Genomic DNA, 62,005 nt, shown 5'->3' with positions numbered 1-62,005 from the left:
CAGCACGTGTGCGCGCGAGCTAACACTATAGGCCATATAAGGCAAAAACATGCCTATTGTAAATTCACTGTAGCTCTTTAAAAAGTCCGTTGACCCCCAATTTTTTTTTCATATATCGATAGAGTATTAGTTGTAGATTCGATTTCATGTCACCATTGTCCCTAAATTATATCGTGACGTCATCAAATAGGCGCCCAAACTAAAAATTTCATTTTTTTCAAAAATGACGTCATCAAATTTATGCAAATTTGGCTGTAACTTCTCGAATATAGATCATTTTTCGCCCAGATTTCAATATGTTGTAGTTTATAATGTACTCTTTCTCCTCAGTTAACATGAATATTCGTTTTGAGAAACGCATCATTGCATAAAACAGCGATGAAAAGAGGCATGTCATTTTTCCTCATTTTGCATGTAATCTCTATGGGACATGACTTTTTCCCAAAACTAGATTCGACATTCCTCTATTTCGTGAGCCATATCTCCATTTTTTCTTGTCAGCTTTCCTTGAGCTTTTAACATGTTGTAGCTGAGATTTTGGGCTATCGTTAGTGTGCCCTTCATTTTTTGATCAGATGCCGGGATCATGCCCGTATTTCACTTGCAAAATTGGAATTGTAATTTTCAAAATTGCTTACGTGTAATCTCTATGGGGAATATCGTGGCTCAATGGATAACGCATTTGACTTGCTTTCTCGAGGGCGGAGGTTCGATTCCTGGGGTAGAAAAGATGATTATTTTTTTCATTTTTTTTTTCTTTTTGCCACCTCTTACATGATCCTTTATGATAATTAAAAGGTATGAAAGTTAAAATTTAGCAAGATAAAACAGATTATAATTCTTTTTTCATATCACATGTATTTTGTGTGTAATCTCTATGGGACATGACTTTTTCTCAAAACTAGATTCGACATTCCTCTATTTCGTGAGCCATATCTCCATTTCTTCTTGTCAGTTTTGCCGGAGCTTTTAATATGTTATAGCTGAGATTCTGGGCTTTCTGTAATGTGACCTCCACTTTTTGATCAGATGCCGGGATCATGCCCGTTTTTCACTTGCAATATTGGAATTGTAATTCTCAAAATTGCTTACGTGTAAAGTCCATGGGAAACATTAATAATCACATTGAGCAATGGTCAAAATTTATTCTTAGGATGTCTAGAATCAAGATTATCAATCATATCTAAATTATTCATTTTATACATTAGCCGACTCTGAATGAAAAATCATGACAGACCACCTAATTCGTCCGCATGACGAATTAAATTCTAGTTTAACAACTTTAATTACTAGAGGAAGAATACAGCTGTAGAACTAAATGTGTAACTTGTTACTGACTACTGGGCAGGTGCAGGCCGACTACTGGCACTGCACTGGGTCTGGGCAGTTCTACCGGAAAATTGTGGTTGGGGACTGCACAGAGCACAGAATGCCGTGCAGAGTCGGTAGCCAGTACGGTAGGCTCAGCAGCGGGGCGGGGCGGCGCGAACGTGAGGTTCCGGCAGCGCCCGAGGCCGAGTTGTTTTATGGTGGATCAACGTCTCCTATTCTGTTCTTATGTGTCTGCTAGACACAGTACTAGAACGATAAATAGGTCTATTTCTCATTTTCTGTCAGGGATATGCTCCGCTGAGACTTTGTCTGCAGTAGAGGCGCACGGCCAACATGGGAGACTCTCCAATAAGGGAGACAATCTCCCATATTGGAAACTTGCTTTGCAAAAGAACAAAAGAAACAACACCAACAAAAGTATGATTTTTTCCACCCAAACTTTTGTCCCACCGAGGTCAGAAGCCCATTTGTTTTGTGTGTGGATGACAACAAAAATCCTCATAAAAACAAAAGTAGACGGTGAAAAGGGGTAATATTTCATGAGGAATCTGCTTATCACATTTTTATTTGCCGCCAAGGTAATCCTTTTTAAGCAAATGTAAACAAAGAAAATTGGTCTCCAAAACTGGAGACTGTCTCTGAAATTGGATACCAAAATCCCGGTGGGGTCACTTAGCCGCAGAGGGGGACACGTATGACCGTTACCACAAATGCAAGTGACCCCCTATTGCAGTCAATTTCAAGGACATTTTGTGAAATTTACCCCCCTATTTTCACGCAAAACAAGGACAAAATTGCGGTAAAATGGTACCTTGAAACACCCCTAATTATAAGATTGTAAGGACACTTTTGCCCATTTTGCAAATTTACCCCTATTTACCGTATTTCAAGGACAGGGCATTTAACACCCTTTCCTCAGAGGAAATTGCAACACAGGCGTCAGAGTGCTCAGTCCTTAAAGATGACCAAGAGCCAAGTCATACTGATACAATAATCCAAAAGAAGTTTATTTTTCTTGAAAAATAAACTCTCTGCGGCTGGTGACTCGGCGACGGATTTTACTTCCCGTAATCGTTCTCCCCTTTTTCCTGACCCCTATTTCCATCAGATCGAGGACGGTGAGCACCCCTATTTTCACTACTTCGAGGAGAGTTCTGTCCGCGGACGTTCCGTGAAATTGACCCCTTTTCCCGCGATTTTGGTAACGGTCATGCGGTCCCCAAGTCATATTGAGTGACCCCACCGGGACCAAAATTCTCTCTCGAGTGGTAGAATCCTGAAATCGATGCACAGACTGGAACCTCAAAAAACCGAAAAGTTCTCTCCTACCCCAGTCTTGATCACTCCTAGTACCAATGAGGTCCAAACATTACATGTATGGACCTCATAGGCGACATCAGTGCTAAAATTGGGTTAGAGATTTATGTGGATCTAAATTTATTGTAATTTCAACAAAAGTACTAGCTAAATTTGAGGCTTTTGTTGAAATTTTGCTTTAATGAGACATTTATTTTCTAATAAGTAACAAAAAATTGAAAGAAATGAAGGGGAACTTACATTTTGACGACTTTTTCCTGATTTTCTTGGCAGTTGCCCTTCACTTCTGACTCGCGATCGGACCTGATATGCAGATCACGTAATACGTGTTCTCGTCAGGTGATCGGTCGGTTATTCTTTTTCCAGATGTTGATAATTATATATTTCATAACGCAGCGTTCATCGCAAATTTAGCTGAAAGAGATTGAAGTTGAACAGCGCAAGCTTTAATTTATTTCAGAAATAACGTTTGATTGCACAAGTTTCGCCTCGGACATGTAGGATCATTTGGTCCCATATTGGCGTAACTACGGGGGGGGGGGGGGGGTGTCCCTACCACCGTCCACACCGGGCGTCCACAAGCCAGCAATTATCTTTTTTCTCTCTTTTTTAACCAAAATGCTTCCCCCCAGAAAAAAAAAAGAACCAGGGTTAAAGAGAAAGACAATTATGATAGAGGAACACAAAATACTTTATTTTTTCAGCTTTTACTGCATCGACTTATAATCAAATATTAAATGGGGCTTAGAACATTTTTTTAAAAAGTCAATTAATAAAAATATTCCGCTCCTCGGGATTTGAGCTTTCATGAAATATCAATCTTTTTCATGATTACCGAAAATACTTCAAATGTCAAAAAAAAAATTATCGGTGTATTAGCTGATACCTTGCGCCCGCCTTAATTATTTTAATGTTGAGATACTTTGCTTTAATTTAATGAATTCCTAAAAACATTAATTCTCAGATCATTTGTCGCAATCGAATGATTCGATTGGTAAGCTAATTGTATAATTATTATGATTCATGAATTGTTTAAAATGTGTCTCTCTATCAGTTTTGAATATTTAAAAAAATGTCAGCTCGTGCTTTTTGCTCGCAATATTTTGATTAGTAAGAAATTCTTGTGTATGCGAGTTTGATACATAAATAACTAGAGAGAGAGAGGGGGGTGTCCCTCAGCTACTTGTCCTTGCTTATTCCATATTTTTTTATTATGCTCGTGTTGTGAGTATTTCAAAGTCTTTTCTTTTTCTCACCCTTTTTATTGTCTCGGAGCTTCCCTCTATTTCTTTGCTACGATGTATAGCCCATCTTACTTGTTTCAATTTTTTTATGTTCTCATTTCATTGAAAACATAATTATTAAACTGACGTAGAAGACTTTACAACAAAATTTTGATATTGTTTTTTCTTGTTTAATTGTTTGGCTTTCTTTTTTCTTCTCCTCAGTCCTTTTTCTAATTAGTTTCCCTTTCCTTATTTTATCTTATTTAATTTCATTTCATGAGGCATCCGCCAACTTATATACAACAACAAAGGTTAGAGGCGGATATCCAGTGAGGGGGCGTGGTGGTGTGCCCCTCTAAAAAGAGGAAAATAGGAAGGAAAAAAAGCAGGAAGGAGAAAAAATAAGAAAAAAAAGACGATGATGGCAATGATGATAATGATGATGAAAATTATCTTGGTGAAGATGATAGTGGTGGTGATGGTGGCGGTGATGATGATGATGATGATGATAATGATGGTGGTAGTGGTGATAAAGATGAGAATGAAGTTGGTGACGATGATATGATGATGATGACTAGATGTAATTTTGTTATTTTGTCTTTAAAATAATAATAGTGCAAAGGCGAAATCATTTAAAGTTTATTATGAAAATAGCAGAAAAAAATAATTTGAAAAATTGTACGTATGCGTATGGAAAATCCATCCCCCACCAAAAAAGAAAAAAAGTGAGATTTTGTTTTGTTATTTGTGACGGCGTATATGCGAGCAGCTATGTGATATAATTATGGTAAAAAAAGTAAATGAAATGCCAAGAAATACATGATAATGACTTTTATTGTACATTCAGTATATCAGTAGATAAATTCATACTCGTTCCAAAAAAGAAAAAAGTGGGTATATTATGGACCATTAAAAATGGGCAGTTGCTCTATATATTATATTACATAGAATATATAGAGCAACTGCTCGTGTGTAGCGGTAAGTTATTCACCTGATCTACATAATTCATGCAGCGCACGGCGCGTGCGCAATGTTTAATAATTATTGCTGTGAATACAATGAATGTCATCAAAAACATAATCTCACAGATCAAATAGTGCCAGCTCGACGCGCAAAATCAGAAAAAAAAAATGTTTCTGCCCTGATAATTTGATAACCCTAACCTAACCCAATTTCTAAGTATTTTTATCATAAACAGGATAACTATAGACAATGATTGAAATTAACTTTATATTCTTTTGCGAACAAAATGAATATGAAAGACAGCTTTTTGATAAAGAACACAGTTTTAGAGCGTTAGAGCGCGATTTATACCTACAACCGCTAACATAGGCGGATCCAGGGGGGCCGAGGGGCCCGGGCCCCCCTATTGGCGGAGCAAAAAAAGAAAGGAAAAAAGAAAAGGAAGGGAAAAGAGAGGAAAAAAGAAGAAAGGCAAACATAAGAGGAGGAACATGATTAAATGAAATAACATTAGGGGAAGACTTTGAAAATAATTTTTTTTTTAAATCTATTTGTTAGGATACAAAATTTTCGCTCGCGCTTCGCGCCTTATTGTCTTTTAGGGTATTTGCATATCTTGCTCAATATGGAGCTTGAAATATCAAACTTTAAAGTCATTATACAAAACATATTTCAGCTGGGAAATTGAAATTTCATTATTTTGTTTCATTTACAAATTGATTTTAAAAAAGTGCTCTGTAAAAATGTCTGTGTTATGGTCTGAACATTATCATTTTCTGCTTGCGCTGCGCGCTCGCAAAATTTGAATTTTCAGGTACCTATTATTTTCCTGTATTCCATAAAGTTCTCAAAAAGTTCCCTATTCAAGTCAGATTGTTAAAACGTATCAGCTAGCGCCGCACGCTATAGCATTTGGATTAGTCGGTTATGTATATCCCAATATTAATTCTAAATCAAACTAATTTGATGACAGTTATCAAAAATTCGACTCGCGATTTCTGCTCGCATTGATAGATATAATGCCTCTTATGCATAATTACAAAGTGCTTTAAATGTCCAGTTTTCAGGCCATAATATTAACACATTTTGCGCTCCCATGCTTAGAAAGAGAAATAGGAAGATGGTCATCATTTTCATATGATGACATAATGCCCTCATAGAATGTTCCGGTCCTATGTAAAAACTCAAAGTAATAAAAATAAAATACATCAGCTCTTTTTTAACTGTGATCCATCACAATTCACAATTTTCCCACAAAGTGTTTGCATTACAGAGCTTAAATTCACCCTTTGTTATATCATATATTTTTAGCTCGCGCTTTGCGCTCTCTTTATTGATTTTCATGATAAGAAAGTTACTTAGATTACCCAAATTCTAGGTCGAAATCTAAAACACACGTTAATTCAGATACGCAGATTGTTCTCTATTTAAATCATTATCCAGTTTCAGATCACAATATCAAAAAGTGTCTGCTCGCGGATAAATAACTTATCCTTTTCATGATAAAACATGAATAGTGTGTCCAGAATTTTTCCTCTCGCGCTTCGCGCTCGCATCAATAAAATACTTAGAGTCATTCCAAGATTACAAAAAGTGCTTAGCATTTCATTATTCAGGTAAAAAAGGTCAAAATTTTTCAGCTCGCGCTTTGCGCTCGCAATATTTGAATGTTGAAATATGTAAATTCTTCATGGCTAAATGCAAGCAGTCCATAACAGGTACAATTTTGAGCAGTTCAAAACGTATACACAAAATTTCTGCTCGCGCTCTGCGCTCGCATTATTAATGTAAGGAAGATCCCCACTTACTCATCCTTTTCATGATTTACAATACTAATTTAATAGAGTGTCTTTTGATCTATCAACTTACAACCGTTCTGAAAAATATGCTAGGAAATAGCAAATTTTGATGACAGACAGAAAAGGATCAATCAGGCTCTTCAATCGCCATCAGCGCAGCTACAGCTGAGCATACGAACATGCTGGCCAATCCAGTGGCACGTCTGTTTGCTCAGCTGTAGCTGATGGCGATCGAAGAAGAATCTTGCTGATCCGGATCTGTTTGTTATCAAAATTTGCTATTTTCTAGCATATTTTTCAGAAAGGTGGTAAGCTGAATGTATTTGATATTAATTTATCTTTATTATTTCTTTCATTTTTCCCCCTCAAAAAGCAAAAAAAAAAATTCTCCATAGACGCTGTAGTTAAGCGGTGGTTGTTTGCTTCACCATTACAATCCCAATGACCGCCATCCATCTGTGTGGGAGGAGGATATAAAAAATCAGAAAATGTTGAAAAACTCTGAAACTGCAGATTTATCAGTCGAATGCCGGATGTGGGCCTCAAGAGTTAAGACTCAGTATTTTAATAGCTGGCTGTTGTTTTTAAATCAGAGTCAAAATTATATTGAATTTTATGACTTGGCATAGAAATGCAACTTTTCTTATCAAAATCCCTGTATTGTGTTTAGATCTAGACTTGAGTGAAAATATCCACAGGCATTGGATTGGGCACCATTGATATTTTTTTTTCAAGCTGAAAATGACAGGCCACAGTTTTTGAAAGCATTGCATTTATTTTTCTCACGAGATGTTTGGTACCTGCATCTGCTCATAAAATATCAGCAACAATATTAACTGAAATAATTCTGGAAATTTAAAGAAATAAATATTTAATCTTCATTTCAATTTCTAGGTGTACAGTCACCCCCCCCCCTTCATACATAACTCTTTTGACACTGTACATTTTATTTTTTTTCATACCAAACATACAGATGTGCTTCATGAATCATCATTGCTTGAATCCCATCTGGAGGCTTCAAAATTGAAAATCAAGAAGACTTTGTTTAATGAAATTAAGATCTAGTTACAACTACAAGGTATAAGTGAAACATGGTCATTTGAAGTTGGATACAAGCATCACCACTTTGGTTGAAGTTTTACGGATTCAGGACACAAGTAATACTCTGACCAGCACCTTGATTTGTGATATCAATAAACCACTGATCCATATTTCAAAATGAGTCGGAGCAGCAAGAGACTTTATGCCAACGGACTGAATGACTCGATGGATGCATCGGGTTATGAATCCAGTGAGAGCCAATCCTTGTTGGGCAGTGTCACAGTACGGACTCATCCTGCACCGGGAGGAGAGACGTCTGTTCTTGGAGCGATGTTTATCGTTGTGAATGCTTGCATTGGGGCGGGGCTTCTCAACTTTCCCTTTGCATACCAAACTGCTGGAGGGATTGCCGTTAGTGCTATCATTCAGTTGGTAATAAGTGAAATTATTTGACTTAAAGTATGACTGTTGTCATTATAGTATTATGTTTGACTAAACAGTATCTTTAATACCATTTTTGTGCTTCTAAGTGAAAATTTCATTCCCCTTTAAAGGCTTTAAGCATCATCACTTGTTTCGTCCTTTGTCAGATCACAAGAGTTATGAAAATACATGAATGAATAGATGAAGGGTGACTAATGATATATACTTGAAAACAATAATATACATTGATATAGCAAAGAATTGAAATGAAATCAATTTCTTAATTTATGAATGAATAGCTAGATTAAATAGTTTGATAAATTTAAAAATTTATAAATTTGTAATTGAATTTAGATTAATATATTTTTTGCCAAAGAATATTCAAACTTACCAATAAACTTTTCTTGTCTTAATTTTTGCCTTGTTTCTTTAGGTTTCTTTACAAGGTGCCCTGCAAATAAATGAATGTTACATTTGATATATGATCATGTCACATAAAATGAACACCGTATATCAATCACTGGATAATTTTATTCCATTTGACAATTTATCTGTTGCAGGTGCTAGTTTGTATAATCTCCACCACTTTGCTGATTTTAGCCTTGTGTTCTGATGTGCGTCAATCCAAATCTTATCAAGGTGTCATTCAGGAGATGTGTGGTCCCATAGGAAGGGTTATCTGTGAGCTGTGTATCATTGCATACTGCTTTGGAACATGCATCACATTCTTCATCATCATAGGAGACCAGACTGATGGAAGTAAGATTCTAATAAGAACCTATGGCCCGTATTCTGAAGTCGGGTTTAAAGAAAACCAAAACCCAAATTGGCAAACATGCTTCAAAATGGCGATTTGTGGACAACTCTCCATTTGTTTTGTTGCAAAGATTTTCCCTATTATCTTTAAAATTGCATATTGCCTCATTCTGAGCAGAACAAATGTCATGGGAAAATGTCATTCACACCACATATATCAAGTTCAGGAGGAGATAATGGGAAATATGTAAAATAAAGGGGGAAAATCTGAGAATTTGTGTATAAAACAAATGGAGGGTTGTACACAAAATCAGCAATTTTGAAGCACGTTTGCCAATATGAGGATCCCTGTAGAAAGTACAATAAGACTATTTAAGCGTCCATAACTTTCATATTTCATAACCGATTTTGATGAAACTTGTTTTAAATTGTTCCTCTTGTTTTACTCTTTCCAATAAGGTTGCTTCTCTTCTTGAGTTTTGGTTTCCTTCAAGTAATGTAGACCATGGTTTTGTGTTGGATCTAAGGTATAGAGTAATCCAGGGCTGAAATTAGTCATTCTATTAGTATGTGGAATATATAGCAAGGCAATTGTCGTTGGAGCAAATGTCATGGAATCATTTCGACCAGAATGGACAAGTTTTTATGGAAAGGGGGAACCATCTCCTTATGATCTTGGATGAGAGAAGAAGATATAGGGATTTATTAAATAAATGATAAAAAGAAAGCTTTATGTGACTTACTTTTATCCTTTGAACAGTATTATCTTATATCTGTGGAGGTGCAGACCACTTGGTTCACTGGTATCAAGATAGACGCTTCACTATAACCTGCTGGGGAGTATTCATTGTCCTACCTCTGTGTCTGCCTAAAACTGTTGACTTCCTCAAATACCCTGGGTGAGTACCCTCTCATCATGATATGCTTACATGTACTGCATTTTGATAGAATCAAACTTATGGTTATATTTCATGTTTGTTATTCCTCAACTTTGGCATCAATACCTTGATTTTGTTTTTAGATTCAAATACATGTGCTGGTCTCTATAAAAAAAAATGTAATCACTTGCCCTGTCAGGCGAAAACAAAAATGTTTATTTCCAGGTATTTCGGGGCTACTTTAAAAAATTTACTGCCTATATCTGTAACATTGGATTAGCTTTAAACATTGTAATGAATGGGGATTTTGAAGGGCTCTTTCATGCGTTTTTTTTGTTGGGGGGGGGGGCAGAATCAGCCCAAGCCCCCTGTCTGTCGGGCAAGTGGTGTTTCAAAATATTAAATAGTAAATTTGATTGCTTTCCGTTCCACAACATGTATATTTCTGCTTCTATTCGCTCCACATTGTCATTAGCTTCAACCGGTTATCCAAAGCACTTTCTTTTATTACAAAATGAAAATGCAGCAGTGAAATGAAATCATTATTGTTAATCTTACCAGTTAAAAGAATGATACCGTATTTATAATTACATGTACTTCAACTCTGATAAATTAACAGGATTCTTGCCGACAAAAAATGAATTTGCTTGGATATCCTCTTTATTCTCACCAGTTCCATTGGAGTATTTGCATCACTGTACATCTGTATCGTAGTCATCATCAATTACTTTCGGAAAGCTGGCAGCCCAAGTCCAGATCTTGTCACTCATCCTTCATCCTGGACCCAAGTCTTTGCTTCAATACCCACTATATGCTTTGGATTCCAGGTAATGATAATGATGCAACTTATCGCGTGCTTATTTCCACTCTGCATAGTGCACAAGGCATTAATTTTCACTATTACCCTGGCTGTAGCCAGTCACCATCTGGGCACAAGAGGAGTGAATAGTCCTGTCTGGTAATGAAATTGAACTCTTTTTTTGACATTTACGTTCAATTTTATTTGCATGTAGCTGTTAATGATGCCTTATTGTTCCATCGCTCATTTGAATTGCATTGCGCACTAATATTGTAACAATGTTTCCCTCTCTTTCTACATAGACATGGTTATTATGAAATACATATTTGATAGGTAATATGCCATCAATATTGCATTCTGGCAAGCAAACATAAGGAAAGAAAGTGGCTTATATACATATGTAAAGGTTTTTTCTTATATTTTTTCTTTCAACATTCCAACTTGACAGTGTCACGTCAGTATTGTTCCAGTCTATTCTAGTCTTCACAAGCGCTCTCTACCTCGATTCTCTCGTGTCATAGTCCCTGCACTCCTGATTAGCTGTACAGCATACACACTCTCTGGTATATTTGGGTCTCTGACGTTTGGCAGCAAGGTCTGTTCAGACATCTTACTCTCGTATCATGATAAAAACATCACAATCATGATTGCCAGAGTGATGGCTTTAACCAACATGCTCACAACATATCCTATTCTACACTTCTGTGGCAGGTGAGTAAGTTTTTCAGCTAAAATAAAAAACTTGTGTCAAAACTTATTGGATTAAGATTGCAACATTCCACAGAAATATGGTAGATCTTTGTAATAATTCAGTGATGAAATACATGTAATTCACTTGGTTATGTATGCCATACTTCATCTCATTTCATTTATTTTGCATTGTATTATTTATTAGGTGAAATTTAAGTATTATGGGAATATTCAGCTAAAAGTAATGCACCGATAGTGGTTGCTGCTCATTATCCAGATAGAGATATTTTCATTCCCTTATTTTAGAAAAAAAATAGTTAACGTACATTTTCACTAAATCTTTGGTGAAAAATCAATTCCTATGGATTTAAAGGGATGGTCCGGGCTGAAAATATTTATACTTAATACATAGAGTAGAATTCACTGAGCAATATGCTGAAAATTTCATCAAAATCGGATAACAAATAATAAAGTTATTGAATTTTAAAATTTAGCAATATTTTGTGAAAACAGTCGTCATGAATATTCATTAGGTGGGCTGATGATGTCACATCTCCACTTTCTGTTTTTGTGTTATTACATGAAATCATAATTTTCATAATATTTCATACTAGTGTGAATAATATGTCTCCCTTATAATGAAATAAGTTGCAGCAATAAATATCTAATGCACTAAATCAGTTGCCTACAAAAGAACAAGTGGAGATGTGACATCATCAGCCCACCTAATGAATATTCATGACGACTGTTTTCACAAAATATTGCTAAATTTTAAATTCAATAACTTTGTTATTTGTTATCCGATTTGATGAAATTTTCAGCATTTTGCTCAGTGACTTCTACTCTATTTATTAGGCTATACATATTTTCAGCCCGGACCATCCCTTTAAGAGCAAAAAGCACAGAATATTATACCTTTTTATGATACATGTGTACAAATTTGTTTGTAAGTATTGCTAAATGGCAATGCTCATAGAGTTGCATTTAATTTCCAACTCTTTATGCAACATAGCCTCGATTGATTATCCAGAGAATCGAAGTGCAAAATAATGTAATAAAAACTACATATACATTTGTTTTTATATTCCAATTTGATATGGATAGTAAGAACTTTAAAAAGCAACCATGTTCTCTTTACAGGTTAGCCATTGAGACAATGTTACAATCTTCTCTTGGTCGGACGGATGAAGAGTGGGCCTTGAGAGAGAAACGGCGCAGGGTCATTGAAACAGTAACATGGTTTAGTATCTCGCTTCTACTGGCACTCTTCATTCCAGATATAGGGGTGGTCATCTCGGTCATTGGAGGGTTGGCTGCTGTATTTATATTTGTATTTCCAGGTGAGTTGATATAATTCTGTAGAATGAAAGTCTTAATTTGTTGAAATAGTTCAGTAGCTTGGGAATAAGAAAATATATACAATCATTTTAGAAAAGGGAAAATTAGGATTTTCTGTGAAGTGTTATTTCTCCTTTTCTATATTCCAAATTGTATTTGATATTGAACACAAAAGCAATTTATAGGTCTCTTTTCAAATGTGGGAGCACCATGGGCTAGTGCTAAAGACTCTCGTCTTGGCTTCAATTTCCAATCATGGGGTGCTTTCTGTCAGCAAGAAATTTACCCACACTGTGCTTCACTCAGCCCAGGTGAGGTAAATGGGTACCAGCAGGAAGTAATTCCTCAAGGAGCTCTGAGCACCGGTATCGGTAGACTAGCTTAACCGGGGTAACAATATAGGAGTGCATTGAGCACCTAACATGGTGGATACATGCCCATACAAATCCTGTATTATGTATTATTATTTTTCAGGATTATTTTCTTATCTTTTGTAAGAAAATAGCCTGTTGCCCTGTGGACCAGTGTTGTAGTCAAGGCTCAAACCTCGAAGGCCGAGGCCAAGGCCAAGGCTTTAATACCCAAGGCCAAGGCTTCAATAACCAAGGCTGAGGCCAAGGCATGGAAACCCAAGGCCAAGGCCAAGGCCTGAAAACCTCAAGGCTAAGGCCAAGGCCAAGGCATTTTCAAATTTTCAATATATGTAACAATGGGACAACAATTCTTAGGCGGCAGACATGACGCACAAGACAAAGTGTATAAAAGGTGTGAGCGAGTGAAAATTTTGACCCTTGTACATAAATGAAAATAATTTCATGATAGATTTAGACATATGTTACTAAAATAATGATATAGTTAACTTTGTTTATTCAATTATTTTTCTAGGCGATTTACATTGCATTGATTATTATTACCAAGGTGATCTGATCCTGCCATCCTGGCATGACCAATCTCAACATATGTCTTTCTCTACTCCCTGAGACAGGAGAGGCAGAACATGTATTTGTTTGGGGGAGGGCTCAAAGCTAAAAAATAGCATTTAGTGCAAACAGATATTTTCAAATGAGATTAACAACTGCATGAAGTTGTGTGTTTTGTAGAATTTCAGTTCAGCAAAGCCTTTTTAGGTGATTTCTAATTGATAGGACAGATATTTTGACTTAGGCTTTACTTTTCTGCAAGAAAGCATAGCGAGCAAGCGGTTTTGAAAAAAACAAATCAATTCTGAAGTTGTAAAACTCGATTTTTGGTCAATTATTGCGATAATCACTGTTAAAAGCTAGGGCAGCCTTGCGAGATGTTGCCAGCACAAATCACAAGCTCAAACTTCTGGACATTTCGTGTAATAAGAAATGAAAATGAAATATTCTGAGCTGTTATTGTAATCATGAAAAAGATGTGCATCTTACGAAAGAATTGAGCGTGAGCTTAAATTTTTAGTGACCAGAAAGGAAGCTGTTCTTGACTACATTCAGTGACTCATAAATAGGATACTTATTTCACCAATCAAATTATGCGAGCGCTAAGCGCGAGCTCCAAAATTTACAAATTTGATAATTCCAACCTGAAAAATGGACATTCTTAGCGTTTTTTGTGTGTGAACAGGAACAGAAAGAGAACCTTACTTTAAATAATTTATGCGTCCGAGCGCGATCCAAAAATTTGGTGATTTTGTAACCTAAAATGTATCATGTTTTACTATAAAAAATGTATTTCTTTTTTAAAAAGGGCATATATAATTTTGGAAAAAAGGTATTTTTGATTTTGGAAAATAAGCATTTTTTTTCCTACAGAGAATTTTCCGGGGGGGGGGGGGCAAGAGAGCACAAAGCACAAGTTGAAATGTTCAAATGCTGACCTGAAAACGAGTCATTTTTAGGAATCTTGTCAGTTTTGTTTGTTTATTTCCGTGAAACTAGTGAAATGAAATTCACTGTCAAACCATATGATTAAAAATAAGTAGCTTTTCTTTATTATTTTGTTTTGTCAATCTGAGACACTAGACCCAAAACAAAATATAAACAATTCAATTAGATGTACTGTCAATCAACATATTAACCGATTTTGCAGTATTTTCTGCCAAACCAGCCCCCCCCCCCTTCTCCTCTCTATCTCTCTTCCCATTCCTCTTTCTTGCCTGTTTAATAAATAACAGGACCCCCCCCCAAAAAAAAAGAGCGAGACAAGAAGTTCCACCACCAAGAATAAACATATAAAAAGAAATTGATATCATTTTCTGAACATATTGTCACAATATATCACAAAATTAGCTTTTCTAATAGTATAAGGGTGAAAAATTGTGCTCGCTTCAATCGCTTTCAACTTTTTGGGGCAGAAATTTTGCTCTATAGATGCCATGCTTAGCCTCTCAAATTGTTGGCTCATCATGCCATTGACATATCCTATTTGGAAATGACAAAATTAAAGATTGTGTTCAAGTTTACAAAATCTTTCAGATAATCATTAAGACTTAAAACATTCTTGTTGGTCAAAGAAATAATACAATGAAAATCCTAATGGAATAGAAATCAACCTTGTTATCATTCTTTAGAGTTAGCTATTTTTAAAGTCTGAAAATTGTCGAAATTGCAGTCGGATCTGTTACAATTATTCCTGTCATAAAATCACTATAATCTTTATCATAATCATTATTAATATTGTCATTATCATCATTGGTCATGATATTACCAATAAAATAATGTTATTTTCATCACTTCTCTTTGTTATATAATTATGTGATGATAATTCTTGATAATGGTGATAATCACAATTGATGGCCCTGCTAGTATATTACTACTACAGCTGCTACTACTGCTGACTGGTAGTATTGACCATTTGTGTCATTAGATATACAGAACAATTTAAACATTTATACTTTTATAAAAGCAAATAAAAGTACAAAATACAAAATGCCTTGAAAATGCCTTGAAAATGCCTTGAAAATGCCTTGAAATTTCAAGGCTCGAAATCCTCAAGGCCAAGGCCCTCTTAAGGCCAAGGCTTGAATGTTCAAGGCGAGGGCTTTGAAAAAGTAGGCCTTAAGGCCAAGGCCGAGCATCAAGGCACTACAACACTGTTGTGGACATAAATGGTTTGAAGAAATAGACCTTATTGTAGTATGTGCTTCCAATTGATCCATCTAGATTTTGTTAGGATTATGTTCTGATTTTTTCATTATTATTATGCAATTCAAACAAGTAATTTCATAGCCAAGGAAAAAAGGATACGGAGGCTAAGGGCAATTTGCCCCAACAAATTATAGAATACTTGTAGCCTTTGTAAGTAGCAGCCTTTGTAAGTAGCAAAAGAGCTCTTATAAACTAACATCACATTCAATTCAATGTGACAAACTTGGATACATGATGAAAAGAAGTAGCCTGAATAATAACTTCATACAGAAAATATAAATTTAACCCTGCATTTTGACCAATAAACTTTATTCTTATCTCTATTGACAAATCCATAAAAAACACTCCTAAACCCCCATTGTTGTGTTTTACTGTAGTGGTGTATACTGTGACTCAAACACAATAGTCTATTAAATATGAAAGTTTGACACATGTGACAACATGGTTAGTATGTGCACTGTGAAACAAAAACACCCTTGTAAGCTATCAGTTGTGTTATGTCAATATGAGATAAGTTAATCAAACAAGATAACAATGAAGCATGTGATAGTTATATGACAAGCTTAAGGCAAAGGCTAGTGGTATGTAGATGCTTAATAAGCCTTTTCCAAGATTAAGTTTAAAGCTAATACGTGTATTTGATTTCATAGAATTCTGACTTTAAGCACTTAAATAATATAATATGTAAATGTATATGTATATTTAAAATGTATACATATATGTAAGCCAGTACTTTCTGCAATATTTTTTTAACTGACCTGCAAATTTTGATATGAGATTTTTATACGATATTTTGAATACTAAAGGAACTAATTAAATCAATTTTCATTAACTCTTTTACATGTTGATTTGTCTGAATTTATAGTGAGCCCAAGAAAATCAGATTATTTCATTTCAAGAGTCAAATACAATTTGAATTACATTCCTGAAAATTCAGTTAATATTTGTGTACATTGCAATCAACTTTTATTGATACAAGATATTCAATACTTTGTTCTTAAGGGATAGTCCACCTAGACATTAAAGAGGAATGAAACCTTTGGAATAAGTAGGCTTGTGTCGAAACAGAAAAATCAAAGAATAAGAACAATGAAAGTTTGAGAAAAATCTGACAAATATTGACAAAGTTATGGCATTTTAATATTGCAATCACTAATGCTATGGAGATCCTCTAATTGGCAATGCGACAAAGATGTGTGATGTCACATGTGAACAACTTTCCCTTTGATGGACTATAAAATACGCTCAAAATGTCTCTTTCTGCTTTTTCTTGTGGTGATACAAACTCTTTATCCATGATGTAGTCTTTAAAAATTTGTATTACATGCCCTCCTATGGAAAGAACACATGATCTACTGATAAATGTGATAAAAGAGGCAATTTAAGTGAAATACATACTAAAGTAATGGGGAGAGTTGTTCACAATTGACATCACACATCTTTGTCATATTGTCAATTTGAGAATCTCCATAGAATTAGTGATCTCATTATTCAAATGCTCATAACTTTCTCATTATTTGTCCGATTTTCTCAAACTTTCGTTGATCTGTTTCTTTGATTTTCTGTTTTCACACAAGCTATCTTATTCCAAATATTTCATTCTCCTTAAAGGGTATTTTAATAAAAAAAAGATGGGAGATTACATTAAGGTTTATTGGAAAGCTATCAAAGAAAAACAATTATGAATTTTTTAAAGATTTGATTCTGTGACACAACTCGTGAGTAGCTGCCCCATTTTAGTCGTGAAATCCATAGTTTTTAATGATGACTTGAAATATTTTTCCTGTGAACTGTGTATGAAATTATGTGTTTATATTTTTATTATTAATAGTAGTAATAGTAGTGTTTGATTATTCATGTCAAAATCATCTATTTACACGTCAATCTGGGCAACGGAAGTGTAGTCGATGATGGTATGAGAAATTGCACATTTGAAATTTTCAATCATGAGTGCTCATCAGTTATAAAGGTTTAATAGATTTAAGAATGCATTTTCCTGCACTGTGTATGTGTATAGATTAAAAGCTTTTGTTGCTTTCTAAGATTAATCTGGATAAATTACCACAGTCCAATAGGAATTTGATGCACCGCTGAATTATTACAGTAATGGTCTTACATTTTCATAGAGCTCTGTAGTGCATGGTAATATATCTCAGTTTTATTATCATTTTATTTGGCATAATGAAACATAAAGAACACATGCAAGCTATTATGGAACTTCATGTACAATTATATCTCAAAATCATGCTTATAAATCAAGGTGTTATTTTAAACAATTTGGAATTCTAGATTTTTCCATTGTTGAAGGTTAGTGTATTAAAAAATAGAATTTAGATAAAGACAGATTGAAACAAGACTTTGCTCCAGTCCATAAATAATTATTTTCATATTCAACAGTACATCTTAGAAAAAATCAAGTGAAGAATTGTCCATGTTTAATCATGAGTTAATTTTCATTATACATGTAAATGATAAATGACTTATTATTTTGAAGCTTCACTCGCTAAAAATTTATTGTTTTTTTAATACAGAAAATTTATTTTCAGTAGTGCATCAAATGAATAAGAGGACCCAAACTTTAAAGTACAGTTTCAATTAGCTTACGAAGAAGAACATTGATTTTCCTCAGTTTATTTTTTCTGAGAAGCAGTGTAAACTTTCCTCCAGTTATCTTGAAGCTGGCTGTGTTTCCCCTTTCGTACATGTATTTGCATGTGCCTGTTTTTAATTTATTGTATTAGTGCACAAGCATGATAGATCTCTGTTTGATCAAATCTATTCTTCATATTGAATTCATCTTACATCAAACCACTTGGCAATGACCTAATTTTGATGTACATACCATCTTGTGAATCGGAACAGCTGTGACAAATCATCATCTTCAAAGTCCTGAGAGATATACTTATTTGATTAGAGATGTTTGTAACATGTGAATTGATGTCACATGCCTGAAAAGAAATAGCTTCAGGTATATGGAAGTACCGGTAGGTAACCCTAAAAGAATGGGAGGCTGATTCAGCCCCCCATTACATTTTTTGCGATAAATCTGCAGCAAAATTAATATTTTACTTCATCGCTCGCTGACTTTTTACTTTTAAGTCTCGTGTAAGTTTTTATACCAAAATTGCGATCCCCTTGTACGTGGTTCAAAAATTACACATTTTGTGAGTGCATGCAAACCCCAAATTGCTCTAAAATGTGAATTTGTGTACAGACCCAAGCAAGTAGTTTTTTTAGCCAAAATTTATTAATATATCATTATTTTTTCTTTTACTGATTAAAATCTATTATTTCATCTTGTTTATGGTAAAAATAAAGTCCCTGACAATTTCCATTGAAAAAACACAATAAGAAACAAAAAGCCCTACATCCTACCCTAACCCTATTGCAACCCTAAACCAACCTCCAAGACAAAATTAAGCCCAGAGCAATTGTCACAGGAGCAATGTTGTGTCACCGATACTTTAAGACCCTTCATTTAGTGTTAGAATAGTCTTTGATTGAAATTATTGGTACGACATGTGTATGTGTGTCATACTTGTACATGGATTGAAACATTACCCTGTCACTCAGTCATGCATGTATTAGGTGTGATGACTGCAAGAAATAAGAATAGATTGAGTTCATCAGTGATATGATTTAAAAGTGCTAATGTTGCAACATTCAATTTTTCTCTTTATTTTCTCTCAGGTCTGTGTCTAGTCCAGTTTGTCCTTCAGCACTCGGCTGCATCCCGGAGAAAGAGATGGTGTCTCATTGCATTTGGTGGATTTCTCCTGGCTCTGGGTGTCTTCATCTTCTCTGAGAGTTTCATCCTATCTATCATGAACGACATCTCTGGTAACAATAAGAGCGGGTGCTGAGAGCTCTTCTGTATGCTCTTTATTTCTATGATATGCAGGAAATCAAACACTTGATAACTCCCTGTATGGGTTTTGAAAATCCTACAGTGTATGCAAGTCTTCATTATATGAGGATTCATTCTCTCTATCATGAACGACATCTCCGGTAACAATAAGAGCGGATGCTGAGGGTTTTCCAATTTGCTCATTATTAAATCTATGATATGCAGGAAAGAAAAAAATTGACAACTTTCTCTATGAGTTTTGAAAACCCTACACAAGCCTAATTCTTTATTATATGAGGGTTCATTCTCTCCATCATGAACTTGCCCTTTATCGATCTATGATATACAAGAAGAGTGCAAAAAACCTGATGTCTTCCTGTGTGGACTCGTCATTACATCAGAGGCTTTCACCCTCTCCATCTTGAGGAGTATTTCTGGGCCCGGCTTACAAAGACTTAACGATTGATCAAGTTCGACTATGGAAAGCCAGTAATGTCAACATCTAAAATGCATGTTTGTTCGTATAATCATACATCCATTATTGTCTTGAATATTCAGTAGGCTTCTCTTTGCTTAAAAATGACATTGTGCAAATTTCCTGTCAAAAAAAGCTATGACATTGATGGATTTCCATATAATTGTGGTTGATTGGATCATTGGTAACTCTTTTTAAGATGGGCCCCTGGTAACTCAAAGAGATGGTGCCAAGATCTTCACTTATCTGTCATTTACAGGAATGGAAAAGCCGATAGTTCTTATATGACCTTGTAAATGCTGTAATGTAATTGAAGCTCACAACATGTTTGTTTTGGACAACTGGTGCTTAATCTGTTAAAACGTTGTCTGTGTGTTGTCTCACATGCAAAATTGAAATTCCTTTTTTTTCTCCTTCTCCAACATTTGGATTTCACTCTGTTGTACTTGTGCACTATTTCTCTTCAGTGCTCCTTGAACACAGTAAGGTAATTTGTCTAATTCATCTTGTCTGTGGTGATAAAAGACATTTTAATTTCTTCAATTCTATTACAAAGAGATGTCATAAATCATTCCTGCAAGCTTGAATTGATGAAATCTACAGCTTTCCAATTCTATCTGCATTCAAATTATGTTTAACAACTTTTCCTGACATAGCAATTTATGCCCAGTAAGAGTCAAACGAAGAATTCACAAAAAATCTAATGAAGAGTTGTAGGTTTCCATCCATTTGAGCACTGAATAGTTTTCAGTGCAATTTTTTTTCTGCAAAGAGAAAAAAAAATCAAATTCAGAATCTGACAAGCAGAAAAATTAAAATATATTTCTGCGTACAAACCAATAGAATCACCATGCTCCTAACACAACATGACTCCACGGTCTTGGGGCTGGTGAAAGCATGTACAAGAAAGCCTATTTTCAAAGCCCGATAATTGGAATTAAACACTCAGCTGGAAGCAGTAAAAATGCATAAAGTTTGCTATTCTGTGTTAAATAGTTGATAAGCTTCCGGTTGATATATGATTTGTCATTTCACTTTTGGGTCTGGTATGGGTCTTTAACAAACATTTCACTCTCATGAAGAGAAATCCACTTGGCAGTTATTTTGCATTTGCACCCAATATTTTCAAGTTAGAGTCGTCTTCGATAGTAGACAGTTCTTTTCACAATTAATATGGTTTTCACCTTGAATGTGAAAAAAAAAATTGTTTGATTTGAGTTCTACCAATCAGATGAATCTCTTTACAAATATTAACTGAATGTGAATGCTTTTACCTTCAAGAAGACGGGGAACAGACCTTTGGTCGTGACTAAACATTGTTAAGGACTTCACCTGGGCCCTGTCTTATAAAGAGTAACAATTGATCCAATCAATCATAACTCTATGGAAATCCCTCAGTGTCATAATTTCTTCTACATGAAATTTGCAAAATGTCCTTTGTAAACAAAAACGAACACATCAAATCCTGTATAGAATTAGCCATCCTGCCCTCTCCTTTACATGTTATTTTGTCTGTTTGTAACATATGTAGATGTTTGTTATCTGTTTCTTCATTTTGTATGAATATATCTTACACTTGAGAAAGTAGAAATCGATTGTATACGATATCAAAGTCACCCCCCCCCCCTCTACCTCCACCCCAAAAGGGGTAGTAGGCTTGGCAAAACCTGAAGTGCAATGTTCCTTTTAGAAGTAAATATTCTTGAAATTACTCAATTAATAAAGTGATGTGAACTTAATTTTAGTACTCATTCTAACAAATTAATCTTTTGAATGAGTACAAATCAAATTTGCATACCGATTATGTGATAGAAATACCTATATTATTGCATCTACTTGAATTGTTGTATGTACTTATATAAAGTGTACTTAGAATCTATTTATTAGAATTATTTATGATCCTTTTCAGACATTGAACCAATAAGATGCATACCAGAAATCTGTAGATTTCTGACAAGTTATTTTCATATGTTTTATTTTTGTGAGTTTATGTTTTCAGAGATTTTGTTTGAAAGTTGAAAATTTCAGGGATTGTATAGTACTTTAAGTAGGTAAACCCTTGCTTTGAGATTGCAGAATCCTCATAAAACCATGACAACATTTCTTTATCAAATTCCTTGATCTATCTTGTAAATGTAAATTCACTGCCTTCTAAAACCAGGTGTCATTTTTCTATATTTGTTAGTATCATAAGCATTATAATCTGTGACATATTGATTGATTTTTCTGAGAGATGGCCATCACTTTATACTTTAATAATTTCTGGGGTGAAAGCATGGTAATTTATATAAAGGAAAGATAATAGACACAAGTACTTTGAATGTATCTATCAGTGAATTTGATTATGAAACCCCTTCATCAAATTTTTGAAGTTTAGTTAGATATCTTATACCACTTCTTTTATTTGCGCATAATTAGTGCTTCGGTTTGTGGTGTCATTGGGAATATGTGTTGTTCCTCTACAATATTAAAGGGTATTTTGCCATGGCCTTGAGTGTGCAGTACATAAGAACAAGGTAACAAAAAATGTTAAAAATAAGAATAAGGCTAAAAATCATGAAAGTTCATCTGTGTTAGTTGAAAATATGGAAATTTTGCACTTATGTTCACAACGCGCAAAGAAAATTTGAAGAGCTACCTAGAAATTTTTGGCTACTAAATGCAGCATTTCTCAGTGATGCGGAAGGCTGCAGTGAGTAGCCAAATATTTTGAAGGTAACTCTTTAAATTTTCTTTGTGTGTTGTGAACAAAAGTTCCTTGAGGATATAAATATAGAATACATATTTGCAAAATGCACCAGCAAGCCTTTGGCTCTACCTAGCCTTTTTTTCTATTACTCAAAAAGAGTGTGACATTCCAAACCATATTGGCGGGCTTACTATATATTTTCATCTCGGGATTTTTCTCCCCTACAGATTTTCTGTAATGCCTTGAGTATCCACTAATCCTAGTGCTCAATATATTACACCTTACTCTGGCTTTGCTCTGTTCAAAGTTTATTTTTAGTTAATGAAAGTTTGAGATGAGCCAGTATGTATGAAATTATGAGTAGTAGTGGATTATTATTTCTCAATTATTTATTTCTAGTCAATTTGCAATGGTATGTATCAGAGGTAGCATATTCAATTGTGTGTTACCTTCATTTTCCACAATGCTATGTTTGTGTGTGAATAAAGCAAAATGAGGTTTAGAGGGTTATTTTTCTTTTCCAAACGCTCAAGATTTTTTGTGAATGATGATCACGATAAAAATTGTATAAAAATAAATAACATTCTAATATCAAAGACTTCACCTTGTCATTATTTTTGTCATTTCTTAAAATTGTAATTTTCTTCGGAAGAGTGGTAAATTAGACCTCAAGGCAACTCCTTAAATTAGATTTTGTACCCTTTGATACCTAGTTTCACATTCGCGTCAAGATTGCAAATGAGGTCTTAATCACAGAGTGATCATTTAAGATCGTACAAGATCAGTCATGGCGATTGTATTGATCGTAAAAAAGTTTTGAAAGGTTCAAAAAAATTTAGCTACAAAAAGCCAATTGTGGTATTTGTAACTAATTACATGACAATGGGAATGAGGTATTATCGAGAAATTTGTTTATATTTCTGTGAATTTCAAAAACACATAACTGAAATTCATCAAATACCACACTTATTTCCAAACACCTTTGTAGATGAATCAAATTTGTAGCATAATTTCCCAAATGATCTTCTGTGTGAAATTGTAATTTAAACACAATTACAAATCAATTGCTTCAGGAGTGATCCTGAAGGAAACCCCAAACTTGGTACCAAAATGACATTGTAAAAGCAAAAACAAAAATATATATGGTGAAAGTTTAGAACAAATGAGACATGTAATAACCAAGTAACAAGTATTTGAAAAATTAGATCATTTTTAAAATCTGTGTAAATCCCTACTGTATACCTCATGTTAGGAATTTGAAATTTATCTCTTTAATTAAAAAAAAAAGAAGAAAAGTAGTGAAGCTAAGAAAAAAGCTGTATTTTAGAATTATGACAATAGTGGGGACCTCGTGTTGTCAGAAAAATGGTCTCCTTATTCATGTCGAATAAATTCTTTCTTGGCAAAAGTGGGTAGTAGCTAATTATGTCTTGAGTCTAAAGGAAGGTCTTTCTGACCTGTCCCCAAAAATGTCCCAATTTTGAGACACAAGGTTCAAACACCCAATTAACAATATGTATAGTGATAACAACCTCCCCAAAAAATAATTTACCAATACCAATTATACATGTATGTCTAATGTCGCTGAAACTTTCGCTCAACAGGCCTGATATTAACTAAAACTGGTAGTTTGGTGCACAAAAGGGAGGGGGAGGGATACATTGAGTACAAAGAGCTTTAAGATACAAGTGACTTCCAGTCAACAAAATTTTTAATTTCTATATCTTTCAATAAACATGAGTATTTACACACAAATTTTATATATCAAACAGAGAATATAAAATCTATTCTTAAGCCTGCCTCATTAACAACTCCCGCAATCTGATATCGGTAGAAAATAAAGAGTAGCATTTTGACAAATTTGGTTCTAAAATAGCGTGGATACACCTCATAAGGATATTGTGCCAGGTTAGCCTTACTTTTCTAGCAAAGGCAAAAACTGAATATTTGTTTCAGATCACAATCATTTTAAAACTGCTATGATTAACTAATCGGCCATTTTGTCAATTAAAAAGGCATGTGAAGCCATAATTTTGATATAACTATTTTTTTATGACTTCTCAGAACCTCAACAAACCCATTTCAGGAGTTTTAATGGCCAATTCACTGCAATTCATTTCTTTTCATGCCTCAGAGTAAATAATAGTATCGTGTGAGGCAGGCTTTTGATACAGAAATGAACATAAATATAAATAACATAATTTGAAGAGTGAGCTTCAATCAATTAATGCATAATGTGCTTCTCATCATGCTTATGGTCAATGAAGACAAGGGGTGATTACTAATATTTCTTTTGCTTTCTAACCAAGATGATATTATACAAGTGGAATGCCTCTGGCCGTCTCACCTGCATCATGCGATTCAACATAGCAGCAGTGCTGACTTTGAAAACTACTATAACTCGCACAAGATGTTCAGTGATACTTGGTTACTCTTATTTCCACGTTTTATGAACTAGACCAATACACTTTACAGAGATAGGATGGTAATTAGAAAAAATACCCCCAATGTGGCCAAAGTTCATTCACCTCACATGACCTTTGACCTTGATCATGTGACCTGAAACTTGCACAGGATATTCAGTGATACTTGATTACTCTTATGTCCAAGTTTCAAAAGTCAGATCAATAAACTTGCAAAGTTATGATGGTAATTCAACAGATACCCCCATTATTGCCAAAGTTCATTGACCTTTGACCTTGGTCATGTGACCTAAAATGCGCACAGAATGTTCAGTGATACTTGATTACTCTTATGTCCAAGTTTTATGAACTAGACCAACATCGGGCGCGGATCCAGGAGGGGGCCGAGCCGGCCCCGGCCCCCCCTATTTTTTGACAACCTGCAGAAAAAAGTGTACTTTATCGTGATAGAAACTACGAAAAACAGAAAGAAAAGTAAGAAAGAGGTATTATACCCATGATGTGTAATTTACAGCCTCGTAACGGCCGGCCCGACCCCGAAAGGAAACAAGAGAAAGGTGAGGGGAAAGAATTGGAAAATAGACTTTATATAAGAATTTTCGCTCGCGCTTCGCGCTCGCATTGCCTGTGTAATGAATCCCATGCAAGAGGATTAAATGACACTTCATATATCCAGTTCTGAAATCAATTTGCACACAATATTTTAGCTCGCACATCAAGCTTTCATTATTTTGTTTGATTTACACAAATTGTTATATCAAAATTTTCAGTTCGCGTTGCGCGCTCGCATTGTTTGACTTGTGAGATACCTATTCTCTTTGGAAATTCTTTCCCAAATTTGTCAAAATGCTCCTTTATCATGTCAGTATATAAAAAATTAAGCTCGTGCTTCGCGCTTGCATTTAATGGTTTGAGACACACAGCTTGTTCTTTATTTAAATAAACATGCGCTTAGACTGTTTAGTTTTCAGGTCGGAATATCAAAAATTTTGAGCTCGCGCTTCGCACTCTCATTATTTAATTGGTGATACTTGTATCCTCTTCATTAATCACTAAAAACAGTCCTAATTGAGTCCCTTTTCACGTTATAATAAAATTTAGGCTCGCGCTTTGCGCTCGCATTGTTTAGTTGGATACTTATCTTTGTTCATGATTATAAAAACTGCTCAGAATCTTCAGTTCTAAGGACATAAAATATCAAAGAATTTTAGCTCGCGCTTCGCGCTCGCATTATATATTACGACCACATGAGCTACCTTATCTTGTTTATAACAATAAAAAAACTAACATATACTTGAAATTTCAGTCTCTAGTTACCCCCTGAAAAACCCACAAAAAAATCAGATTATAGCGGCCAATCAAGAAAAAAAATTGATGAAAATATTTTTTGGCCCCCCCTATTGGCGAAAGATGGATCCGCCCCTGAACATACTTTTAAAGTTATGATGGTAATTCAACAAATACCCCCAATTTGGCCAAAGTTCAATGACCCTAAATGACCTTTGACCTTGATCATGTGACCTGAAACTTGCACAGGATGTTCAGTGATACTTGATTACTATTATGTCCAAGTTTCATGAATCAGATTAAAAAACTTTTAAAGTTTTGATTGTAATTCAACAGATACCCCCAAATCGGCCAAAGTTCATTGAACCTAAATGACCTTTGACCTTGGTCATGTGACGTGAAACTCATGCAGGATGTTTGGTGATACTTGATTAACCTTATGTCCAAGTTTAATGAACTAGGTCCATATATTTTCTAAGTTATGATGACATTTCAAAAACTTAACCTCAGGTTAAGATTTTGATGTTGATTCCCCCAACATGGTCTAAGTTCATTGACCCTAAATGACCTTTGACCTTGGTCATGTGACATGAAACTCTACTAGGATGTTCAGTAATACTTGATTAACCTTATGGCCAAGTTTCATGAACTAGGTCCATATACTTTCTAAGTTATGATGTCATTTCAAAAACTTAACCTTAGGTTAAGATTTGATGTTGACGCCGCTGCCGTCGCCGCCGGAAAAGCGGCGCCTATAGTCTCAATCTGCTACGCAAAAACTTGTCACATATTTGCACCTGGAGAGTTTCACAACAAGATAAGTGTGACCCAGGGTGTGTTCAAATTTGATTATATAAAATAAACAGCAACATGAATCATGATTGAAAACGCAATTACAGAACATGGATATATTGAGAAACAAAGGTTGTGTTCAATCTATACAATACCTTTCTCTTTAACACATATTCCACATATTTTCATTATAAATATTATTACCCCATGATAAAAATCATTGCATGAAAAATATTAAAATCTCACAGTATTATTGAATTAACATTTCTTAGAACTAATGACGCTCTAATAAATTGAACTGAGTTTAACATTGCACACACAAATACAAAATAATTATCATAATGCTCTATGTTCAAGGTGATTTTAATATCTTTATACACTATGTACACTTGACATAAATCCTGTAATGCACTATATATCTATCATGGGCCTTTCACGCAAAAGTATAATTGGTACCAATAAATTTAGCCAGAAAAAATGTCAATTAAAGATGAGTGAGAAATAAATAATTTGATTTTCTGGAAACATGTATATGGACGAATTATCCTCGCGTACCAGTCATATAAAAGATATGACTGCATGGATGAAAAAGGTATAATTTTTACTGAAAATCATGGCCCCATCTTACAAAGAGATACAATAGATCCATTCAGTTGCAACTATGGACGGCCATCAATGTCAACATCTATTATGCCTGTTTGTTCAAAGTATTGTCTAGCTGTGATGTATAATCATGCATTCATTGTTCTCTTGAAAAACGTCACTGAGCTTCTCTTTGCATAAAAAGGACATTGTGCAAATTTTTCAAAGAAAATTTTTTGACACTGATGGATTTCCATAGTTATGATTGATCAGATCAATTGTAACTCTTTGTGAGACAATGTCCTGACTACTTATAAAACACAATCCTTATACTTTTGTTGTCCTATATGAAGTAAGTATCAGAGGACTAGGATCCACAAAGAGCTGAAAGCCATCTTTCAAATGTGTTAACACTGCTACACTACATGTCCCAGGAAAAGTGGAATGCCGCACTGTAGCACTTTGACTAAAACAAAATACTTCACCAACTTAAAAAATCTTTACCTTGTTTGAATTAGTTTTAACTAACCATGCAAATTAAAATGAGACATTTTGAGGTCAAAGGAATAGAATCAACCATTACGCTTGTTCTTTAAACACCTCAATGTATTAATGCAGAAAATTAATATTCATTATTGTTGTTGTTATGAAGTTCTGATTATTGATCCACAGAGCAACATCTGAGAAAGCTGAACATCATAGAGTTCTAACCAGTAAATAAGTTCAAGTACAAACATATCTAAAAAGTTAAGTGTCAATACAAATGAGTATAAACATCATACAATGCTCTCTAATCTACAAAGAAATCCACTGTATTTCATATATCGTCTGATGAGTACATGGTGGTCCATGCAGACACTGTCCTCTAATACACCACGATCCTAAAAGAAATCACAGCCCAATGTCTACTGTGCAAGTTCTTTTCTTCTCTGCTGTCAACTGGCGGCTTCGGGATCTACTGCTGAGTAAGGCGGTGGAGCGTTCTGTAATGCCGCCATCAATGCTGATGCATCAGAGTTTGCTGCTGCAGCCCAATGTCTACTGTGCAAGTTCTTTTCTTCTCTGCTGTCGATTGGCGGCTTCAGGATCTACTGCCGAGTAAGGCGGTGGAGCGTTCTGTAACGCTGCCATCAATGCTGCATCAGAGTTTGCTGCTGCAGCCTGTGTTGACTGTTGTGGTGGTGGATTGCTACTCATTGGTTGTTGTTGCCTGTTGTTGGATTGGTCTTTCCATACCAGATTTTCACCCACTTGGAGGGCTGGTCCCAGCTTACCTGCCGTCTCTGTCAACTATGAAAGAGATACATCATATCGTCAATTATAATAAGAGTGCTTAAATGTCCACTGTTCCCTTTTTTTGTAATCCTTATTCACAAAAGAGAGATGGAGAGAGGATGAGAGAGAGAGGTGTTGGTGGACTGGGCAAATGGAATATACATCCGACTATAAAAATGAATTTGAAAGAATTTGGAAAACATAAACCTTGCCATATCCAAACTCACATTGGATTCATCATATTCAAGTGTTGCTTTCATCAAGTGCAGTCACAATACCTGCCCTTTTATTTAATAACTTTTCTTCATGTGAACTAAATTTTTATGATTTTTGAACAAATTTTAAAGTAGATTTTACTACAAAATAGACTTTAGTTGATTGTATTTGCAAAACAGATTACTGCTTCATCTTTATTTGCTATAGAAAGTATAAGAATCATTTGCAACACATAACAGAGTGTCGCTAGGATGAGCACAATAGAGTTATTGGTCAAGCTAGAAAAGTGGAAGGTGGTGACTTGACCTTTTGACCTAAAATTCAATTGGTTTCCTGGGATCCATGCTAGTATTGTACACACCAAATTATGAGCCTAGGTTAAGTCAAACTAAAGTTATTGCGTTAACAAGGACTCCAGAAGGGTAAGATGAAAGCATGTCACTGTGACCTTGACCTTTTGACCTCACAAACAATACGCTTCGTGGGATCCATGCTATTATCATACACACTAAATTATATAAGCCTCAGTTAAGTTGAACTGAAGTTTACAAAGAAAAGTTAACGGACACCGAGCATGATACCATAATACCATAATATTGATTAAGATAATTTTTCAACTGCTTGTATTGTTTGTAGACTAGGTATCAACATGATCAATGACACATATAAAGGACACAACACTACAGACTGGAAATGAATACTCCTTCATACAATCAATTCCAATGAAACATCAAACTGTAGTCCTGCATTTTATTCAATTCTAAAATAGAGTATCGCACCTCATTTCTTATCCTGTTATTAGTCAATGCAAAATTTACCTCTTGGTCAATTTCTTGAGTTCCTGCTTCTTTCAGTTTCTGTAGTTTGTGTTCAAAGGTTGTGAAGTGCTTGGCTGCATTCTTCCTATCTCCTCTATTGTAGAGAAACACTGCATAGTTCAGCCACACTGATGGATCTTTTCTAAAATAATGAATTAATAACAAAGCATTTAGTGGGATACTTTTTATACTGGTGCTTGCTTAATTTAACACACATCACAAACTACACTTTTAAGATAATGGTCTTTTCTCTTTATTGGTATAAAATGGGCATAGATTTCAAAGGTACAAAGGTTAAGGGAATTAAGTTTCCACTATCCTTTCCTGGTAGTCATGTTTTGCATCCCTAGAATTGCTTTTGGGTTCATGTCCAGGGAATAATTTTGCCTGGTGGGTGTTTCATAAAGCTGTTCGTAAGTTAAGAGCATCTTTAAGAACCACTGGTGATACTTTCTTGCGGTAAATGGTATTGAATTGACAATTGTTTAGAGCGTAAGAAAAGAGTTCACCAGTCGTTCTTAAAGTCGCTCTTAACTTAAGAACAGCTTTATGAAACAGCCCCCAGGTTTTGCATCGCAATTTGCTCCATATTTTTTAAAGACTGCAATGCATTAAGTCTTTCTTTATAGCATAATTTTACATAGAACGGTACATTACTTAGTTGAGAGCTTTTCTCTTACAACCAAAATTGCTATTCAAATTTGAAAAAGCAAAATTATTCCCTGATATCTAATTCTTGTACCTCTTAGCATTATATAATAAATGTATTTTCAGTATGAAATAACCAAATAAATAAATGATAATGACAATGACATGAACTGTCACATGCTTTCAGAATTGTCATAGCCATGTGTTAGAAATATTAGAATGAAATAAGGTAAGATACGGAATGTGGTCATATTGGCTACTGAAATGAACCAAGGATGATTGAAGCAGACTGCACTGAATCGTTACTTAAAACTATCTGCTTCAAATGAAACCGATTTCCATCAGAAAAGTATTGACTTACTCTTCCAATTCCACAGCCTGCTCATATGCATTATTAGCATTCTCTTCATCATCTAGATGAGTCAAAGCAACTATTGAAGAGAAAGAGAGAGAGATTTATTGGTTATCATTCATTAATCAGTCAAAAAATAAAAATCCATCATGAGGTGTTGTTGCGCTCAAGGTATCCAGGAGGCCGTTTCATAAAGCTGTTTGTAAGTTAAAAGCGACTTTAAGAACAATTGGTGATCCTTTCTTGTGGTAAATGATGTTCACCATTATATGTTCATCGGTGATTATTCAGGACGTAAGGAAGGTTCACCAGTCGTTTTTAAAGCCGCTCTTAAATTACGAACAGCTTTATGAAACACTCAAGAGGGGTGTTTTAAACATAAATGCAAGATTAATGAATGAGTCAATGAATCTATGAACAATATGAAGTGGGTAAATGGACAATCAAAATTGATATTTTACAAACAAATTTTCAATAATTACTCTAAGCAAGTGGCTTGTCATTGATGTTTTATGTAATAATATAACTGGAAAGTACTATATTAAAGACACTACTCAAAAGTGTTTAGCGCTATACAAAAGCAGAATTTTCATTATATTGTTATCACCATATTCAAAGATTGTAAGAGATGTAGTTGCATTACAAATAATCTACGATTAATAACAACAAAATATATCTATGAATCATAGTAGAAGATGTGCAGTACGGCTTACATAGTCAATTGCAGAAAGGCATTCCTAATCAATCTGTTCATGGTGTTTATATTGTATTTCTGATTTATTTACCCTTGCATGTAGCTGTTAAACAAGTTCCACTTGGAATATAACTTATACAACCATACAAATGTGTGCAAGAGATTTCAACCTATTTGAATTTGAATACAAAGTTGATGAATTTGAATCAGATGTTTGATTTGAATAATCAAGAGGATTCCACTCACCGGCCAACAGCATGTAGAGCTGTCCCATCTTTGGTCTGAGATTGATGGCTGCACTGATGAAATGAAAGGCCGATGCATACTGCTGCATGGTGAGATGAACGAGGCCTAGGTTATACATGATCTTCCAGTCAAACGGAGACAGGTAGGACGCCCTCTTGAGACAGCTGATTGCCTGTGTATGGTCAAACAAAGCTCTCAATTATCATGCTCATGTAAGCCTCAGCTATCTGTAATATTCTGGCAATATGCTCCTTCTATTGGCAAACATACTGTATGAATGGGGATGATCAAATGGTATGATATTAGCTTCCTCCTTTTACATGATTATTTTGTGACTTTTTATAGATAGGACATTACTATTTGATGCATATAAAAGAAAGCTTTTCCATTGGTAAGAGATATTCAATGGATGTGTAGATCACAAAAATCTGGAAGCCCCCACACATGTATATATCTCACAAAATATCAACATTCACTGTAAACCAAGTCGCAGCAAAGCCGAGTTCTACATAACTTGTGACTTACGGCAACGTATTTCTTCTTGCCAAAGAAGCACATGCCAATGTTGTTCCAGAGTGATGTGCTCTCAGGGACGGCTGCAGCAGCGATACGGTACTTGGTAAGAGCTACGTCAAAGTCACCATGCTGCTGCATCATACTACCCGCCGCTAGAATAGCCTAATAGAATAATAACAATAGGAGGTGTTACACAACAAGAGAGATGATAAGAATAGACTGAATATGGACTAATCGTTTGATTGTCGTTTTGCTTGTTGGTTGGCTCAATGGTTCATTTTTTTTCACTCACTCTCACTTTAAAAACAAAAGATGACTTAGTACCAATATATATGGAATCGTTACAGACCAAGAGAAATTATTGTATAATGTTCATCCAACTTTCCTATTTATATTTGACAATATTTGTAACATGAACTTGATCCATTATTCAGATGTTGCCAGCACTTGGCAAAAAAAGTAGTCACGATGTACTTGTTCATAATTTTTTTGCCTTCTTATTGTTTTTCCCTTCCTATGTTTAGGACGATGAAAAGGAATATTCACATAGTTATATAATATCATGACATAATTCTTATTGTAAATGATTGATATCAAATTCTTCATATCTCTTCATTGCATGATCATTATTAAAAGGAGAAAGAGATCATACAAATGTAATAGTCCATTTAAATTAAATTCACTACATAAATATCATTATACATACTTTTACATGACTGGGGTCATATGTCAATGCATTCCCAAGCTGCTCAAAGGCACGTTGATTCTGACCACTCTGCAATGATAACACACAAATTATCAAAAAGGATATATCCTTAATATCCACTTTGAGAGCTGTAAATACAAACAATTTTCTAGTGAACAGAAATATTTCTGAAATAAATCATTCCTAAGGTCAGTCAGATACAATTAAAAAATTAATGTTCAGTAGCTAACATGTAAACTTGGTCAACATGTTGTTTGCATTCAACGGAGGTTAATGCATTGTCATCTGAAATACTTAAAGTGCCAATGATTCCACCTCATTTCATGACACTGAGAAAAAGTTGAGGCAGGCTTTTATATTCTCATCACATAAAGTTAAAATGAATTAATATTGAATTACAGATGATAAATGTTCAATATTATGTAAAATTATAACACTTAATTAGAAAAATTGTTTGAATATACCTGGAGGTACAGAAGACCAAGAGTTGTCAAAAGTTCAGGGTTTTCAGGAAAAGACCTAAAAATAAAACAAAGAAAGATTATGTTTTATAATGACTGTGTTAACCACCCCCCCCAAAAAAAAAAATGATGATAATAGAATATAAATGAAATGACCCAAACCTTAAAAAAAAATCTGTATTCATTTTATTCCCCTAAATTCCTAAAAAATTAAAAAGAAAGAGATGCATCGAGGTATAAGGCAGGGTATTACCCTCTTTTGAAATCATAGATGTTCTGTGATACATAATGTTTATGGTATCTTTCTGAATCAATGTATTGTATGTATCAGTCTGACTGCATTCATCAAGTTTATCCAATCAAGCTATTACTTCATCTACAGGCCAGAATCTTTTAAGACTCACAAAAATAAATTGTTACATATTTGTATGAATTAATTAAAGAAAATCAGATTAACATGTTATCTTTTACCCTATGATAAAGTTTAAAATAAGATTACATATATTTGTTTTCTTTTATTAATGTAACTAACATAACTAGCATCGAAATACTTCAACTTTTTCACTCAACCAAAAAAATATTTTGATTGATCCCAGTAACTTCCAACAACCAAAATGCCCGGAAGGTTTGTAGAGGGACCAGCATGCTTCAGTAGGCAATGGGTATAAACATATGCGGCAGAAACGGGGGTCCTGTCCCCCCCCCCTAAATTTGAGGTGGGGGGACAGACCCCCCTAAAATTTCTGTTGATCACCTTTTTTTTCTTTGCTTGTTTTGTTTCCTGCATTCTCCCCTAAATTCAGGTGGACCCCCCCCTAAAATTTTTGTTGATAACCTTTTTTTTGCTTTTCCAATTTTTTACCTGTCTCCATCCCAAAATTTCAGGTGGACCCCCCTAAATTTTTTGGCTTCCACCACCAATAGGTATAAATACTTTTCAGATGATAGACTTACTCAACAGCTCTTTTATAAACATCAGTAGCCATTTGGATGTCTCCTTCCATCAAGTATATCTTAGCAAGCATTACATATGATAAATCGTGTCTGTTATACTGGATGGCTTGCTTTAGGTACTCCTTGGCCTGAAATGCATAAGAGGTAAAGTCAAATTAGTGCTTTCAAACATCTCCTGTTAGAATATTACAATATTTACTCGGAACCACTGAATAAACTGTGGATAATATAGATAATAATAGTCCAACAAATTAATATAGGGCACACATAAATACAATTTTGTTTATATATGACATACTTGGGTATTTTTCTATCTGAAATGCATTCCTGAATGATTGCACTACATGGACCTTCTCAAAACATTCATTAGCATCTCAGACATAACAGAAGATTATGAAATAAAATTGTGAATACTACTAAAATTGTGAGTGTAAAATCCTATCCTGTTATAAATTTCAGGTCTTTCAATAATTCTTTCATTCCATGGTGGATACCAACATTTTGTTTTTTTTCCACTACATTGCTGTTACCTTGAGATACTCTTTTAAATACATGTAGCAGACTCCTAGATTATGAGCGATCTCCCAGTCTCTCTCCGTCATCCGAGATGCTTCAGAATAAACATCTATGGCTGCCTTGTGCCTTCCTAATAGGAATCTAAGGTGAAAAGAAAAATGACCTCATCGGAATCGCGCCTCGGAATAGAATATTTCTAGATAGATGGCGCTATATAAATCTATGGGATAAAATCTTTTCAAGTGGCATGGCACAACCTTAAACTTTTCTCTCTTGTTTTAGAGAGGAAATAAATGAAGAATCAAGGTTGTATTGGGAGTGGATATCTCTTCTTTTTTTCCGTTTTCACTTTTGAATTAAAAGGTTTCAAATGATCATGCTTCAAATTAAATATATTCTGTTCCTAAAGATGTGAAACATGACAACATCCCTAACTATGCCTTACAATGCATAAGGTGATTAGTGTGCATAATCCGGTGAAGGAATAATGATGAAGATGATAGAAATAATAACAACAATTAAAAAATGAATCAAAATAGGTGAACTTGTTGATATGGAAAGTTACTTACAGAGAGCGAGCAACTTGCTTCAGGTTGTCTGGATTTTGAGCATTAATCAAGGCACATGTCTGAAAGCACTCTAATGATTCCTGAATCCTGCCTTCTTGTCGGAGGATAAGAGCTTGGACATAGAGGGCGTACTCACATAGGCCATTTGATTCCTGAAGCTGGTCCTTAATTAGAGCCTGGTTGTTGAAAAAATAAAAACAATAATAATCTCTGAAATACACTGAAATCAGTAAGCTAAAGACAAATATGTTCAATAACAAAAAAAGGGACAAAAGGAAAACAATTACAGAAGTAAATTTAAGTAATGAAGCTTGAGGGTAATATGAAATTTATTACAAAATATACAATTTGTATGAACACAAGAAAACAGAAAGCATTACATACTTTGATTTTCCTGAATCAGGATTTCAAAAACCCAACAGTATCCTAATGCAAAGTGGAATTGAAATAGATGCATCTTACTTCTTAAATTCTTAAATGCATCCCTAATTTGATGAAATCCACACTATGCATACATTATACACATATGCATCATATCTATCTTTTTTCAAAACGTCATAAAATTGTGATTCATATATGCGGTTGTCGAGAATGACATAAAAGATTAAGTTAACAGGAAAAACATAAGGTGGGTGTTTCATAAAGCTGTTTGTAAGTTAAGAGCAACTTTAAGAACGACTGGTAATCCTTTCTTGTGGAAAATGGTATATTCATTGGTGATTGTTAAGGTTCACCAGTCGTTCTTAAAGTAGCTCTTGACTTATGAACAGCTTTATGAAACAGCCCCCTGGCTTGATAATTTGGTCACTGGAGAAAAAATGTATGAACGTCTTTACATAATCACTCTTAGTTGCCTTGTTTACATAATGAATTATGTTCATTTATCTAGAAGAAAAAAAAGACCTCTTGTGAACGGATAGATATTTTACCTATTTTCATTTACTCTAATATACATGTATTTGTAAATTACTCAATACAAAAATGATTTCATATAACAAACATACATTTTTAGGGCTCCCAACATAAGTCCCTAATGATCATTACAAAATGACAATGAAAGATGTACAAGAATAAGTCCTTACGCCATCAAATATCAGCAAAACTGATAATTAACCCATTTTACCTTGCAGTTCTCAAATTCTTTCTTGACATAGTGAAGATGAATTAACCAGTTTCTCCTTTCAAATACTGGAAGTTCAGGAGCTTCAGAAAAGTAAAAAGGAAAATTGTAAATTATGACAAATAAATAACTTCTTTCTTATCTATTTAATATTACAAAATATACTTTAAAAATATATACAAGATGAACACTCATTTCCATGTCCAATGTCTATTTTGGAGTGGAAAGGGTAAGGGATGGTCATTCATTCCCTCTGCTCCAGCAGGCATTCAAACTCAAATTATGTGTATTTTGTTTTCAGGTTTATGCTTAGAATTTAGACAACTAAAGAATGGACAATCCATCTTTATACACCACTGAATAAGAATTGTCTTTTGCAACCGTTTACTCTCCGTCTGTGGTCAAAAAGGGGTATAACTTCAGAAAAAAAGAAAGCAAAAAAAAAAGGTTTACTGTAACTGAAATGACCCATTAAAAATTGTCTAGTTTTATTTTCCATTTATAATTGACTCCCCCGGCCCCCCCCAAAAAAAAGAGAAATATATATATTTTCAAATATATAAATTTAATAAAACTTAGAAATAAAAATATGTAGTGGGAAAATGCATTAGTGACATAATGAATTAAATGAGTACCACGTTGCCATAACATTTTGCACTTGGCCCTGTGATATGCAGGTTTGTAGATATTTGAGACAACAAAACTGGATGAATGGATGGACAAAAAAAAATGCCTACAGTAAGGATATATGAGTGGAAGCAGCAAAAATAAATCTAAGTGGTAGAACTTTCAGTCTCTTAGCTTAGATGCTGGTTGACCATTACCAAAATCATTGAAAGACTTTCATGTCACTGGACCCAAATGCCTGACAAGGGAAGCTTCTTACCTTTCTTACCCCTGACCCTTGCCTGAGGTTTTGGTGGAGGGTTGTCAGAGTATGGAGTACTTGCTTCAGGGACTAAATCTGAAGGTTTCTTTGGCTCAGGCTCCATTCTCATTGGCGTGACATATTCCTCTTGAGCTAGCTGTAGAAAGGAAAAATTACAATCCTCAATTAAACCACAGGGAGGAACATTTGCACATTGTTTATATCCTTTTTTCTGTAGAGGAGTATCATTTCTTCACCTTGTGCTAATCAAGCAGGCTTTACTTGCTCATGTGGAAGCGCCATGGTGTAGCGGTTCTGACACTCGCCTTGTAATCAGAGGGTCGTGTGTTTGAATCCCACCATGGCCTAGCGACCTTTGGCAACGCATCAATCCACACATTGCCACTCTCACAGAGGCGTGAAGCGGATGGTACCGGTAGTGAAGTGTAGTGGAGCCTATCCAAACCCTTGCCTGAGGTACATAATTACCAACCCTCAAGAAATTTACGATCCTCATCATCTAATCTTTTACAAATTCCAGTTGCTTAGAAATCATGAGGGGAACTGGGGCGGTATTCTGAAAACGTTCTTATCTTAATTTTGTTCTTATCTACGTCACTTTCTTAAATTGGTATTCTGAAAACGTTCTTATCTTTTGTTCTTATCTTTGTTCTTATCTTGCTTTCCATCCAATGCTGAGCGCGTAAATTTACAACTCGCGCATATAATACCAAAGCGCGCTAAAAGATAAGAACAGAATGTAGATAAGTGGTATTCTGAAAACGTTCTTATCTTTTTTCGTTCTTATCTTTCACGATATTTAAGATAATATTTAAGATAGCTAGAAGGTTATCACATCTCACGATGTCCGCGTTTTTTCCTCAAAATTGATGGCCTCTAGTAGTAACAAATACCCACAAGTATTCCTCCCACCATTTCTTTCATTCACCCTTTATTTTGCCCGTCTCTTTTTTCTATCCCTTCTTTCTTTTCCCTTTTTTCTTCCTTTCTATCTGTCTGTCTTTCTTCCTTTCTATCTGCCTGTCTTTCTTCTTTTCTGTCCGTCTTTCTTCTTTTCTTTCATTCTTCATTTATATCTTTTCTTTTGTTCTGTTTGAATCTTTTAATTTCTTTTTTTTTTCTTTTGCTTTGTTTCATTTATACTTCATCTTTCTTTTTTTATTTTCCCTTTTCGTTTTATCCCTTTCTTTTTTTTTTCTTTACTGAGTATTTTGTCTACTTTTCCCCCGTTTCTCTTCCTTTTCTTTCTTTTTCCTTTTTCTTTCTTTCTTTCTTCCTTCACTTGTTTGTAATCTTTTTATTTTTCTTCCTTATTTTTCTTCCATTCTTTCGTTTTTATACAAGCTTTTCCTTTTTTAATCATTCATTTTATTTTCCCCCTTTTTCTTCCTTCCCTTTAATAATTCTTACTTTTTCTTTCTTATTTTTTTTATTTATGCTTTCTGACACTTTTGTGTCTTTTTTACTCACTTTCTTTTTTTTCTTTATTTTGCTCATTCTTTTTTTGTTCGTTCTTTATTTACTTTTTTCTTTACTTTCTTTCTTCTCTCTGTCTTTCTTCTATTAACTTTTTCTTTATTCTTCTTTTTTTTTCATTTTCTTTTCCCTACTTGATATTTTCCCTTTTCTTTTTCTTTCCTTTTTTCTTTCTTTCTTTCTTTGAATTTACCTTTCTTTCCTTTATCTTTTTGTAGTCTTCATATTTGCCTTAATTTTCCTTTCATTATTTTTCTCTCATTTTTATTTCTTTGTTTAATTTTCTTTTTTTTCTCTTCCTTCACTTTTTAAATTTTTATTCCCTTTTTCTCCTTTTTTCTTTCTTTCTTTCATTTGTTTTTTTTAGACTTTTTTTCTTTTTCGGTTCCTTGTTACTTTATTTTATCTTATTAATTTGACCTTTTTTTATTTTTTGTGTGTATTCATTTTAGTTAATTTTTTTTTCATTTTTGTGCCTTCACTTTATCATTGATAATTGTTCTATTTCTTTCTTCCGTTTCCTTCTTTTATTCATTCTATTTTCTTTCTTTTTTAATTTTTAAGTTCTTTTTGCTTGCTTTCTTTCGTTTACTCTTTATTTTTTCATTATTTCTGCTTTGTCCCTTTCATCTTTTTTTCTGCCTCATTCTGACCCTTTTCTGTCTTCTTACTTTCATACCTACTTACTTTCTTTATTCATATTTTGTTCTTTATTCGTACCTGCTTTATTTACTTTTCTTTCTTTTTTTGTGCACGTGGACGTCTCGAAATAATAAAATCAGTCATTGCGTATAAAATGCCTATTTCGCGCAATGCGCCAGAAAGAGTGAACGCGCAGCGCCCATGATATTCTCTTCACATAAGGAACGCTCTTATTGGTTAAACTGCCAATATAATGCGCATTTTGATTGGTAAAATCTTAAAAATGGGCGTGTTGGAGATAAGAAGGGGGCAGTCCTTACAGAGATAAGAACGCGTTAAGAAGATTTTCAGAATACCGATTTGCAATGATTTTAGCGTCTTCTTATCTCAGTGAGATAAGATAAAAGATAAGAACAAAGATAAGAACGTTTTCAGAATACCACCCCAGGCCTTTGCTCATGCAGGGCCTAGCCTGTGGAATTCTCTCCCACAAATTTTGAAAACCCCAACCGAGTCCAGACTTCAGTGACCACCTTCAAGGGCAACCCAATGTATGAACAATTTTTTACTGTGACCTCTGGTATGTTCACTATATTTTTCTTCTAGATTGAGTTTTGTACATTGATCATAATTATCAATAAGTGTTTATATGTTTCAATCATAACACCCCTACATGTAACTCTTCGATACGCCAGAGTTGGGATTTTTAACTGTTGAAGTCGTTGTGGATAGGAAAGCTTCCTTAATTTAGGGACCAATTTTGTTGCCCTTCTTTGTATGTTCTCTAATGCATGTATATGTTTCTTCAGTACAGGGTTCCACACAGCATGGGCATACTCAACTTGTGGTCGGACAAGTGACTTATACAACAATGCAAAGTTATTTTTATCTAGATACACAAAAGTTCATCTGATCAAGCCCATAAGCCTGTAAATAAATATTTATTAGCTGATGCAAGTATTCTACAATTCACGATATTCATCAGCCAATTGATTTTTTTTTTTAAATTGGCACTGCTCATGATATCATCGCCCGATCTTATATGAACAAAGAAGGAAAATGGCGACAAGATCATCAGTGAGTATCTGCTCATCTTCTTACATAATTTTTTGTAATATATACAATATTTATCGTTTTTAAGTATAAATAAATGTATGTAATGGGGGAATTTGAACTTGTTGTCCATGGACATAAGTATGTGGCTAGCAAGTTAAACAAATCAAGTATTGTTTTCTCCAAAAACGCTTCTTCGTGTGGCCCTATGCCTTGCCGCGCCAGGCGTCAGTGGGGAGTAAGCCTACATAGAGTAGATGACTTTTACTCCCCAGACACCTCCAGGCTAAAAGAAGTCACCGCCGCTGATGAAATGAACGGCAATGAATTGAGTGGTGACTTAAACCAGGATAATGTCGCACCAAAAGCAAATAAAGGAAGGTGCCTTCTTTACTGACCTTATTCAACTTGCCATAATAATCAACTCTTGTAATTAAATGTGGGCAACAACTACATGTCAGAAAAGACAAATACTTTTATTACTTGACCTCCCTCAAAAACGCTTCGAATATCGCACCTTTCTTCATGCCCTCTCCATGTAAACGGTCACAATCAGAGCCTGGTGAAGTATAACCTACCAGATCTTCAGTCACTTACACCAGACCCAATTCCTTACTGCCAATAGAAGAAAACAGTAAAAACGGCAGTAAACAACGTGGTCATACTTGAAACCATGGAGGCAATCCAAGCAAAGAAATCACTCTCATTCTGGACCTCCATCAACATTCGAGATTTCTCAGGCATGCAGTAATTGTCAGAGCACAGCTACTAAGCCAGACATGTCCAGTGCAAACAAGACTTGTTGAAATAAAGAAGACCACAATAGTCCAATGCAGGCTCTGCAAGAAAGAAGCAGAAGATGTTGTCCACTTTATATCATCATGTGTTCACCTAGACACTCACAGACAAGATTTCTGCAATAAGCTTAGAAGCAAACGCCTGCCAGATGAAATCTACTCTCTCTATGATACAACCAAAGGAGATGCATTCACAACAGCGGTGTTACTCCCATGGCCATGCTCTCTTTAGTCTTTAGTCTTTACGTCACCTCCCAACATAATGATGTGCTTATTTGCTTACATTGACTTTCCTTTATAAACTTCATATTAGCCGTATTACATCTCTCTCCTCTCTGTAATTACTAACTACTGATGGACATTCTTTGTGCAGCACCTTGCTGTTGATCTCCGATATAAGCGGAGGAAGAGGAAGATGCCATTAGACTTACAGTTACCCATGTTAACTGCACTTCAGAAGCCAGCTTCAAGGCCGAGGTGCAGAAAATCCAATTGCGCTAAGACTGGGCTGATTCTATGATGGGCCATTGGGGGGACCTAAAGGCAAAGGTACGCACTTTGTTTTCAAACAATAACAAGTGGAATGCCTCTGGCCGTCTCACCTGCATCACACAGTTCAATATAGCAGCAGTGCTGACTTTGAAAACTACTCTAACTCGCACAAGATGTTCAGTGATACATGGTTACTATTATGTCCACTTTTTATGAACTAGACCAATAAACTTACAGAGATATGATGGTTATTCAACAAAAAAAACCAACATGGCCAAAGTTCATTGACCTTACATGACCTTCGACCTTGATCATGTGACCTGAAACTCGCACAGGATGTTCAGTGATACTTGATTACTCTTATGTCCAAGTTTCATGAATTAGATCCATAAACTTTCAAAGTTATGATGGTAATTCAACAGATACACCCGATTCGGCCAAAGTTCATTGACCTTTGACCTTGGTCATGTGACCTGAAATGCGCACAGGATGTTCAGTGATACTTGATTACTCTAATGTCCAAGTTTAACGAACTAGACCAATAAACTTTCAAAGTTATGATGGTAATTCAACAGATACCCTCGATTCGGCCATAATTCATTGACCCTAATTGACCTTTGACCTTAATCATGAGACCTGAAACTTGCACAAAATGTTCAGTGATGCTTGATTACTATCATGTCATTCATATCATACATTCAATGAAATGAGCACAAAACTTGTATTTAGTGAGAAATATAAAAAAATACTTGGGTGCAGGAAACAGTAACCGTTTCTAACACGTATTTTATGTATTGTCGCCTATATCATGAGGTCCATACATGTTAATGTTGGACCTCATAGTCATTGACATTGGTACTAGGAGTGATAAAAACAGCATGCGCGCGATGAGTGGTGCGTAGCTTTAGGACCAGCGCAGCTTTAGGACACCCTACCATACATGTACGATGATAGTTGATACACCAACCTGGTGGACTGGGGTGGTATTCTCCATGTTCCCAGGTCATTTTATCTTTAAAATATTTTATTTTATCTCTTAAAATGAAATTGGTATTCTGAGATGAGATTTTATCTCTCAGATAAAATTTTAGATTTTATCTTGCGTATCTACAGATGATACGCAGCAGAACAATGCCTGCGTACACATACCCATCGCGTATCTGGCCATTGCAACGCAGATGATGTGCTTGCACCCATGTTACTTTGAAGAAAAAATAAAATAAACTTAAAAGAGGGTAGGCCTAGAGGCTATTTCATCTCTGCGGCATTGATTTCACCAATATTTCTAGGTGAATTAACCCCAAATGGTGACATGAAAATGAAGAAAAATTATATATTTATTGAGAATAACACCTTAACGTTGTTCCTGTACAATCAGGGAGTATTTCATAAGACTTTTCTTGACTAATATTGTCTTTGAAATGATGCTTGAAAAGATGCGATAAAGCCTACACTTCGAAAAAAGATGAGAGTATTGTCCTTTTTGTTAAAACAAAATCTCCGTAAAGACGCGTAAGCGTATAGTGCAAGCGTATTTGAAGTCAATAAATTGACGCAATCTCACCCCTTTGCCACACCTCCTGGCGGAATGGATTTTAATTGGTTGAGTGATATGAGAGAGCTATAAAAGCACGTTTCTAATTGGATATTGATTAAAAAATAGGACTAGGTGTGTCTTACAGAGACAAAATGAAGATAAAATGGTTCTCAGAATAGGCCTACCAATTCGGAGAGATTTTAAGCAGAGCTACCATGTCTCACACATTGCGCGTGAGACTCACTCATTCAGGGTCCGTCTCACGATCTCACGCATGGCACCCATTTTTCTCACGCATCGGGACCCGACAGAAAAAAAAGAGAAAAAGTAGCATTATTCGCCAGATTATACGACTGGCCGACCGCCTTCGCGTCTAGCCCGGCACGCGAGACGAATCAAAAGTGCAGTCAGCGCACAGCTAGTACGTGATACGATGAATAGCGTGCGTGCATCGCATGGTTTTGAAGCCCATATCTCATGCGCGCGCACCTTTTCGCAACGTACGAGTGTCACTTGTTCACTGCTACCATCCTGCCTGTGGAGAATCTACAGGTAGGACTATGGCATGCCAATGCTGTATTGAGCACACACTTTAAAAAATCATTAAAATATCACTTTTGTGACCAAAATTACTAATTTCCATACAGTTGCAATTTATTTTTCATTAGTAACTTGGGAATAATTATTGTATTCACCAGAGCGCTCAAAAACTTGAATTTTGGGCATATTTTTGTGTACGCCCTCTATTGGTGGAAAGTAATATGGCAAGAAAATTTTCATTTTTTGATCTCTATTTTTAATTAAGAAAAAAATGATTTAAAGAATCAAATTTACTTACACATGACTTAAGAGCCAAGTTGTATGACGAATAGGTGTAATGGAAACTGTCAGTGTAAAAAAAATCAAGCATTTGTCCCAAAGAAAAAGAGAAAATAAGCCAAACAATGCCACCCTTATTTTGCCACACATGGATATATAACTGAGAACAAGGTTATCATAACCTTGTTCATTGAATGAGTGACGAGTGTAAGTACATGTAGGATGGGGGGTCGGGTGTCCGGACACTTTATCTTTTTGAAGCCTTCTTGTTTGTTTGTAGATTACACTAAAAATATGAATTCATTATGGTGAGACTACCACATATCGACCACTTCTTTTGAAACCGACCACCTTGCGCGCGTTAAAATTATTGCGTATTACAAACGATACGCGCGGGAGAGTAGGCGCAGTGTCCATAGAAACGGTAAAAATCGATTTTTCGAGAAAAAAAGGAAGCAACAAAAAGTATAAATTCAGTAGAATTAATCAAAATTGTATTGACCAGACCCAAACCCCGCTGAAAAACCAAGAAATGCGATAGGAAACGGCTTTAGAACAAATTTCCGTCGTCAATCGTCGAATCATGTACCGGAGCTCGCAATGGAAGTAGTGAGACGATCATTTAGCATGTTGACATCATAGAACTGATTTGGAAGAGTTAAAATTCTTCGCCACCGCGACAAGAATCGGCCGTAAACTTAGTGTATCGCGGGTGGTCGGTTTCAAAAGATGGGTGCAAATGAGCAAATGTAAAATCGTCGTATTCGTTGTTCGTCGATATATACGCGGATTGAATTGGAGTCGCCGTGCGAAACATGGGAATCTGATCTGCTTAATTTTCTGCACAAATGAGACGAAAACTGGGTAAAATTGATGAATATTTTCGCAGATACGATGCTTAGAAGATTAGGTGGTCGATAAGGGGTAGTTCCAACCATACTTGTAATCATTTTGTATTTTGTAATTTATAATATTTACTAACATTTTGTACTAAAAATTGATGAAACTTCGCTTGTAAATTTTTCCAAATGACATTCTAAAATTGATCGTCCGGACACACAACCCGTCCGGATACATAACAACTGGGTATACTGGCCGCGCGCGCACAGAGACGTCGAGTCATGAAAATCTCACGCATTACATTTTTTTGAACTTGGTATCTCTGTTTAAGGGTATTTTATCTCACTGATTTTAACGGAGATTTTAAATGATTTATTTTATCTGAGATAAAATGGATCTCAGAATACCACCCCTGTACTTTAACGGATGATGAAGAAATACCGGTAACAATTCATGAAAACGGTTGTTCGGTAATACGATCCACTTCCATACCATACACAATCATGAGCATGTGGGACCGTGCAAAAATAATCGCCAATTTTTATTTGACCGACGCTTTCTCGATAGAAAATACTTTCTTTAGGAAAGTCATGAATTTAGACAATTGTTTATCATTTCATGGTTATTCCGGCTTACCTTTAGAATCCAATGTCATGAATCGATTACAAAAATCTCTAGATTTTAAAACGAGAAAAACAATGGATACGACGTACTTTTTCAGAACTTTATACTTACTAAGTCTTTGAGACAGAAGTGGATACATGGATACACATGGATACGAGGATACGTGGATACTACTGGGATACGTACGTGGATACGTAGGATAAGTGGATACATGGATACGAGGATACGCGGATACGTGGATACGAGGATACGCGGATACGTGGATAGGAGGATACGAGGATACGGCCGGGCATCTGGGATATTTGTGGAAAAGGGGGAAAGGAAGGGAGAGTCCAGGGTGACCAGATTTCACAAAATGAAATACGGGACAATTGACAAACGAAGATCAACAAAGAAGCCCACAAAAAGTGTGGGCTTCTGAGAATCCATAGTATAATTATAAGACTTTTGGAAAAAAATATAAAGATTAGAAGGGAAGGTGAACGAAAGAATGAAGGAGAGAAACAAAAGAGATGATTGGGAAGGAAAGAAAATAAAGGAAAACAGAAAAAATAACAGAAAATTAGAATAAAAGAAGCATTATGAAAAATACGAGACATTTGACTTCCTCCTGCTCGTACGCACGGGCGTCCGTCGATATAACACATAATATTTTTATGAAAATATGCACCTTTTTTCTTAAAAGTTGATGGAGAGGGGGGAAAATTAATCGTATCAAGTCGGGGTATTCAGTAATGAGTACAGGAGAAACTATATTTCACTGATTTTTATGATTCATCCCATTTGATTAACTCATCTATTCGTGTTTTGTGGCTAATCTTTCCCTTACGCATTGTTTTTTGGCAGAAGTTCTATGGAAAATGCACCTTTTTTCACACAAACTTTGAGACACTCTATATTCATTCCCCCCATTGCTCGAGAATGAATGGGCAGTTAACGACGGGGTTAAAGATTTATTGAAGAATGGAATGTATATTTCATGAAAATGAAAGCCATTTCCCCATTGGATGTTATCTTCAATACGTGTTTTTTAGATGAAGTCAGTTATCGAATAGGCTCTCCTGGCATTTGAGGTCTCTATCGGTGACGTCACTCAGGATCGTCATGCCTGGACCATCGGCCAGGCAGGGGTCGCAATGGTATATGATTTATGCATAATGCACTCGATATATACAATAATCTTGTCCTCCCGTTCAAATGAATGTGAAACTCATATAATTTCCATCACAGCATTCAACAGGAGTACTGTAGTACACATTTCTTTGTTATAAGTGAATTAAAGTCCCAGTGAGTTTGCCTCACCCCTATTGTGAAAATGTATCACCCCTAAGTTGTAACACAGTCAGCTGTTTGCACTCAGGGTCACTCCGTGACCTGTGTGTGCGTTCAAGAGTTGTACACGATTTTCTGTCTCATTTAGGCAGAAATCTTTCATAATGAAAAAAATAATAAGAGATAAAAAAAGGTTTCCGTCATTCTTTGAAATGAATGTAGAAAGAAAGAAAGGAAGGAAGGGAAGATTACTTAATGTCTGAAAGACAAAATAAAGGAGGGAATTAAAGGGGGAAAGGTGAGAAAAAGAAGGAGGAAAGAAAGAATGAAGGAAATAAACATGTTTCCTTCATTCTTTGAAAGAAAGAAAAGAAAGTAAAAAATAAGGGAAAAGAATAAGAAGGGAAAATAAAGAAAGGAATAAAGAGTGGAAGGGAAGAATGAAGCTAGGAGGAGAGTGTTACGATATCAGTATGGATATCTAAGCACTCCATACACCCCCCGCAACATGGATACCATGCCTGTTGATTGACCTGCCTAGCTGGCCTGTATAATAAACCTGTATATACGTTCATACCAAAGTCTCCACCAGAGTCCTTTGTATTGGATCATGGTGGCAGCTGAAACCAGTGATCGCCTTTGAAATGACAGGGATCAAGTAACCAGATACTGTATTGTTGGGAAGTAAACTGCATGTCTTTTTACCGAAATTCGCATGCTTCATATATAACCTATGGTAGTGGATCGTATTACCGAACACTTTTCATGAATTTGATCATATCAAACACATTATTCCAATAAAATTCACCAAACTTTCACCATAAATACACAAATACCTACAAAATATAAATATGCAGAAATTTTGCCGAAATTGTTTTTCATTTTTACGACATCAGCTTCCAATCGGACCCCTCTTCGCAAGTGAAAAATTTTGGTCACTTGAAAAGGTATCGTATTACCGAACGTGTGTTTTCTATGGGAAAAGTTGGGAAAACAACAAAGTCACTGATGAGCTATTTTGACCATATTTTATTGTTTTGAGGATATAAAGACTTCGAAATTGTGTTTTTGATAATTTTTCATAATTTTTCTATTTAAGTTCCCTTTGGAAGGAAGTTGCAAAGGTTTGAGGGTATTTGATTATTTTCTGACGCATATGATGCGCGCGTTCGGTAATACAAGGCCGGTCGGTAATACAATCACTCACTATACTTACTAACCCAACGGGTGCCCGCTAGCCCCGGCTATCGCATCGCTCATGTACCGTACTGTGCATACCCAATGCACTGTCACAGCAAATCACAGTGTTGTGAGAAGGAGCGAGATGCTAACGGTAACTGTAAACAATCAAATATAGCCTGAATAAGTTATAACTGTGTTCAATCACTGGCACAGAGGTCTGCATCATAAGATCAACATACACTAAAAGTTGATAAAACCTAAATTACTTAATGTTCTGGACTAGAGTGTGAACAATGAATTAATATTTTCCTAATATTAATTGTAAATCTGGAGTGTGAGAAGTGAGTGGGAGTGACCAGCATTTTCACTGCATGAAACACCTAATGACATTCACACAGGGCTGTGAGTGCGTTACAGGTATCATCACCAGTCGACCTGTGACTGTAAGGAGCGTTCACACGTGGATATAATCAGACATTAATATCTACACTCATTCATTTAAATACCTAATACGTACAGCGAACATACACAATGAGTAGTGGAAAATATCCAGAAATGAACTGGGAGGCAACAGACCTACCCGAAGAGTTCCAGCTTTTCAGACAAAGAATGGAGCTGATTCTAGCAGACCAAGACATAACTGATCAGAGAAAAATGGCTATAAAAATCAAGATTGCTGTAGGCAATGAAGGCTTGCGTCGAATCAATGCATCGGGGCTATCAGAGACCGATAAAGAAAAACCGCAAGAGCTATGGAGACTATTAGAGGCACAGTTAAAGGTCAATATCAATTTTCGCATACACCGCTTAGAGCTAATGCGGTACAGGCAGAAACCAGATGAAACGATCGATGAATTCGTAACCAGGTGTAGGGACAAAGCCAAAAATTGCGATTTCGAGGAAGCTGAGTTAAATGAGCGAATCATGGAGCTAGTGATTGCGTCAACTCCAAGTCTCGAATTCCAAAAGTCATTGCTAGATCAACCGAAAGGTTACAAGGTCGAACAAATTTTGGTAGAAGGTCGTAAATACGAGGCAGTTGCTGCGAGCCGACAATGTCTCGAGACACTAGACCCTAAACAGAATATCGATTCGTTCAAGCGTAACCAGGGACGAAAAGCATGTGGTAACTGCGGACGTTTCCACAAACCTCGTCAGTGCCCTGCGTATGACGACGAGTGCCGTGCCTGTGGCACCAAGGGCCATTGGGCCAAATTCTGTCGTAAATCGAAAAATGATCGTAGTCGTAAACAGAATCGTAGATCAGACACGGTATCTGATGATCGGAAACCAAGACAAAACAAATCACGATCAAAGTCGAAAAGTCGAAAGAGTAAACCAATAAGCGAAATGGACATAACACATGATACTACCACAGATCATGATCATTATCAATCTACAGATAGTCCATTCAACGTAGCACAATTCGACACCATACACACTAATGGACCACACACAGTTGTAAATCCAGAAGGTACTGTAGCATTTGCTAACATTGACATAATATGCCCACAGAGAGTAGGTCAACATAAGCTTTACCTAAAAGTGGACTCGGGGGCAAGTGCTAACACTATCACAGTACGTACCGCCAAAGCAATTTACGGTCCAAAGTGGGAATCAGTAGTGAAACAAACAACAATAAAACTTATAGCTTACGGAGAGACACAAATTCCATGTAAGGGTACACTAGACATAAAGTGTAGATACAAGAGTACAAAATGGTCAACACATACATTCTATGTAGCAGACGTCAAGGGTCCAGCGATCCTAGGGTTGTTAGGTTGCACTGACCTTGGAATTATCACAATTCACTCAATGGACAACAAAACACCTACAACCAATCCTAAGCCTCAAACACCTATCACAAGTGTAAGGGATCTCAAACAAGCATATCCAAATCAGTTTGACGCTATTGGTAGTTTCCGAGGGAAGGCAATGCTTCATGTCAAGGATGATGCTAAACCTACCATAGACGCACCCCGCAAGTGCAGCGTACACTTGAAAGACAAAATCAAGGCGGAACTGGACAAAATGGAGCAGCAAGGAGTCATCAGAAAAATTGAGTACCACACCGATTGGTGCAGCTCCATGACCACTGTTGTGAAGAAAGATGGATCCATCAGGATTTGTCTTGACCCCAGGAGGTTAAATGATGCCTTGAAGAGATGCCCGCACAAGGTACCAACCTTGGAAGAGGTCCAACCTGTCTTCGCAGGAGCTCAGTACTTCTCTAAGTTAGACGCGAAGGCTGGTTACTGGTCGGTTCACCTATCAGAGGAGTGCCAGGATCTCACCACATTTCGTACACCATTTGGAAGGTACTGCTTCCAAAGACTACCATTTGGGTTATGTACTAGTCAGGATATCTTCCAGCAGCATATGGATAGGATTGTCCAAAATGTGCCAGGCTGCATATGCATCGCAGATGACATAGCGATCATAGGAAGAACGGAGGAGGAACACGATAGGAACCTCTACTTACTCATGGAGACAGCAAAGCAAGAAGGCTTAGTGTTCAACAGCTCCAAATGTACTATCAAGAAGGAAGCCATCAACTTCTTTGGTTCCAAGTACACTAGATCAGGTATCTACCCAGATCCGAGCAAGGTAGAAGCTATCACATCAATGCCATCACCCAAGGACAAAGAAGATGTTCAGAGATGCTTAGGATTATTCACATACCTAGCAGCATACATTCCTAACTTCTCAGAGAAGTCAGCGCCACTTCGAGAACTTCTACACAAGGAAGTACCATTCATCTGGGACGATGATCATGAACATTCCTTGAACAGCCTGAAAAGTGCAGTATCATCAGGTGCATGTCTACAATTCTATGACCCAAAGAAAGAGACAACTCTTGAGGTAGATGCATCGATGAAAGGGCTAGGAGCATGCCTGCTCCAGCAAGGCAAACCAGTTGCATTTGCATCCAAAAGTCTTTCCACTGCACAGTCCAACTATTCCAACATAGAGAGGGAAACCTTAGCCCTAGTGTTTGGTATCAACCGCTTCCATACATATCTGTTCGGGAAGGAATTCACCGTCATAACAGACCACAGACCATTGGAAATGATATGGAAGAAACCTCTTAGAAGTGCACCACCACGTCTACAGAGATTGCTTATCAAAGTCCAAGGATACCGATTTCAAGTCAAGTATCGACCAGGAAAAGACATGATTCTTTCCGATACCTTGAGCCGACTTCCTAATCCCAAGGAAGCACGCGATGTTCCGCTAGATGTCAGAGTGGAATCCATCTGCTCTGAAGCCGAAGATTCGCACCAGATTGACTTGATATACTTCGGACAACACAAGAGAACAGAGCTTCAGAGAGAAACAGCTAATGATCCTGTTCTCAGATCACTATGGCAAATAGTCACTCAGGGATGGCCTGAGACCATCCAAGAATTGCCGACATCCCTTCGTCAATTTTGGTCTTACAGAGATGAAATCGGAGTATCACACGGAGTACTCTTCAAGGGAAGTCAAGTCATCATACCGAAGACACTAAGGAATGACATCCTTAGACAGCTTCATCTAGGACACATGGGAATCGAAAGCACGAGACGACTTGCTCGTGAGACAGTGTTCTGGCCAAACATCAACAAGGACATTGATCAGCTGATAAAGCAGTGTGAAACATGCCAGAAACACCAAGCAAGACAGCAGAAAGAGCCACTGCATCCCCATGATGTACCACCAGCACCATGGACCAGACTGGGAAGTGACTTGTTCATGCTCAATAGACAAGAGTATCTACTTGTTACTGATTACTATTCCAAGTATCCGATCATTGCTAAGCTAACCGATACATCCAGTGCAGCTATAGCAAGACAGATGACGGGAATCTTCAGTCTGTTCGGTCCACCAGAAGAGATTGTGTCCGACAACGGTCCACAATTTGTAGGGAAACCATTCCAAGACATGTGCAAGAAGTGGAATATCAAGCACATCACTTCTTCACCGCACTATCCAAGATCCAACGGATTAGCTGAGAGAATGGTTCGTACAATCAAGAATCTGTTGACAAAGTGTTCTCAAACTAGCCAAGACAGCCAACTAGCCATGATGCACCTGAGAGCAACACCAGTTGACAATAACTTGAGATCACCAGCAGAGATGTTGTTTGGAAGACCCATCCGAACCACATTGCCAAGTCACTATCTTTCGAGAGATTCTACTGCCACCGAGTTTCTCTTGAATAGGCAAGACAAAATGAAGGAAGTGCATGATCGACATGCAAGTTCTGATCTGCCACCACTGCATGTAGGACAGCCAGTGAGAGTTCTGCATCCAAGAGACAACACTTGGATACCAGCCAAAGTATCCAAAGTCTGTGAAGAACCTCGATCCTATGAAGTTTCAACGCCGAATGGAGGAATCTTGAGGAGAAATAGATCTCACTTGAGGGAAATTCCATCCACCAACCCAACTCCGAAGCGTGTCAGGTTCGACGAAGAAAACCACTCCACAGAAACTCAACCAGAGGAAGACAACGTCCAACGAACACCAATGTCTAACTCTAATCAATCTCAACAGACACACTCACAAACCACGAGGTCTGGACGCACTATTCGCAAACCAGAGAGATTCATGTTCGACGATTGAACATTATGAACACTCTAAACTCTCAAACAAAGAAGAGAAAGAGAAGAAAGAAGACAACACTGAAGACATTAGTGTAGTTTTAAGTTTATTATATGCATGTATAAACATTGTACATTATTTTTGGTATGTCAAGATAGTGTTTACGAAATTATCAAAAAGACACTATAACCAAAACTTATTGTTTGGAAATATTGATTTCAGGATCAATCCGGTTATCCAAATTATTTTCAGTTTTGCACAAGATTGAAGTTATGTAAAATTGAAGATGCATACAGTTTATCACAAATTGGTATTATTCTCACAAACCAAACAGTTTCTATATTATATCTGATAAATCATAACTAAGCCAAATTACCAAAATTTGCAGACTACCAAAAGTATTGTTTGAAAACAATATCATTGAAATTTGAAATTCTCAATCTTATCAGAAGAAGGGGGATGTTACGATATCAGTATGGATATCTAAGCACTCCATACACCTCCCGCAACATGGATACCATGCCTGTTGATTGACCTGCCTAGCTGGCCTGTATAATAAACCTGTATATACGTTCATACCAAAGTCTCCACCAGAGTCCTTTGTATTGGATCAGAGAGAACGAAAAAAGAGAAAATAATGGAAGGAGAGAAAGAACGAAAAGAAACAGGAGACGAAGAGAGAAGGATGCCAAGGTAATTATAAGGAAAGAAAGAATGAAGGAAATAAAAAAGTATATTTGATAAAGAAGGAAAGAAAGAAAAATGAACAGGCAGAGAGAGAGAAAAGAAAATGTCTAGGAAAGAAAGATAGATGGAACAAAAAAGGCAAGCAGAAAGGATAGGGTATATATAAAATAAAGAAAAAGGGAAAGTTCAAACTTCAAGTAAACAAAAAAATCCAATCATCTAATAAAAATCATAATTTTATTTGGTGTTTTTTAATGTATTTTCAAAATTTTAAACATAAAATGTTTTAGAAATGAATAAAATTTCAAAGTGAAAAATATTGTCAAACTTAAAAATTAGATGAAACATCGCGGCATCGTGCACACCAAGACTCAAAACGAAAGCTGAAACAATTAACTAGATCTATGAAAAGTCAATAACATGTTCCTCCGATTACATCTCCAAATCATTAATCTCAGAATCCATAGTATAATTATAAGAATTTCCCGCTGATTTTGTGGTTATTTTGGTGGAAAAACTGTCATGTGAGATGTTTGCACCATTGAGAATTTGCTTCGATCCTCCATGCCTAGCTAGTAGCCTGCCACACACAGGCAGGAGGCCAGTTCGTTTGCAATGTATTAGGTTAGCAAGAAATCACCGCAGAACTTGCAAAAGTTTACAGTTATCGATTTAATTGTTGTCCCTGCTTCGTCAGCTGTTGGTTATTTAATGAAAATTCGCCACTTTTAAATGTATTAACTACATTTTGTTCAATATTCTGAAATACGGGACAAATAGGCGTCCCGGGAAGGGTTATTTGTCGGGACGCCGGGACACAGGAGCAAAATACGATTTCCACACAAAAAACGCGCTTCGGACTGATTGTGTATATACAAAACGTGATTAAAATATGACATTTCTGATCGCAATAGGCCCTATAACATATTTTTATTCGCGCTTTGCACTCGAATCGCTAAGTTTAGTCAGATAACATTCCTCTTCACCACTTCAAATAGCGCTAAGAAAGTCATGTCTTTTCATAAACCGGTCACTTTATTCAATTTTTATCTAGGTATAAATTCATGAAATATTAGAAATTACATTTAATAATGAAGAATTAAGAATAAAACGAGTCATATAGGACTAATACTTATTCGTATTTATAATCAGAACGAGACATTCACATAATAACCAACCAATGAAAGTCAAATCCAATTTGTGCTCAAAACGAAATATTATATCAAAGGCGTCATTGCATGCCGATGTTCTGTTACAAATGCAGTTCTAGTACTCCATGCTCTTTTGAAAGTCTTCTGGATATATAAGTAGGAAGATAATTTTTTTTTAAATAAGTAACTTATATGCCAATGATGCAGTATCTCATTCACAAAAATTTTATTGCACTCCCTTACTTCTTATCCCTATTTTTCTTCATTCTCTTCTCCCTCTTTTCCTTTCTCTTCATCAAGTTCATTCTTTCTATAATTTTTGAAAAAAAATAAATTATACAATGTATGCCATTCATGCAATAACTCATTCACAAAACTTTATATTCACATCTTTCTTAAAAAATCGGACAAAAAAATTAATTATCAGGTCAATTTTGAACTATTAAATCTCTAGTTTTAAGTTAAAAATGATAAATAGAACGACTCATATTAGATAATTCATAATCAGAACGAGACATTCACATTGACGAATGGCTAAGATACACCCAGGGAGTAGGAATGACTGCTTAAATCCGATGACCGAATCTGTAAGTGTTTAAGTAAAATTGGTTCTTTAGCGCTTTTTAAACAACGAGATAAAAGCGCAACAAGACATAGCCCTGAATGAAATTAATTTGTTTAAAAAAGGGATTGTGATGTAGGCCTTATACGATGTGTCTCGTTGCAATCACAAGCAAAGCAGGACGGGGTGAAATTAATCGTCGAATTGTAACCATGTCAAATATGTCTCTATGCGACATGTTTTGAAATTGATTGGTTATTTCAATATAACCAAAACGTCTCAGTGTGGTATATCGTTCTTAATATCCCCTTTCTTACTATTTTGTTGTTATCTGTTGCTCGTGTCTTATTACTTATCACTGAGCTGTACATGATTGTAATTGGTTTGCGTAATATATGCAAAAACTTCAAAAGGCATAACTTTCTTATTTTACATATTTTTTTGATGAAATTGGCTTGTTACTTATTTTTCTACTTATTCAAATCAATAATTTTTGAGGTAAAGACTTCACCTTTTATAAGCTGCATATTCGTATATGTTATTATATTAGCCTTTACTGAAAAATCTATAATAATCCAAATAGTTTATGTTTTGTTTACTGAAATCAACTTAATTAAATAAAATCAATTCTAAAAAGGATTAAAATTTATACGTCAAATTGTAATAATATGGGCTTAGGCAATTGATACATGTTTCTCTATAAAGAGAGCAGCCAATTTGGAACAATTCACTAAAGTACCCTTTTCTATCTTTCTCTCAAGAAAAATACAAATTAAAAACGATGTAAATTATCTGGCAGAAAGGGTAATTAGGGTGTGTGATGCTTCGTTCTAAAAGTTCTTTTAGTATCATGTACTTCTTTATGTGGCTTCCATGTTCTAGAGTATCAGGAACTCCTTGATGTTCCTTCATAGTACCAAAGTATCCACGTATCAGCTTATCCACGTATCCAAGTATCCATGTATCCAAGTATCCATGTATCCAATAGTATCCAAGTATCCGCGTATCCACGTATCCAAGTATCCATGTATCCAATAGTATCCACGTATCCGCGTATCCACGTATCCAAGTATCCATGTATCCATGTATCCAATAGTATCCAAGTATCCACGTATCCGCGTATCCACGTATCCAAGTATCCATGTATCCAATAGTATCCAAGTATCCACGTATCCGCGTATCCACGTATCCAAGTATCCAATAGTATCCAAGTATCCACGTATCCACGTATCCGCGTATCCACGTATCCACGTATCCAAGTATCCATGTATCCAATAGTATCCAAGTATCCACGTATCCGCGTATCCACGTATCCAAGTATCCATGTATCCAATAGTATCCAAGTATCCACGTATCCGCGTATCCACGTATCCAAGTATCCACGTATCCAAGTATCCATGTATCCAATAGTATCCAAGTATCCACGTATCCACGTATCCGCGTATCCACGTATCCACGTATCCAAGTATCCATGTATCCAATAGTATCCAAGTATCCACGTATCCAAGTATCCATGTATCCATGTATCCAATAGTATCCACGTATCCACGTATCCGCGTATCCACGTATCCAAGTATCCATGTATCCAATAGTATCCAAGTATCCACGTATCCGCGTATCCACGTATCCAAGTATCCATGTATCCAATAGTATCCAAGTATCCACGTATCCGCGTATCCACGTATCCACGTATCCAAGTATCCATGTATCCAATAGTATCCAAGTATTAGTATAAGTATTCATATCCATAACATAAAAATCTCCCAGTATCCCTGTATACATATCAACGTATATCATTCCTTAACCAAAACATAAACATCATCAACATGATTATATACCTTTGCACATGTCCTCCATCACGCGCCCCCTCATTGATCCCTTCATAAATCTTCCCTTTATAAGTCCTCTCATTATACATCTAATATTGCTGCCACTCTCTCTTATACATCAACCCCCGGGCATCAACCATATTGGACAAGTCGTGTACCCGTACTCCTTACGGGGCTATCCCCCCCCCCCCCCTATCCTTTATCCATCTCCCTATTAATTCGTTCACGAACGTAGAGGGCGACAAAATTGCTATCATTGCACAACGGCAGCAACAATTATAGGAGGTTGCTCTTGTAATCGATTCATGACATTGGATTCTAAAGGTACTCCGTTATTCCTAAAACGCTAAAATGTAAATAAATGCCACACAAAATTAGGAAGGAGAAGAAAACATCAAAATATGGCGTACCCTTTCCTTGGCAACAGCAGTTTCGTCGGCCATTTCGCTCATAACACTTAACCTCACCTCCAATTATTTATTTACTACTCTGAAAGTAACAGAAGTGCACCCCCCCCCCTTTGAAAGTGAAAACCTTTTTACTTTCTTTTTTCTTTTTTTTTTGCTTGTCAAACTTTTCCTCGGGGAAAATGTGCCCGCCCCCCCCCCCTTTACAGATATTTTCAGTATAAGATATTAAATAGAATAAGCTTCTAAACAAACTTACATAAGATAAAGTTTGTTAAAAATGTTCATTTATACCATGGTCACATTTGTTCTACGGCGGCCGTACGGCGAGTACGTCGAAAACAGCAGTTTTTACACTTTTTTGTACCAGCTACATAATAGGTCATGTAGGTGGTTTGAATAAAAATTAATAAAACGACTGTTTTCGACTCGCCGTACGGCCGCCGTAGAACAAATGTGACCATGGTATTAGTAATAGGAAGAAGATATTGTACTTTTTTTAATGAAATAATGTAAATTAGGAAGAAAACAGAAATTGGAATAATGAATATTCTCAGGCACCAGAGAAGTCGATCCTGGGGGGTGCAGGGGGCGATCGCCCCACCAATGAAAATATTGAGGGGCAAACATCGTTTTCAATTCATTCAATTATTTAATTTCCATTCAAAACATAATACAAAGTAATATAAAACAATACAAATCAAGTACAATTTTACAGAAGGGCATTCTTACTTCGTAAAAAAACAACAGTATAATATAGAGCATAAATGGAAATGAGGGGGGATCCACTAAAAAGCAAAGCTTGTAAAATTGTGGATCCCCCTTGGAAATGAAGAAATTATAGTCGACTTACTATATGCGTACATGCATGTATTACAGGAAAGAAAAAGAGAAAAAGAAATCATATTGATGGAAACATAATTACTGAACAAATGCAAAGCTTTTCACACAAAGAGGTCTTCGTTGTAAAGGATATGTTGCGCAAGACAGAAGAAAAAAAAAACAGAGAGAGGGGATGACAAGACGTAGAAGACAAGACAAAACAAGAGACAGGACAGTACAAGACAACTATTTTTTAAAAAGGAGTAAAACTAAGAATGGGAAAGGGCTGACCATGAACCAGCTTGATCTGGTGAAATAACAAAAGATATGACTGGACAATATAGATGAAAAAAAATAAAATAAAAGTGAAAAATGTAAGGATTATAATCAAGATAATGAAGTGTTAGTTCCGTTGCGAAGAATTATAGGAATTAAGCAGGATAAGTTTGAGTTTACGTTTGAATGAATTTAAGGAAACACTGCCTTTAACATTATTAGCGAGTGAGTTTTGCCCCCCCCCCCCAATAATTCTGGATGTGCAAAAATATAATAAGATTGTAATCAGAAAGCGAGATTGAGATACACAACTCGTTCTTTATTTCAAATCGTGCTCAAAATGTCCGCTTTTTGGATTGGAATATGAAAATTTTCAGCTCGCGCTTCACGCTCGCATCATTTCTGTAGCAAAAACCCATACTTTTCACGTTTAGATAGATGAAAAGAATGTCCCGTTTTCAGTTCTAAACCTCAAAGGAACTCCTGCTTCGATTTGCAATAATCTTTTGTTGGATATAAAAAAACGTCCATTATTAAACTGTCATTTTTTCAGATCGAAATATAAAAATTTTCACGTTCGCATCTATTGTTCTTTTAGATACCAATCTTGATTATTGGTACCAAAAAATGCGAATATCAAGCTTTCAGGTAAAAATATAAACATATAGCTCTATAAATTTCAGCTTGCTCTCGGCACTCGCATTATCTGTGTAGTGAGATATGTATCCTGCATCCTCCTCATGAGTTACTACATACAGTCCTAAACAGGTACACTTTTCCTGTTTTAAGGTACTATCAGCATGCTAAAAAAATTCAGCTCGCACTTCGCGCTCGCATTAATTCACGTGTCTGTATCTCATGAGTCATATATATATTATTATACAGTGCGTATCAAAAAAAAGTTTACACTTAGAAAAAATCCTGTAAAATTATATGTTTGTAATATCGTGAAGATTTTTCCACATTTTAACATTGGTACCGATCCATTTAAGCAAATGATGACATAACTGTCGAAAAATATTTCCGCTTGAGTGAGCACCACTTACTTTTAAAAAGTAAGTGAAAAATGATTTGCGCAGAACTTTAAAATAGTTATGTGAATAAAAGTAGACCTAAATCACGAAAAGCACATGGAATTTAGCTAGTAAATTGATTTCAAGATATCTTTTATCTTTTTTAACCCGTTTCCTTGCCCAAAACACTTCGAAGAGTGCATTGAGCCCCACCCCACTCCCCGACACACCGAGGCCATCGTGACGATATTTGCTTTACACTGAGCTGTGATTTACATGAAATGGTTTAGGCTTGATTTTTATTTTGTTAATCATTGTCAAGCTTGGGAAAAGTGTGGAGAAACAAGTATTAAATGAAAAATGAAATATAAAACCACTTTAAATGATAAAAAATTAGTGAAAAAATGGTGCAGATGTCTGATATAAATTTTTGTTCAGATTCGATTACGTCCTCAGATCATGCAGCTGGCACAAAATGGTAAAGGTTGTGCTTACTAAGTGTTGAAATTTCAATTTGGATGGAAAAAAATATTACAAAATGCTTGAATGTATCCGTTTTATTTCAATTGACTTAAAGTGCAAGAAAAATGTATGAGAAAATTAATGTTTCGCAGGGTAAGTTTGATTTTGCCCTTTCACCTTGACACAGCGTGAAAACGAGCATTTTTGCGCAAACAGATTTCTGCGAGCTTTACAAAAATGGACAGTGCTCACTCAAATGTGACATTCTGTCAAAACTTTTACTTTCATTGGATAGATGAGACCCAAACCCAAGATTATATGTGAAAAAATTACCCACATGTATATTTTTTAATTCCCAGGGCTTTTTCAAAGTGTAAACTTTTTTTGATACGCACTGTATATATATATATATATATATATATATGCCTATGTGTGTGGGTGGATGCTTTGTACGATCGAGCGCCTCTGGAGCATGATTTTGCCCCCACCCCCCCCCCCCCTCTGAAAAATAGATCCACGCCCCTGTCAGGCACACGTTAAGTGTAGTGATCTTTGGTTTTGATGAGAAAAGAAGTGCTGCATTGAAGTGTTTGGTATGTATAATCAAACAGCATTTATTTTTTTCAAAAGTCAATAGTAGAAACCAATGTTTACATATGCAAAGAAATTTAAGAAGACGAGAGATATATTAGTTCTATATCGGGTTTATTTAACACATTTAATACCAAATGGATGTCACTTCATTTACTTGAGAAAAATGTTTAAATATTATTATTGTTTGAGTTCATTTATTGATTGTCTAAAAAAATTACTTGTGTATATTTTGATATTATTTGACTCAATAAAAGGCCTTTGGAGGGCTAAAAAGTTTGAAAAAAATACTCTTATTAATGAACACCATTTTCAATCATTTCTTTTACGTTTTTCAAAACCCTATATACTAGTAAATAAGAATTCTTAATTAAAACCTTTTCATGATGATTTCTTTTAAGAAATCAAAGAAAAATCTTAATCACATCTTTTCAATGTAAAAAGTTTACTTTTAATATTATCAAAATGTAATAACGGCACAATCAAAGTAGAAAAGGTCATTTTGAAAATATTAATTACATGATGAAAACAAAATCTTTGGATTACAATATAATTAAAATGACATCAAATGTTCTAGAAAGGTCATAATAAAATATTTTGACAATATTAGGCCTATAGGGATATTTTCATTAAAAAAACCGTTGGAAATTATCATGTCGAGGAAAACCGGTGTTTTCATTACATCATTATTACGTTATAGAGTTCTAATATAATTGTTGGAAAAACATCATGCCAACGTTGGGAAAACGTTTGGCCATCTGAACATGATGTAGCAGTCATGAATCAGTGATACCTGCCGATCTCCGAACAGCGGAAGAACTGAAACGAGAGAGAATATTCTGAGAACCGCGAATGACCAAAATTTCAGCTTAAATAGATTTAACAATTAACGTGATTATGTTTAAATTTACTTACTTGTTTCACCATCAAATTTTTTTTTAATTATGAAACTTGACTACCATATCGTTTGCATAAAATAAATGATTCGTATATATAGGTGAAATTTTCAAGGTTAAATATAGGAAAAAATTATTAACCGTAATTAATCTGCCAAGTATTGGAAAGTCGTCACATATGGAATCAATGGGAATCAATGACATGATTCAGATGATAGGTGTA

The 62,005-nt window shown here is 35.6% G+C and overlaps 2 protein-coding genes across 2 annotated transcripts in view; one reads left to right on the top strand and one right to left on the bottom strand.

The window, feature by feature from the left end:
• LOC121407548 (putative sodium-coupled neutral amino acid transporter 7) overlaps positions 1-19,976 on the top strand; it is a 20,715-nt gene extending 739 nt beyond the window's left edge. The window contains exons 2-8 of the mRNA XM_041598682.1: positions 7,611-8,110; positions 8,662-8,860; positions 9,618-9,756; positions 10,409-10,562; positions 10,983-11,245; positions 12,365-12,564; positions 19,381-19,976. Of these exons, the coding sequence (XP_041454616.1) occupies positions 7,856-8,110; positions 8,662-8,860; positions 9,618-9,756; positions 10,409-10,562; positions 10,983-11,245; positions 12,365-12,564; positions 19,381-19,553 (1,383 nt within the window). The 5' untranslated portion in view covers positions 7,611-7,855 and the 3' untranslated portion in view covers positions 19,554-19,976. The remainder of the gene's footprint in view (positions 1-7,610; positions 8,111-8,661; positions 8,861-9,617; positions 9,757-10,408; positions 10,563-10,982; positions 11,246-12,364; positions 12,565-19,380) is intronic.
• Positions 19,977-27,244: 7,268 nt separating this feature from the next.
• Positions 27,245-57,784, bottom strand: LOC121407547 (Bardet-Biedl syndrome 4 protein-like). Its single transcript, XM_041598681.1, has 13 exons — positions 57,726-57,784; positions 37,763-37,901; positions 36,880-36,959; positions 35,757-35,932; positions 35,202-35,328; positions 34,672-34,799; positions 33,721-33,775; positions 33,257-33,325; positions 32,560-32,712; positions 32,035-32,206; positions 31,104-31,173; positions 30,095-30,236; positions 27,245-29,075 (listed from the first exon to the last, which is right to left on the bottom strand). Exons 1-13 carry the CDS (start codon positions 57,765-57,767, stop codon positions 28,824-28,826), a joined length of 1,605 nt encoding a protein of 534 aa, XP_041454615.1. The 5' UTR covers positions 57,768-57,784; the 3' UTR covers positions 27,245-28,823.
• Positions 57,785-62,005: the final 4,221 nt, after the last annotated feature.

The sequence above is a fragment of the Lytechinus variegatus genome, chromosome 2, assembly GCF_018143015.1.
Source record: "Lytechinus variegatus isolate NC3 chromosome 2, Lvar_3.0, whole genome shotgun sequence".
Classification (NCBI taxonomy): Eukaryota; Metazoa; Echinodermata; class Echinoidea; order Temnopleuroida; family Toxopneustidae; genus Lytechinus; species Lytechinus variegatus.
Note: the sequence above shows the minus strand (reverse complement) of the source record. Positions and strands in the feature narration are given on the sequence as shown.

Excerpts from the sequence above, each read along its gene's own strand:
- LOC121407547 (XM_041598681.1), bottom strand. The coding sequence starts at position 57,767 with ATGAGCGAAATGGCCGACGAAACTGCTGTTGCCAAGGAAAGG. Across the intron at positions 32,713-33,256 it reads ATGACCCCAGTCATGTAAAA|GCTATTCTAGCGGCGGGTAG; the intron begins GTATGTATAATG and ends TTATTCTATTAG. Across the intron at positions 30,237-31,103 it reads CAGGCTGTGGAATTGGAAGA|AAAAGATCCATCAGTGTGGC; the intron begins GTAAGTCAATAC and ends TCATTATTTTAG.